The sequence below is a fragment of the Lissotriton vulgaris genome, chromosome 12 (assembly GCF_964263255.1).
Source record: "Lissotriton vulgaris chromosome 12, aLisVul1.2, whole genome shotgun sequence".
NCBI lineage: Eukaryota > Metazoa > Chordata > Amphibia > Caudata > Salamandridae > Lissotriton > Lissotriton vulgaris.
Genome location: NC_141700.1, coordinates 644,065,896 through 644,137,984, shown reverse-complemented (window position 1 = coordinate 644,137,984; position 72,089 = coordinate 644,065,896). Strand labels below are relative to the sequence as shown.

At 44.4% G+C, this 72,089-nt stretch overlaps 1 protein-coding gene across 1 annotated transcript; it reads right to left on the bottom strand.

Moving 5' to 3' along the window:
* Positions 1–49,622: 49,622 nt before the first annotated feature.
* Positions 49,623–70,659, bottom strand: LOC147677928 (DNA replication factor Cdt1-like). Its single transcript, XM_086945818.1, has 10 exons — positions 70,152–70,659; positions 69,406–69,555; positions 66,391–66,698; positions 64,347–64,538; positions 62,993–63,138; positions 62,783–62,883; positions 62,251–62,439; positions 56,069–56,212; positions 50,795–50,996; positions 49,623–50,484 (listed from the first exon to the last, which is right to left on the bottom strand). The coding sequence occupies exons 1-10, from the start codon at positions 70,470–70,472 to the stop codon at positions 50,321–50,323; spliced, it is 1,917 nt and encodes a 638-aa protein (XP_086801944.1). The 5' UTR covers positions 70,473–70,659; the 3' UTR covers positions 49,623–50,320.
* Between the last annotated feature and the right edge of the window lie 1,430 nt (positions 70,660–72,089).

The following is a 72,089-nucleotide window of genomic DNA, read 5'->3' as shown; positions in this document are numbered from 1 at the left end:
CTCATGAGGTGGGGGCCTTGATCTACTGTAACTCCTTTGAAGAGGGGTGATTCTCTACAGCTGGGGCCATAAACTACACCTGCAGGACTAGGTGATAGCCTGGGACCGGCCTGGACAATCGGACACAGAGGAAGAGGAGTGTCAGAGGGTGCGGTAGTGAATAGGGTGAAAGGGAGGTGTCGGGCGGGCACAGGGTGTGATTCTCAGAGAAGAACAGCGCAGATGGGAGGAGGTTTCTGGGCCATGCATGAGAGAGAGAGCGGGGGTGACCAGTGCGTGGGGGAGATGCTTGCGAGGGTGGGAAGCCATGCTGAGGATCAGCGGCGTGCAGAGAGTGGGTCTGGTCAAGGCATCTAAAATGGCTGCCGTGCTCAACAAAAGTGTGGCATTGCAAAAAAGGCAAGATGGCGCAGACAATGTTTATCAATAAGGATTAATTTATAACAATTATTTTTAACAAAATATTTAATCGCAGTGACAAAATAGCGGTCAACAGTTCCTGATTTCCATCGAATCGAACGTTAACAGACATCACGCAGCAAAAAAAAAAAAAAACGCTCTCGAACAGCGCAGATGGGAGGAGGTTTCTGGCCCATGCATGAGAGAGAGAGCGGGGGTGCACGCAGCAAAAAAAAAAACGCTCACGAACAGTGCAGATGGGAGGAGGTTTCTGGCCCATGCATGAGAGAGAGAGCGGGGGTGACCAGTGCGTGGGGGAGATGCTTGCGAGGGTCGGGAGCCATGCTGAGGATCGGCGGCGTGCAGAGAGTAGGTCTGGTCAAGGCATCTAAAATGGCTGCCGTGCTCAACAAAAGTGTGGCATTGCAAAAAAGGCAAGATGGCGCAAACAATGTTTATCAATAAGGAATAATTTATAACAATTATTTTTAACAAAATATTAACTCGCAGTGACAAAATGGCGGTCAACAGTTCCTGATTTCCATCGAATCGAACGTTAACAGACGTCACGCAGCAAAAAAAAAAAAAAAGCTCACGCACAGCCGCTGGAAGACATGTATCAACATATATGAGCCTCCTCAGCCACCCTCAGAAAACATAAGGGGTCAGGATACGTCTCCCGTACCCCCTTATACCTAGTAATTTAATTAAATCAAAACACAAAATGGCGAATTCACGTTTCGCTACCAGTTTGCGACCCGGTTCGCGAGCCGAGAAGCGGTTCTGCCGCGAAAAATCTAATTTTAAATATTTGCCCCACGGGACCCTTTAATAACCCCAACATCATTCCTAGGGGGTCAAGAAGGATCTACCTTGCCCCCTTTCATCAAATTCCCCCTTCGTTTTTCTCCTCCTCTTGTCTCTCGATCCTACCGAGAGACAAGATGGCGGCCACACCGGACTGTTTAGAATGTTCACAGACACCAGAGAGCCAATCAGCTTCGCTACGCAAAGCTCCGTTACGCGAAAAGTACGCGATCTGGTGCGCTATCTAGGACGCTGTCACAGATATATCTGTTTTTTTAAACGTTAATTTCTCAAAATCCACTGGAGCACATATATTGAGACCCAGCAAAGGCATATCGGGCTAACAGTCCCTATAATTTTGCCAAGTTTCGTGTAAATCCATTCAGCCGTTCGAGCTAAAAGTGAGGCCAAAGGCCCTATGGAAAAATGAATGGGAAAAACGCGTTTTGGGACCCCCCTTTTTTCTCGGCCCCCCCTTGACGAAACCCCCCCAAATTTTCAGGGGCTGATCAGAAACAAAATGTGCCATTTTCCTGAAAATTTCAGCCGATTCCGTCCACAAACGCCAAAGTTATTAGACATAGAATTTTCAAAAGTTCCATAGAGAATAAATCCTAACTATATATACCTACTGGCGACCGCCAGTAGGTAATATATATATATATATATATATATATGCTACAATGCACTGCATACATTGAAGGAGAAAAATGCCATCACTGATTTTTTGTGCAGGAAGGTGTGTCTTCCTGCACAGAAACAAACGCCACACGACACAGATAGTCTTGCAACATGGTGCAAGGGTGCCTGTATCCCCACATGCCTGCAGTTTAAGCAGCAGTGCAGAGGGACGCACAGACTTCCAACATATTTATGTACATATGTCGCATCCCTGTGCTTCGGAAGTAGCTCAGCACGCTGTAGCTAAAGAGCTTGCAGTGTCATGCTACAGCACTTCTTTATGGTTCTGCAGTTATACATTCACTATATACCACAAATGCATTATTTAGTCAATTATGCAGTAGGTGGGGAGGAGCTACGACACCAACCAAGATGGCCGCATAGTCTCCCGGCTCCACTGACCCCCGTCCTACGTTCGCTTATCCTGTCGAATATCCTGATCTCCTGCCCCGCATTCGTGTGGGTGAACTAGTCTGCATCCCGATGGTGTGATCGCGGAATTTTTCTGATGTTCTGGTGTGAAGTAACATCGAAAATGTTTTGAGGCCTAACCCAGACTGGAAGCCGGGGTCTCGATTGCTGGTCACCCGGGTCCAAAGTGAACAACAACGGACTGCCGAGGGTGGTTGGGTCCGGTCCTTGGAACTTTCGAAAATTTCTCTGAACTACTTTGCAACCATCTGCTGCCTGGTGCTGTACCTGAGGTGAGGCGACGGGTGGTGCGCAGTGCTGCATCGCGGGGGGCCCCGGCCCGGAGGCCCGGCACTAGCACCGCTGGTGCCCCGGGGTAGGGGTCCCACGGCGCGCGTTGCTGCATGTTGCTGGCCCGTCCCTCACAGCCTGTTTCTGCTCCGGCGTATCCTGCCCCGGAGAGGGAGCCTCTCCGTGGGGATTGTTATGCCTGCGGCCGACTGGAACCCGGCGGAACGGACTCAATGTGGCCCTTCCTTGCGGATGTAATGGCGGAAGTTGCGGCGCTTCACGCGATGGTGAGGGCCCAGGTCAATCATTGGCTGTCGGCAACAGATGGAATCATAGGACCGGCAACGAGCCCTGACTTGCTCTTTGAGACCCGGCAGCCGACTTGCCCCCTGTTGGAAGCCCTACTGGTGTGTTTGGACCCGGTGCTGGAAGCTGTGCCTGCCCCCGAGGAAACGGAATTCATTGTGTGTGCTGAGATTGGTGACTCTCTTAAGTTCTCGGAAACATCGGTCCTACAGTTATCGGAGCATTTCACTGCTTCCCCCATCCTGGACACTGTTGGCCCACACTTTGATCTGTGTCGGAACGAGTCGCACCCCCTCCCCAATCGGTCTCCCAATATGGCGGATGGAACGATGCTTGGCTTCGGGGACGGGGAGGGACATCGTTGGTGCAAGCTGTGTGCGTTGGGACCTGCTATTCCTCTCCTAATTGCTGACTCAAGCTCCGGCTGCTTCTGTGTGAACTTTGACTTTCCGGGGATGTGGCTTTTCTTATCCGAAGGACACTGTAACTTTGTTAGACGGGGCCAAGGCTGAGATTGTGGGTTGAATCGTTTACGATGGATCTATTGGTAACGGGACTGCTTCATCAACAGACGGATTCCGGGGCGGGGGGTTTGTGGTTCCCCCCGGGATATTTTTGTATGGTGGACAACTTTACTTGTGTTGACTTAGGGGGGCCCCTTTGATAGGGCGGGGGGGAGAGACCGGGAGCACATAGACTATCGCCCTCCTCCGCTTCCCCGTTAGGTGGGGTTTCCTTTCTTTCTCTTTTTTCTCTTCTTCTTCTATATTTCGGGTTTGGTTCTCGGGCGACAGGCACACTGCTGGGGGGGGGGGGCCGTAGTCATCTGCAGGGTTTCAGGGTGGGGGGTTGGGGGAGGGGATCTTTCGTTTTTATTTTTGTTTCTATGGCCTTTTTTTCTCTTCTCTTATCTTTCTTTGTCTTTTTCCTTTTCTGGGTCAGTGCAGTGGGTTTCCTTTGGTATCAATCCCTGCTTTTTCATCTGTGCCTCAATTTTCGTGGTGTTTTTTGGGTCTTAGGGCAGGTGACTGCAGGCGCGAATTGACCGTAATATTCCTTCACATCCTGACCTCTTGTTTCAGCGCCATTGATTTAATCGCTTACTGTTTATTGTCGATACGTTTACTATTCTACCTGCCATTTTCGCTGCTGGGAAATTGTTCGGCACCTGATCCTTCCATCAGATATTATAAAATGAAAACCTTTTATATCCTGTTTTTCTAATTGTGCTGTTCAGTGGCCAAGAGTACGCTAGCATGGAGATTCTGCTCCCCGAGGTGCTGCATGTGATTAAAATTGCTCTCTGTTAATCTAACTGCTTAGCGGCCGGCCCACGGGGTTGTAGGCCCATGCTTGTATTTGGTTTAAATGTCAATAAAGGTTTAAAAAAAAAATAATAATTATGCAGTACGTATACATTTATGTAAACTTTCACAAACTAGCATATACATTTAGCTCTTTCTTTAACCAGAGTAGTTAGTTTTGAAAATAATTTTTTTTTGTTTTTTTGTACTTTTATATATTATCTATTTTTTTGACGTTTTTTTATTTTTGTTTTTTTTAAAAAAAAGAAAAAAAGTCAACAGGACCACCAAAAAACCATAAACTTTGAGGGAATAAAAAAAAACTAGCATTGATGGTTATCAATTGCTCTGCAAACTAGGTCTACTGATTGCTCCCCATAACAAATTAAACGATTGCACTTCACGCAGTGCATTCTAACTTTCACAAATTGGGGACGTATGTCTGGTGGTGATGTTGAAGGTGATGCCCCAGAGGTACTTGGTATTGCCGGTGGTGGAGGTGCATTTTGGCGCAGTCTTCTACATTCTTTGTGAGCATAGTTCACAGGATGCATGGATTGGAGGTGCTTGCACATAGTAGCAGTACCACAAGAGTATTTCTTGTTTGGATCTCCTCTGAACAGTACTGCCTGGCAAATCTTTCATGTTACTTTGATGGCATTACATTTCTTTTGCCCCTCCGGAAAAGTAAAAAATTTCCATACGATGGATGTGTATCTTTCGGGAGGGGGAGGTTCTGGTAGAAATTGTTCAGCAACAAAATCATTAAAATCAGATGATTCTTGCAGTGGTGTAGCCATTTTTGTCTCCAAAAAAGGAGTTCAGGTTTACAATGAAGAAAAAGTGACGTTCTATTCAGGACCGGTCTTCTAATAAGGAAGGTCAAAGAAGAGTAATTGAAATGGGTAGGGTTCTTTAATAGTTAGAACAGTAAGTGTTATAAACCAATCAAATCTCTTTTTTTTGCTCACATGGGATCCGCGTTGGGTGCGTACACGCAGCACGCACCTAGCGCGACTTCGCACAATTGTATTTAAAAGTAATATAAGTTTATTAAAACTAAAAGAATATTATTTTTTTGCCTTAATAATTATATAATATAAATATATATATATATATATATATATCTTTTTGTATATTGAAAAATTTCGCAGAAGTCTCGCGCCCACCGCATTGAACACGTAGATGACGTCATGCAGAAATGTGCGCGCGTGGTTTGGCGTGATACGTATATGTTGGGTATGCGCTTGAAGTCGCTTACTGGTCGCATAGCGATCGAGCATGAAAATACGCACCCATCACATACCTTACAGAGCAATTCTAAAATGGCGGCTGCGTTCCATGCAGTAGTTGAGATAGGTGCATTTTGCATGCGCAACTTCTCAAAAAAATTGGGAAAAAAAGAAAATATTATACAAATATTTAAAAAAATATCAAAAACATATATATATATATATATTACATTAAAAAATATATATATGTTAAAAATGTGTAATGTAATCTAAAAAATAAGATATCTAAAAATAAATAGATTAAAAAAAATGAAGTAAATCAGTATCAAAGAAATAATATAACAATTAATACATTTAAAAATTGTCATTGAAAAAATCTTTCAAAATCACTGAAAAAAATATAGGTTTCAGGCAGGTTATACTAAGGAATTATCTTTAAAAAAACCTTTGAAATTCACTGAAAAAAACATAGGTTTCAGACAGGTATAGTTACAAAGTATCATTTAAAAAACCTTAGAAATTCACTGAAAAAACCATAGGTTTCAGGGGGGTTATAGTTAGCTAGACATTTCACTCATACAAAACCATTGAAATTCCTCTGTTATAGTTAGCTGTACTAACTGTAACTCTCCCGCCCGCAATCTACTGGTGATGATGTCACATATTACATCATTCATGACATGGTCAGTGACATCACTGATGACTTCACTGATGACATCTCAAATAATGTTCTATTGATCTTTGTTAGCATGTATGAGTGAATCTATAGATAAGTGTTTATATGTGTGTGTAGATGTAGAAATCACTTAGTGAGTTTTTACAAACTTGTTTTGGTGTGTCAATGGTTTCAAACATGGTACTCCATATTTTATAATGAGTGTTGAAAGGTTATGCTACAGTATGATGAGGTGTATCAGTTTGTCACGTGGATGATGTCATTAGTGATGTCATTTGAGATGTCATCAGTGATGTCATCAGTGATGTCACTGACCATGTCATGACTGATGTAATATGTGACATCATCAGCAGTGGAGGAATTAGGAAGACTGAAGGACAATCCTGCTGATCCATCGGCTGTTCCAAGTACAAGTGGAGCAACCCCATCAACCTCATCATCACCTCCAGACATCTGCCCCCAATTTGGAAAACTCTGGATGACTTGTATTAAATGCAATCATCTCAATGCTATGGGGATGGATCTGGTGTGTCGAGCTGTTGACGACCACCATTGCTGGTTTCTTTTTTTCCCAGCTCCTAGTTTTTAGTTCTGTTTCTCCGGTTCACATTTTTTTCCCTCTTTAAAAAAAAAATACAAAATCATTCAAAAAATTTTAAAAAAATTACAAAACAAAAAGAAAAAAAATTATTTTCAGAACTAACTACTCTGGTTAAAGAAAGAGCTAAACTAGTATGCTACTGTGTGAAAGTTTAGAAGAATGTATGTGTAGTACATAATTGAGTGAAAAAATACATTTGTGCTGTGTGGTGAATGCATGTGTGCAGAATTATAAGGAAGTGCTGCAGCATGACACTGTAAACTGTTTAATTACAGCATGCTGTGGTACTTCCAAAGCACAGAGATGCAACATATGTATATAACTATGTTGCAGGTCAGGTCTGTGCTTCCCTCTGCACACATGCTTGAACTGCAGCCATGTGGTGACACAGGCACCCTTGCGCCATGGTGCAAGGATGTCCGTGTCATGCAGAGATTGTTTTTGTGCAGGAAGGGACACCTTCCTTTCTCCTTTAATATTTGCTATGCATTGTAGCATATATTGAAAGTGAAAAATGAGGAGAAGTGAAAACAATTCTCCTTGTTGTGCTTTACAGCACCAATTGCAGGATGGTGCAGCATTCACAAACATGTCCAGATTTATGATTTCTCATAAATCTGGAGATGTGTCTTGTTCAATGAGTGTTCTGTGCAAACACACAAAGCTAAACCTATAGAACACCTTTTCAACGCAAAGTGGTATGTATAATGAGATTATATTTACATGGAAAACAAAAGGTATACAGAATGCCTTTCCCTCACCTTGTAAATTAGAAAGAGAGTTAATGGCTGGGACAATTCTTATTATAGGAGTACATTTCTGTACTGCATACAGAAAACAAGCTACATTTATAAGAATTAATGTTTAAGAAAACGTATACCTCATATTTATATATGACTTAAAAGAAGGGATGGAGCCTACTGTTACATATGGAAAAACACTTAGTGATGTGCTTTAAGTGTAATAGTTTTATTTCTTATAATCCTAAAATGACCAAGACCACCATATGTATTTATTCTGTACTATACCATATATCTTGCAGACAGATGTTCTGAAGCTGTCCCCTATTTCATACCTGTCTGCAGTGGATTTCGCTGGAACAATTCTATTCCACCCATCTTCCTTTTTTTCAACTGTGTGGAAACACAGTCCTTTTTGCATTTTAAGACTTACTTAAACTTACCTCAACATTAATACACCTAAAAAACGCTACACATTTTATTCACTTGCTTTTTATAATCTAGACTGTGGTAAATTCCATATTTTAAAATTAGGATCCGTAAAATAAAAGAAAAACTAGTTATAACATGTAATAATATATTTTAACAGCATAGCATCATTTTAACATTTCCAAAGTCATTTCTAATTAATTCTATTGATGTTTTACTGATTTGCTCCGTAAACACCACATTGCATTTCTTGATGTTCAGGTTGAGATCCAGGGAAGTACATTGACTACAAGCTTATTCCGAAAAAAACATCAGGAAACAGCATTCTAAGCGCTAAAAGTGCTCATCCTCGGAACCTGGTGGACAGCATCCCTTATGGGGAGCTTCTCCAGGCTAAAAGGAATTGCAGCACTGAAGCTGCATATCAGCTAGAGAAGAAAACGATGTGTACTCGCTTTAAGGAGCAGGGTTATAAGAGTACCACCATCAAACATGCTTGTAACAGGATGGATGGTACTGTGAGGAATGAGCTGCTCCATCCTAATAGAGCAGATGAAAATGAGGATACGGTCAGGTTTGTGACCACTTTCTCAGGACAGGCCCACGAGATCAAAAAGATCTTTAAAAAACATTGGCATATACTATCTACAGATGAACATCTGAAACCAAATATAAGCAGTAACCCACAAATAACTTTTAGGAAATGCAAATCCTTGAGAGACGATCTAAGCTGTAATCATGTGACTAGCAAGAACAAAAGTAAATGCAAGGCAGGCTTAAAGGGCTGTAGGAGCTGTAAAGCCTGCCGCAAGAGTGTTGACTGCGATACTTTGAAAATCCCCAAGACTGAGAGAGAGTTTACAATTCGCAAGACACTGACATGTAACTAGATGTATTTTGTCTATGTACTAATATGCCCATGTAACAAATGGTATGTGGGCAGCACAATACATCGTGCTAAAAAAAAGAGTGATGGAGCATGTACGTGCGATCAAGAATAACAATCAACAATATCCAGTAGCACATCACTTTTTTGAATGCCATTTTCAAAATGAGAGCTTATTGAGGATGTTGGTCATTGATATGGTTGACCTGGGGATAAGGGGACGTAACAGAGAGCTAGCCCTGCACAAATTGGAGTCAAGGTATATTATTGACTTCAACTGTATGACCCCGAATGGTTTAAATTCAAGTGAAGAGCTGTCAGTGCACCTAATAGAATGAAATATGAAATATGTATTTAGCATTGATTTTATGCGGTCTGCAATTTGATTTTAAGTTGTGTTTAAATTTTAGGAATATACTGGCATCTGTCTGATCATGGTACCAAACTGAATTTACAGATTCTCCGGAGGATGTGATTTTGAAAAACATGAATTGTGGAATAATTGCCCACTTGGGCAGGATTAACAAGTTGGCACAGTGGTATTTGTGCATATTAGCCCACTGGGGCGTGATTTCTGTTAAATTTAGCTGCAATTATGCAAGCATATGATATTGATAGCTGACAAATGAATCGCTATATTAAATAAATTTTGTTGTCAACTTAGCGAAATAGTCCCCTAAGAATTAACCAGCCATTCAAGGCGTGAAATGTCGCTGAAATCATGTATTGTGGTTATGATTGCAGTAATGTTCAAAACATTATAACTTAATAATTCTAAAGGCTGACATCAGCGATATGGACTACAAGCTACTAAAGATTGTCGTCAGTCAATGTTTACGCTGTATTTTACAGTGATAATGAGTAAAATGTGCTTGTTTTTTAACAATGAGATTTGTTTGCATTTATGTTTACAAAAAATTCAGCACTTTATATTTTGAGAAGTGCAATGTACCACAACTGCCTGAATAATGTAAATTAGCATGAAATGTGGGGAAAGCTGCAATAATGAATAGCTTTTAGACCTTTCAAAATGGCTGCCATGATCTTTGATTGTTTGCCACACGTATGGGGTGTTAGTCCTTTGTCTATGGGAGATAAGGGATAGATACAATCACAAAGTATCACAGTGTTGAAACGTGATCAAGCCGAAAGGTGAAACGCGTTGTTTCCTGCCAATAAAACACTTTTCACGAGCAACTTGAGGTGTCCGAGTACGTCTGTACAAGAATCCTGACGCGATGAGGATCACGCACAATCAGGTACAGACCACACAGATGAGGTAGAAGGTGAAAAAGTGCTTTTATTCCTCCGTTGACAGCATTACGCGTTTCGACCGGGTAAACCCGGTCTTGATTACATGTATATAAAAAACGTCTCGATGTCCTGAGGCCCAACGGAGGGCTTTGAAATATTAAATTAAAAGGACTGTCACAATGCGGCCCCCACTGGCGGGGACAAATTGATGCACTACGATTCCCAGAATGCGGTTTGTTGAAAATACTCACCTGCGAGGCTCATCAAAAGGGCAATCAATTAAGCACGCTGAGAAATGTTAAAGGCGTGGTAGTGCACGCCGCGGACTGGCAGTGTTTTACCTTATGAAGAAGGAGCACGCAGCTCTGAAACGCGTTAAGATTGAATTAGTTGGGACAGCGTTGCCGGTTTGTAAGGTTTTGATTTAATACGAGTACTTCACGTAATTATATAGAAATGTAAAATGGCCACCTGAATGTGCCGGCCTGAAACAATTGTGCAGGGTTGTTGGTCTAGATGACCAAAGAAAGGGAAGAGGGTACTTACACTAAGCACTGTTTAAAAATGAGGTCTTTACTCGAGGACTCTATGGTCCAGTTGAAGGCTAGGAGCCGAAACGCGTAGGCCGTCCGTTAATTGATGCACGTTATTTTGCACATGGTGTGTAAATAAAAATCTGTGAACTGACCTGTTGCTGTGCCGTGACTTCATCTTTGGTAAACCGTGGGAAGAAGAAACAAAGCATATATATATATATATATATATATATATATATATATATATATATATATATATATATACATACATATATATATATATATTCACAGAAAAAACCATAGGTTATAGACCATATATAGTTAGGAATTTGCATTTACAAAACCTTGAAAATTCACTGAAAAAAACATAGGTTATAGACCATATATAGTTAGGGATTAGCATTTAAAAAACCTTATTTTATTTGCACAAAACCATTGAAATTCCATATATAGTTAGTTGCACTAACTATATATCGCGGACCTGCAATCCACTGCTAATGATGTCACATATTACATTCATGACATGGTCAGTGACATCACTGATGACATCACTGATGACATCTCAAATGACATCACTGATGACATCACTGATGACATCTCAAATGACATCACTGATGACATCACTGACATCTCATTTGACATTACTGATTACATCACTGATGATATCATTTATGTGATAATACATCTTCAGACTCTAATATAACCTTAGATACACTCAGTGTAAACAGGCACTCACAGACTGTCACACATCCATGGAGTTACTCACACACCTAGTCAGTCATGCAAAGAATCAATCACACCTCCATTTCCTCAACTATACAGTTATACACACCTTACGTATTCAAACATATACTAACACATATTTACTCTCTTATACAATCCTTGATACAAGTTCACAATGATTCATACAGCCACTCTCACATTCACTGGCTCTTATGTTCAGTTATTTATATATGTCAACTCTCACATGGAGTGTGTTTTACATATGTACTTACTTTGACATGTAGAACTGAGATATCCATTCACTCACCAATATACTCATGTACACAGTCAACTGTCCATACAGCTGTTTCTACATGCACTTTTGAACCCATACACCTAGGGAATCAACTGCTCACACATCTATGCACAGAGTTATACACCTCCCAGCCACCCACACACATACTCAGTCTCCCATACAAATACTTGGGCAACCATTCAATAACCCATATAGTTACTGATATAGCTACTGATTTAAACATGCAGCAGTTTACAGAAGAACATAAATAATGATTGCCAAATTAAGACACTTTAATCACTAACCCATGCACTCAGTGAGACACATTTAATCATTCTCTCATACAGTCAGTCATGCACCTACTAAATCCTTCATCCAGACACTTATGCATCCACTCATTCTTCAATATGTAAGACATATTTTAACTTTACAGAAACATACAGTCACTGGGTGTTGTCATCAGTGATGTCATCAGTGATGTCATTTGAGATGTCATCAGTGATGTCATCAGTGATGTCACTGACCATGTCATGAATGATGTAATATGTGACATCATTAGCAGTGGATTGCGGGTCCGCGATATATAGTTAGTGCAACTAACTATATATGGAATTTCAATGGTTTTGTGCAAATAAAATAAGGTTTTTTAAATGCTAATCCCTAACTATATATGGTCTATAACCTATGTTTTTTTCAGTGAATTTTCAAGGTTTTGTAAATGCAAATTCCTAACTATATATGGTCTATAACCTATGGTTTTTTCTGTGAATTTCATTGGTTTTTTAAAAGCTAATATCTATAGCTGTAAAATATATTCTTTATTAAGTGACGTATCACGTAGCCCGTGAGACGCCTCATGATGCATCGCATAACCGTGACGTATCGTCTCTGCAGCGCAAACCAAACCCAAAACGTAAGCGCGCCAGAACACGCTTAAAGATATATATATTTTTTAACCTTAATTAGACTAAATCCACACGTGCACATATCACAAACGTTCAAAAAACACAATATGTCGGACTCCCGTTACGCTGCCGGTTAGCTGCCCGGTTAACGTACCAGGAAGCACCTTTACCGCGAAAAATCGCAATTTTTTTTTCACCCCCCCAGGGAACTTTAATAGCCCCCTCATCAATCCTAGGGGTTCAGGAGGGGTCTGCCTTACCCCTTTCATTCATTTACACCTTTTTTCTTTCCACCTCTTGTCTCTCGATCCCACAGAGAGACAAGATGGCGGCCGCTCCAGACTGTTTACAATGATAACAGCCAATCAGCTTCTCCTCAGACTCCCGTTACACTGCCGGTTAGCTTCCCGGTTAGCTGCCCGGTTAGCTGCCCGGTTCGCGTACCAAGACGCGTCTCTACGGCGAAAAAATCGGATTTATTTTTTTTGGCCCCGCGTGGCTTTATAATATCCCCCTCATCAATCCTAGGGGGTCAGAAGGGGTCTACCTTGCCCTCTTTCCTTCATTTCCCCCTTTGTTTTGGCCTCCTCTTGTCTCTCGATCCTACCGAGAGACAAGATGGTGGCCGCTCCGGACTGTTTACAATGTTGACAGCCAATCAGCTCCTCGTCAGACTCCCGTTACACTGCCGGTTAGCTTCCCGGTTAGCTGCCCGGTTCGCGTACCAAGACGCGTCTCTACGGCGAAAAAATCGGAATTTTTTTTTTTTTTTTTTTGGGCCCAGCGTGGCTCTATAATATCCCCTCATCAATCCTAGGGGGTCAGAAGGGGTCTACCTTGCCCCATTTCCTTCATTTCCCCCTTTGTTTTGGCCTCCTCTTGTCTCTCGATCCTACCGAGAGACAAGATGGCGGCCGCTCCGGACTGTTTAGAATGCTGACAGACACCGGAGAGCCAATCAGCTTCGCTTCGCAAAGTTCTGATACGCGTAAAGTTCGCGAACCGGAGCGCTGCCCGGAGCGCTGTTACAGATATATATCTTGTTTTAAACGTTAATTTCTCAAAATTCACTGAAGCACATATATTGAGACCTAGCAAAGGCACATCGGGCTAACAGTCCCTACAATTTTGCCAAGTTTCGTGGAAATCCATTCAGCCGTTCGGGCTAAAAGTGAGTCCAACCGCCCTATGGAAATTAACATGGGAAAAACGCGTTTTGGGACCCCCCTTTTTTCTCGGCCCCCCCTTGACGAACCCCCCCCCAAATTTCCAGGAGCTGCTCAGAAACAAAATGTGCCATTTTCCTGAAAATTTCAGCCAATTCCGTCCACAAACGCCAAAGTTATTAGGCATAGAATTTTCAAAAGTTCCATAGAGAAAAAATCCTAACTATATATACCTACTGGCTATCGCCAGTAGGTAATATATATATATATATATATTTATATATATTAGTAGATTTAAAACATAGAAAATCGGTCGTCGCATGCACTACCTTGGTAGTGCTGCGAACGTCCGTTGGCTGACGCTGCCTCACCCGTTTTTCGAACGTTCAGCACTGGAGCTGAACGTTCGACGCAGCCAAGGTGTTAAATAAGTATGTTTAATTTATATATATCTTTAAATATTATTTATGTTACAAGTTAAAATATTTAATATTTACTATTTTTACCTTTATATACATATATTACAAAATTATACTTTGGTATATATTTTTTATAGATATTAGTGTAAATCAAGATATTTTTGTACTTGTGTGTACATGTCTAGAAAAACGATCTTTTTTGTGATCGATATTTTTGACACAATATTTTGGTAGCATGATATTTATGGTTCCGATATTGTGTCAGTGAACCCTAATTGCATGTCTCCAGCAGACATGTATGACTTACAACAGTGATCAGTTGCAAGCAACTGGAAATCTTCCAAAGCAGTCGGAAGCCATAGCTTGGTTGAGGACAACCATTACAATGTCCTCTTAGCAGTCTGGTCATGGGCCCATTCACCAGTAGATCAAGGCTGCATTACACTGAACCAAGATCAGACGGGCCAATCATCAGCTCTCAATGCTCATTATGATGCCCAGGAGATCACGTGCCTGCCTAATGCTCCAGGATCAGGTCAGGGTAGCGTGTTTATTTTCGGTACAAGACTGGCAACAAGAACCAGAAGTAGCATCTACAACCCAAGGAAAGGGCGACTACTGTCCCACTGTCTGCAGGGCTCCTAGTAATGAGGTCAAAAGGGACAAATGGGGATGTTGTCAACACAAGTACTACAGGGCTGTATTGGTATATAGATTTAGATCGATTTCAATCAATCAATCAAAACATTTGTAAAGCGCAATGCTCACCCGTGGGGGTCTCAAGGCGCTGAGGGGGGATTTCAGGAATATAGAGGAATCAAATGATATATCGCAAACCTGCTTGCATTGGGTCTCTGATAGGTACAAAGGAGGCCTCATACTTTGTGTCCAAGACATGCAGAGAGCATACAGTGAGATTTCAATGGGGCCAAAGAAGATCATTGTTTATAAAGTGTTTACAGGTGCACTGTTGCCAGGGGCAAGATGCTGTAGCAATTTCTGTGTGAGACTGTTTTGCTGATGGTAAACAATAATTAGGCTGTTGTACCACTACAGGTACACATGGGCAGTGTGTACATTAGCTTTTGTTACTATCCGAAAAAACAGTGTGCAACTGTTGGAACAGATGCCATTTAAATATGACTGCACCTCTGCCTGACTCCTGAGAGCATCAGTAGATCATGACACTACATTCAAGTTCAAGATCTTGAACTATTGACTGCTGCCAAGGTGAAGGCACTACACACCAAACACTAGCAAAGGCCTCTGCAAACAGCACTGTAGCACACAGCGACCATTGTTCTAAAAATCCAGGCATTCGGTCTGGGCGGCTTTCTCAAGACCTTGGATTAACTAATGTTTTAAATCGCCAAACAGGGAAGAAAGGCTTAAAAAGTTTACTATTAGGAATCAGCCCTAGGTTCATGGTAGCCCTCGGTGCCATAGGGACAAGTAAGTGGGCTTGTACCCATGTGGCTGAGTTTCCCCACTAATATTTGAACTCCGAACGGTAACTGGGATCCTTTGCAAGGCAAACGTTAATCCAGGCCAGTTGAAACCGAGCCACGGTCTAGGTCACAGAGTTACTGAAGTCAGTAGCCCCTGTGCAAAGTAATGCAGGGAGAAGAAGGAATACCCAGCTTGGGGACTCAACAAGTATCAGTCTGAAGTTTTAGGAAGGTGACAAGGGCAGTGGACTCTAACAGCACACACAATGTCCAAGCGAAATAAAACTTGAGGCCTGTGAGGTGAATGGGCTGGTTACACTCAATATCTGTCAGCGGGACAAATAGAACCAGGGGTTACAGATTCCACCAGTTAGAACCTGGAATTAGGGTTGGTGACAACTCTGAAAATGCTCAACTCAGAAACAACAAGGGTTATAGAGTCCATTCAAACTGTTCCAAGCCCTAGGGGGGTTAACTGCAATAGACAGGCCACTGCACATTAACTGGGATAGAATTCCCATAGGGGCAGAACAGGATAGATTCACCACCTCAGTCCTGGAATAATGGCGCCCTCCAGCTATTCAGGTTCTTGCAGGAGATTCTGGTCCGCTCAGTCCCTCGTTGCTCCTGGGAGACTGAAGCCCCTGTGAATTAAATCTTTTGCGTCAGATAGTGACTTTGGCCCTCTAGATCAGAGGCCTGCTTCTCTCCTCAAAGTAGTTAAGGTTTATTATTTTTCCAAGTCATGGCACAGAAGATAAAGAATATTCTCAGCACCTATGGAGTGAGGTAAACAAGGGTCAGTCCCTGGTAAAGAGTCTCTGCACTGGTACAGACAGAGACTCTAGATGAATAGAAGTTACTGGTTGATGGCAGCCACTACTTATCCTACCTTAAGTATGGGTTGGTTGGGAGGGGTGAAAGAATATTAGCAGGAGTAGTCGAGTGGTGCTGAGGAATAATAAGAGGTAACTTTATTTTAAAACTGTTTCCATGGAGATATATATATATATATATATATATATGTATACTTACATACGCATAGATATAAATATATACATATTCAGAAATGCCTTTGTACACTGTTAACCATACCACCCTTTTCATACGATCAAGTCTCAAATGGGATTCCCCAGCAATGCCATTCACTGTCTCTCCTCCTACCTTTTCAATCAACACCAGTTTATATACATGGACACCTCCAGGTCCAAACATATCCTCAGCACCTGCCAGAGTAAGGCCCTCCCACAGGGCCGGACTGGGAAAGAAAACCGTCCCTGGCAAAGTGCTCGGCCCCCTCCCCCTCCTCCCCCCGGGAGGGGAGCGTGCCGCCGAGCTCTTTGTCAGGGCCGTTTTTCGGCCAATTTTGTTACAGGGCCGATTTTGCAGCTATGCTGCAAAAAAGGCCTGTAACAAAATCGGCCCCAGGGGCCCAAACCGGCACCCCTCCCGTGCGGCGCACCGGGGGATTGCCCGGGGCTCGCTACTGCCCTCCCACGGGGCTCGCTACTGCCCTCCCACGGTTCCATACTGTCATCTTCAACCTCTACACGGAGCCACTTCGTGCTTTATTCACAGATAACTGCATCAAGATTCACCAGTATGCCAATGATGTACTACTCTACTTGAAAGTCTCCTCTGCTTCAGACATCCAAAATCCCAAACGTTGTCTGCCTATCATCCAGACCTGGATGTCCAGCACCTACCTGAAGTTTAACCCAGCAAAGACAGAATTTCAGTTACTTGCCATGATGCACTGGGCCAGGGTCAGACTAATTTGCATATAGCCAAGTTCTGAGCTGGGATGGTGCAGTGAGCTAAAAAACGGTGATGGATCAAGCCTGATCTTTGGACTGGGTAAGAGTGGTCTGCTTAATTCAGACACTCTGTTCATCACCACCCCCTTTTCTGAATCAAGAACAAGAAGCAGCACAAACCTGCTCAATGACATTTTAGCTGACTGCTTAAAGCCCAAAACTTTCACTGAATGTCAAGTAACTGGAATGAACTCTGGACACCAACCTCGCCCATCAGGAACAACTTGCTGGGAAAAAAAACAACAAACGCAAAAGACAGCCTGGTACCAGGTCTCTTCTATAGAAAGTGAAAACAGTGTCTTTCCAAAAGTGACTTTAGAACTACTGTACAAGTCCTCGTACTCTTGCATCTGGGTACAGTAGTGGCTTGGGCAGAGTGGTAGAGCGAGCACCACTCTTGTGCTCCTATGTGGCTCCACTGTAAGCATGGGCGGAAAATCCGTTCCGCTCGCGGATTTTGCGGATTTTCGGGAAATTCGCAATCCGCGAGATTCGCGAATCTCCCGCAAAATCCGCAAATCCGCGAGCAGCGGATTTTGCTCGCACTGCTCGCACTGTTCGCGTGAGTTCGCGCCCCGCGAATAAGTGCAAAATTGCAGAAATACGATCTTAGCAAAACTGAAAGTAACTACTTACCAGGTTCAAAAGTTCAGGCTCATCATTAGTAGCCATTTCCTGTAGTGCTTCCTGAGGGGCCCCTCCAGAGTTCAGTTGCCAGTTGAAACTATTATGTGACCCTGCTCTGAACCTCAGAATAGTTACACATATGCCACAAAGGTCCTGAATTACAGCTAAGGGAGACAAGCAGGAGCCAGGCTGGAAGTTAAAATCCATTAATCAGCCCCTAATTCATTATTGTCAGTTGGGGCAGGGCAGGTGTTGTAACTAATTTTGCAACAATGAAAGCACTTAGCAAGTGCAAAAGATCACTAATCAGGGCGCACTAAGGAAGCAGGTGCCAGCTAAAAAAATATTCTGTGACACATTAATCAGCCCCAAATTAATTCAGGTCACTTGAGGCAGGGAAGGTGTGCTTTGCTTTGCCGAAAATAATGTACACTGGACAACCAGAGGGTGTGGTGATGAAACAGAGGGTGGCATGGGTGGGCCAGAGGGTGGCATGAGTAGTCATAGAGTGGCAGTGGTGACAGAGAGTGGCAGTGATGAAGAAGAGTGTCCCAAACAGGCTGGACACGTAGAAACAACAAGTTCGCAAAACTTGCGACCTGACAGGTAAGTTCGCAAATTGCGAAATTGTAAAAACCCTCGCGAACTGGCAGAAACACGGGCGAACACAAAAAAAAAAAAAATCCGCAAATTCGCGGGAATTCGCGGATTTTGCGGATTGCGAATCCGCAAATCCGCAAAATTCACGAACGCGAGATCCGCAAAATTCGCCCATGCTTACTCCACTGCCGCGCAGGCTCCCTGACTCCACTGCGGCCAATCCAGATGCTGTTCTCATGCTGCTGCCAGCATCAGAGCAGCATCACTAATGGCCTGAGTGCCCTGGATCTGAACTCATGGGTGAGACTGGGAGCCTGTGCCTGCTACCTCCAACCCAGCTCTAGTTGGAGATATCTCAGTACACATGTCGGTTTGGGCGTCCTAAAATGGCGGTACAACCACATGCACACTGACAGCAGGGCCCACCACTCGCCCTCCGTGACTGCTCATCAATGGCCCCGCCCCCAAGACTCAGTCGTTAGAACTTGAAAAATAAAAAGATTATAAACGTGTTCTATCCTCATTTTATTTTTCGCGTTTTGAAGGTGTTGGCGGGGGAGGGTGGGGTGACGCTCCATCGTTTGCAAAGCCATCACATCCAGCACCCCCACTTATCTTGCAGAGAAGCTTACTATCTGATCATTCTCTGAAGACCAGCTACCAGAACACCAGACTGCAGGCTAAGTGTAAAACAAAAACAAAACAGCTGGCCTTTTCCATCTATCCACCCAGATCTGGAGCAACAACCTCATATCTCTCAGGACTACCCCAACACTGGTCCAGTTTAGGGAAGAGTTGAAGACTCGTCAATTTAAAAACCAATACCTTACAATGCCACTGCCTTTTGGATTGGCTTTTCGCCATAGAAATACCGTATACAAACATATTTCACTAAGCTGCAAGGTGTCTCAGTGAATTAAGTTTTCACAGGTAACCACTGATACCTCTGCAGGTCCCAGTAGAATTGCAGCAGGGCAAACTCATCCATTCAGCCTTCCAATGTCCATAGTTTAAACTAGACAAAACCTGTACCTGTTAATTAGAATATTGATAAACAGATTATAGATTGCTCTAAAAACCAATTATGCTAGCACAAGTGAAAATTTGCAAGGGGGTACAGGGTGCACACTAGATAGGAGCTGGCGTGCGACTTTACATTTTGCCGTTTTTGGCCAACATTTTTGGGAGAAAATTGATAAAACTTTTCCTTGTGTTTTAATTCGGGGGAGGGCTGGTTTTGAATGGCATCCGTATTTTGGGCTGAGATGTTCTCCTAGGAGCAGGACCAATCTTTATTTGCATATGGTTGATCCCCTTTGTAGGTACAGTGAGTAAAGAATGAAGTACTGGAATGTGATCATAGTAGTTACCTGTGGCTGAGAATGATTCAAGAATTGCACTTATCATTTCCGTTTCCGTCAGTAATCCTACCCAGTCGTTCAATACATGACTGTAGAACAGGAACTGGGTCAGGGAAGAGACAGGAGCAGATCCTGTGTCAGTTTCAGGTTACTAAAAAGTACAGCTTTTGAGGAACAGCCCTGGTGCCCAGGCAAGTCATCACTTCGTGATCTTTCCCCAGGCAACCTGAGCCGATGGCGGCATCACCGTGGGCAGTGGCACCTCAGTCGTGTCAGTAGACTGAGCTCCAGTCAATCCCCTCTAGCCAACCCAAAGAAAAGCTGTCGCCTAGTCACAAAAGCAACACTTGTGACGTCAGAATGTGAAATTTCTTCCCTATGCGTTCACAATTGTGGCACACTAAGGAAAGAAGGTTCAGGGAGATGAACTGCCAAGATCACACAATGAAGCGAAATACGGAAACTAGAATAAGAACCTAAGCACAATGGCGCCAGTCAAGTCACCTTTCGACTGATAAAAGACACTGTACCCAGAGGTGGTCTGCAGATAAAAATAGATGCAGAAATACTTGATCTTTGGGAAACGTGGATGAGTGGTACAGTCAGCCACAAAACACACATCACTTTCCTCGTAGATGGCAGCAAGATACTAACCTGGAAGCTAACATTTAAAAAAAAAAAAAAATGTTGTTTAGTGGAAGGATTGACTCACCGGTTCCATTGGTTCATCACAGGCAGGAGCACTGCAGGGCTCCCTTACAAGCAACAAGCTCACTCTTGGTAGCAGCGGGTGAGCCTCTGATAGGTATAGCACATTCTCAGGGCCGGACAGGCCGCAGCGGGCACCGGGTAATCCCCCAGTGCGCCGCACAGGTGGGGGCTGGTTTTGGGCCCCTGGGGGCTGTTTTTGTTACAGGGCCGTTTTTGCAAAATCGGCCGAAAACCGGCTCTGGCAAAGAGCTCGGCAGCACCCCTAACAGGGGGGTGGGGGCGGCTGAGCACTTTGCCAGGGCCGGTTTTGGTTCCCAGTACGGCCCTGCACATTCTGCAGTGCAAGCTCTTCACACAAGGCAGCCAGGCAGCAGTACAGTGGAAGAGGTGCAGCGCAGCGGTCAGGGTGCTTGACTCCGGACCACAGAGTTCGATCCCCGGCTCTGGCGGCAAGTTAGCCCAGCACCATGTGGCTCTGGGCAATAGCTTTCTTAATCTTCCCAACGGCCCCCAGTGCCGGGACACCTCTATCGCTTTACAAATGCTGGCGTTTACAGATGCTGGCATTTACATGGCATGCCTCGACACACAGAGCATGAAGCAGACTCAGGGGTGCACAGTTCCAGACTCCACATATGTCACACAGTCAGAATACGTGCCTCAACACACAGAGTATGAAGCGGACTCAGGGGTGCACAGTTCCACACCCCACGGATCACACGGACAGAGAACATGCCTCAACACACAGAGCATGAAGCGGACTCAGGGGTGCACAATTCCACACCACACGGATCACACGGACAGAGAACATGCCTCAACACACAGATCATGAAGCGGACTCTATGGTGCACAGTTCCACACCCCACGGATCACACAAACAGAGTACATGCCTCAACACACAGAGCATGAAGCGGACTCAATGGTTTACAGCTCCACACCCCACGGGTCACACGGACAGAGTACATGCCTCAACACACAGAGCATGAAGCGGACTCAGGGGTGCAGAGTTCCACACCCCACGGATCACACGGACAGAATACATGCCTCAACACACAAAGCATGAAGCGGACTCTGGGGTGCACAGTTCCACACCCCACGGATCACACGGACAAAGTACATGCCTCAACACACAAAGCACAAAGCGGACTCAGGGGTTCACCATTCCACAACCCACGGATCACACGGACAGCATACATGCCTCAACACACAGAGCATGAAGCGGACTCAGGGGTGCACAGTTCCACACCCCACAGAACACATGGACAGAGTACATGCCTCAACACACAGAGCACGAAGCGGACTCAGGGGTTCACCATTCCACAACCCACGGATCACACGGACAGAGTACATGCCTCAACACACAGAGCACGAAGCGGACTCTGGGGTGCACGGTTCCACACCCCATGGATCACACGGACAGAGTACATGCCTCAACACACAGAGCAGGAAGCGGACTCTGGGGTGCACGGTTCCACACCCCATGGATCACACGGACAGAGTACATGCCTCAACACACAGAGCATGAAACGGACTCAGGGGTACAAGGTTCCACACCCCACGGATCACACGAACCGAGTACATGCCTTTACACGCACAGAGCACGAAGTGGACTCAGGGGTGCACAGTTCCACACCCCACGGATCACACAGACTGAGTACATGCCTTAACAAGCACAGAGCATGAAGCAGACTCAGGGGTGCACAGTTCCACACCCCATGGATAACACAGACAGAATACATGCCTCAACACACAGAGCATGAAGCGGACTCTGGGGTGCACAGTTCCACACCCCACGGATCACACAGACAGAGTACATGCCTCAACATACAGAGCATGAAGCGGACTCAGGGGTGCACAGTTCCACACCCCACGGATCACACGGACAGAGTAAATGCCTCAACACACAGAACATGTAGCAGACTCTTTTTTGTAAAAGCCCCCATGCCGCAGTTTCACTTTAATAGCGGGCTTTATTAAAGAAAGGGGCGTGGCCTTTATGCATGTGAAAGTGCGACATGGGGGCTTTGACAATAAAAACATATTTGCAATGCCATAGGTCTCGCATTTGCGAGAGTTTTAATAGCTCAAACTCTTGTAAATGCGAGACCTATGCTATGAAAGTGAGAGCGTGCATGGCGCACTGAATGTAAGAAAAGCACATCATGCCTGTAGTAGGGCAAATTCCATTAAAGAAAATAGTGCTTACAAACTAATTCAAACATAGCGTGTTGCAACAGAACCAAAAAGGGTCAGCCGCCATGCGAGCTTTGAAATGAAGACAAGGCGGTACTAAGGAGGGACTAACAAGGCAATTAACGACTAAGAAGCCAGCAATTACAAAGGACAACTACAGAAGCCAATGAAAAATATGGGCGGGCTTCACATACCTAACTCAATACAGCATGGCTTGCAAGGCAGTGCATGCGCTGCCCAGGCTTGACTTAAAAGAAATATGGGGACCTATTGCAAACTTGTTCAAGCTGAAACGTTTAAAGATTAAAAAAAATACACACTTTAGTTTAATTCTGTGACAAAATCTGTAACACTCCTCCAAATGCCACTCACCATTCAATGTGATAGACCTAGTTCCATCTCAGAGATCACCAACTTTCACTAGTGTCATCCTGCAAAACTTTAAACTCCAGAGAGGGTGACTCTTGCATCTTTATCACAAACTAGAACAGCTTGATGCATACAGACCCTGGGTCGCGAGGTACTCACTGGCGTAAGAGGACGGTACGGAGGATAAACATCACATTGTACTAATGTGTTCTTGTATGTTTTGTTGGTATAATTAAATGCAAGACCTAGTATAGGGGCTTTAATTGGGATTAAGAAAACTGGCGGGGTCTCTAAAAGGAGCGTGGCCAAGCTAATTAGGGCTCGGCTTAAGAAGTAAGCTAAAAATCTGTCCTTAGAATAGTGTGCTGCTCGACTGGGTAATTTGCTGTTTCTGTCATTGCATCCTGATATATAATACAAAATGTAAAATTACACCTACAACAAGGCAGGACCATTGGCTTTGCCAGTGGTTGTTAGTTGGCCAATATAAATAAGCAACAACTATAGCTTCATTGTAAAGAATTTTCAAAATGCTTCAGTTCTGAAATGATGAGACTGTGAAAGAACTAAAACTAGCCTCTTTGAAGTCATAACAAAGGCAGTGAAGGGTAATACTGTTCCAAGATTTAAAAAAAAAATATCTTGAGGATGAGGGCAAAAATGGAGTGCCCAATGTGGACTCGTCTCAGCACCTGCTTGGACCCCGCCCACTTAAAGCCCTGAGGGCAGTAGTTCTTATCCTCTCCAAGAGGGACTCAGGAACTCCCTTCAAGGCCACTTGGACGCTGGCAACAGGGCTGAGCTTCATGGGGTCCGCTTCTTCAGTCTCTGCTAAATTCAGCGACGGCTCCGCCCAGTGGCACAGGATCGTCACCCCACTAGCTCAGAGCCAGCAGCTGAAAAATAAAGTGTCATTTTACTATTGGTTTATTTTTCAGCTGCTCTCTGAGCCAGCGTGCGCAGGTAGGGACGGGCTGGGGTCACAGCTAGGAGTGGCTGTGCACTTCTAAGTGCGCATGTCTGTTTGGCCGGCCATCTTAGGCCTGCCAAACAGACATGGGCAGTTAAGTTTTTCCACCCGGCTGTAGACAGCAGGGTGGAGAAACGGCACAGACTGACTGTGCCTGAGCGGAGCATCAAAGCAGCCCGCCCAGGCCCACCCAGCGTCTGAATTGGTTGGGGAGTCTGTTCCAGGTACTGTCGGGAGCAGTAGGTGAACAGAGGAGCACTTGAACTCCTTTTATGCACAGCGACATCTAGATATTATTGTGTCACTAGAAAAGGGGGGTGGGAGGGACAAATCAGAAGGAACAAGCACTGGCAAAGTCAATAGCTCTGAATTTGTCTCCCAATCTTGTGGTTTTGTTGTTTGAGGATGGTCCCATGTACTTTTCAAACAATTTGGGTGGACCGAAATATCGACGCAGCAATCACCACAATTATTTAATCATAAGAAGTTGCATATCCCTTGCTTAATTAATCTTCTTTGAACGATAAGGAGGACCATATTACTAGCTGATCCTCGTGGCATCATTTGGGACCTTAAGATATGATCGGAGTGTTTCTACTGTTAAGGGGGATTCATTTATTTACATTTTTTTACACTGTGTTTATAACAAATTTTCTTTGTATGATGAATATCCTTGTATGATTACTAAATTGTACATGATACATTCATATATACATTAGTACGCCTCACATCTGATGCAATCTATTGTAGATTTGCTACTCATTGCATTTAACAAGGAGAGCAGATTTACACTTTCCTGCTAACCCCTAAGCAAAATACTAAGCAGGAATCTTGCTTTGGGGGATTCTTTTGTGCATTTATTTTCATACCCAGTCTCCTGGGGGTTACTGGGTTGCCCTAGCGAGTTGTGTTTCGTTTGTTTTTGCTGCACGTATTCAAGCAAGTCATGTGTATTTCCAAATGATATTGTTCTCGATGAAGAATCCAGCATGGGCTCAGTAATGTAACATTTAAAGGTTCTTTCAATTGCTTGTTGTATTGCATTCATTCACAATGGTTCAGTATTTTGTTCTGACACCTCTGGGTGACATTACCATAGGAAGGGCTGAATCAATATTCATGTGCTGCTTAGGCGGCAAGGCTCTACGATGCTCTTTATTACAATGCCCAGATTTGCTGAAATTATAATTCTTTTGCTCACACCCTGATGAATTTACACAAGATGAGGACCTTCATCTGTCAATGCTGCACACGCTCCAACAGCTGTATTCTGTACCCCATCAACCACTGGGGTAAAGAACAGACTTTGTTGCTCTCATGCCTAATCACTTCCTATTCACGCCATCAGGACGCAACCAACCTTAATGCAATGTACACAAATACCATTTATTTTTTGCAGAATACCTCATACTATATTCTCTGCCCATAGTCTCTGAGCAGTACAAATAACTATACATAGCAGCTTTAGTGCTATTTTTCATTGTCTGACTGACCATGGGTGCCATCATGCCACAAGCCTTGTTCAGCACTTCTTGCGCTGTCGTCAGAGTATTTACTTGTGGAGACTACAGGAGCTCGGCAGAAGGAATATCCAGCCTAGTATATACATTAAAGTGAGGAAAAGTGTCCTTCTTGTCGGCATCCATTTTGTGTCATGATTCCATTATTTTTGCATTGCCATTTCGTGTCAAACACCTCAGCACAACCCTCCGGTAATTTCTGCTGATGTCTGTTGAAATTCTAGCTGTCACGACCACCCTGCCCTTCCTGCTCCTTGTGGTTGAGCCAATTTCGAAAAAAGGGGAACCAAGAATTGGCCTCCACACCCTCGGACTGAACTCCTGCACACATCCATCCTGTTTCGCAAGACTTGGTCACGCCACCGTCCCAGAACTTGTTCCTTTCACATTGTTGTTCAAGATCGGTCTGTTCTCTCACGTACATATCGTGTTTTGCAAGACCTGTCTGTAATCTTTTTACCATCTGTTGTAGCCCCCACCCTGTCTGAACAAAAATGGTGTAACTGCACTTTTTGACTCGGGGCGCCAGGCCCCCACCCAAACTGGTTTCTTAAGGTGGGAAATGTGTATATAAGGCCTGTAAGCTGCAGAGTGAAGCAGCAGCCTCCTCTGTCTTGCTTTTAACGAGATTGGGACTCTGTTCCATAGCCCGGGCTGTTCGAATAAAACTTGGTTCCTCCTGCAGACGAAGGCTCCTGTGTCTCCTTTTACTAAATAAGGAGGGTATGGAAGACTTGGGTGGTTCCCTCGCCACCGAGACCCAGTAAGTGGGTATAAACGGTTCTTCATAAGCGAAGGTGCTGTTGCGGGGATTCTGCACATATACAGAACTATGCGCAGGAAACCAGGACCTCGGTAGATAGTGGTGTACCAACTTATCCCCTCAGTACCCAAAATCCAAAAAAACAACTAGCAATAGTGTCTCATTCGTTCTCCGACTAACAGGGTAGCTACCAATGATTAGACAACCAAGAACACAACACTCCTTACTCTCTCAGGAATCGCGGGAACAAGACAACTCTTTCGCTCACTCACTCATACTTGTCCACAACAAGAGTAATCAGAGTCACGGTATAATTTAAAATGTTTATTTCAACTAACGCACTCTATGGTACAGTACATGTGCCATTACTAGCAGCAAAGTTTATAAAAACAATAGTCAGCATTGTCACAATTCCATAGAATACAAACGGAGATATAATTTTATAAAGACAGTGGAAAAGGGCTACCGTGCCTAACCATCCTCCCCGTGCTAAGATATAGTTTATTATGAAAAAGAAGACCTCTGGGCTTTGTCAGAAGACCCCATACCTCAAGGCCTAGATAAAAGGTTTTCATCTCAGGACAAGCAAGCTCTTCTCTCTGGAAAGGTTACTCTCCAAGTGTGTGAAGAATATGCTTAGCTTGCAATAATAAAACATACGATTTTCAGTAGTGCAGCTGTATGTCATGTTATGGGCTGACCAGAACAGAATAAGAAGGGGCATTGTTGATCGACCTTGTACATCGTGTGCAGACTAAACTTCAGAGCACAGCAGAGAACTCGAAAAGCAGACAGTTCTCATGTTAAAAGGGCACAAACAAAGTCTAGCAAAATAAACAAATGTAGTGTTGTACGCAAAAGCAGCCTCATGGCAGCAATGCTAATGCTAATTTAGCAATGGCGACAATGAACCCACCATCCATACTACAGTGCCAGCAGGTGATGCTGTCATCAGCCACTACCAAGTGAGAATCCAGGGACTCTATGAAAGCCTGTGCAGAAAAAGTAGTGTTATTACATAAGTGCAGCAAACACAGTGCAAACATGTAAAAATGGTGGAGGCTTAGCACTCAATGATTCAACAGGAGTTAAAAAAGAGAGGAAAGGGGCACCCTTGAACACAAAGGGTCTAGAAGATATATTGAGCGAAGTATAGGCTGAGAAATAGGGTAGTGCATTGGATATGCTAAATTAGAAGGAAGTGATAAATATGTAGATCCATAATTACATTGAAAGTATATGTGTTGCAAGTGTTACAAAGTCTGGTGGTGTGCAGTGTGTGGGTTGTGCGTTAGTGTTATTATGGTAGAATGGAGAGGAGGGTGTTTGTTCGACAACTGATGTTAGGTGTAATTACAGCAGGGATAGTGTGTCTGAATGGGATGTAGTTATGTATGGTGTTGATTGGTGTTGTGTTAGTGATAAGTGTATTGGTTAGTGGTATAGGATAGAGTTGTGTACTGTTTGTAGGTGATGGTGAATATGTGTGGTAATTGGGATAGTAGGGTGTGTAGATGTGGTTGGGTTTGTAGTGCAGGCTGGTACATTAATCTGTGCATAGTGTTGTGCGTGGTGTACATTTGGTGTGAGTGTGTTGCTCTGTTTGTGGATGTGGATGGTGTGGGCTGGGTATTGCTAAATGAGAACAAGCATTTGCAATGCAATAGGTCTCGCCTTAGGAAAGTTGGAGCTATTGGTATGGTAAATGACCAATTTTTTATTTATGTGTTTTTTTTTTTAAATAACATAATTAATAGCTTTGTCATTTACAATGCCAATAGTTATAACTTTCACAAATGTGACACCTATAGCATTGGTAATGCAACATGTTTTGTATTTACGTGACTTACATGTGTTGATATTACAAATAAAAATGGCTTTTATTTCTTTTGAATAATTAATACTTAAAAGTGATTCTAATTTATAATGGCAATAGCTTAAACTTTTGTAAATAACTTTTGTGAACATTATGTTTAGTGTATTTTATTGTGACGAAAATCCAAGAACAGAAGTGAAATATTAACATCTTTTTGTGACATTTGTAATAAAGCTTGAAACATTGAAAGAACATATTTGAACCAGTGATGCTGTGGTGGTGCTGAGTGATGCAGTGGTTGCGCTGAGTGATGCAGTGGTTGCGAGTGCACTGACAGCTGGTGGTGTGTGCCTGGCTAATGATGTGGTGGTGTCCCCGAGTGCTGTGGTGGTGTCCCCGAGTGCAGTGGTGGTGTCCCCGAGTGCAGTGGTGGTGCCCCCAAGTGAAGTGGTGGTGCACCTGAGTGGTGTCCCAGAGTGATGTGGTGGTGTCCCAGAGCGATGTGTTGGTGGTGTCCCAGAGCGATGTGTTGGTGGTGTCCCAGAGCGATGTGTTGGTGGTGTCCCAGAGCGATGTGTTGGTGGTGTCCCAGAGCGATGTGTTGGTGGTGTCCCAGAGCGATGTGTTGGTGGTGTCCCAGAGCGATGTGTTGGTGGTGTCCCAGAGCGATGTGTTGGTGGTGTCCCAGAGCGATGTGTTGGTGGTGTCCCAGAGTGATGTGTTGGTGGTGCCCCAGTGTGATGTGTTGGTGGTGTTCCAGAGTGATGTTTGTGTGGTGTCCCAGCGTGATGTGGTGGTGCCCCTGAGTGATATGGTAGTGTCCCCGAGTTATGTGGTAATGTCCCTGAGTGATGTGGTGGTGCCCCTGAGTGATGTGGTAATGTCCCTGAGTTATGTGGTAGTGTCCCTGAGTGATGTGGTAGTGTCCCTGAGTGATGTGGTTGTGTCCCTGAGTGATGTGGTTGTGTCCCTGAGTTATGCGGTAATGTCCCTGAGTTATGTGGTAATGTCCCTGAGTGATGTGGTGGTGCCCCTGAGTGATGTGGTGGTGTTCCTGAGTGATGTGAAGGTGCCCCTGAGTGATGTGGTAATGTCCCTGAGTGATGTGGTAATGTCCCTGAGTGATGTGGTAATGTCCCTGAGTGATGTGGTAATGTCCCTGAGTTATGTGGTAATGTCCCTGAGTGATGTGGTGGTGTTCCTGAGTGATGTGAAGGTGCCCCTGAGTGATGTGGTAATGTCCCTGAGTGATGTGGTAATGTCCCTGAGTGATGTGGTAATGTCCCTGAGTGATGTGGTAATGTCCCTGAGTGATGTGGTAATGTCCCTGAGTGATGTGGTAATGTCCCTGAGTTATGTGGTAATGTCCCTGAGTGATGTGGCTGAGTGATGTGGCCGAGTGATGTGGTGGTGTGGCCGAGTGATGTGGTGGTGTGGCCGAGTGATGTGGTGGTGTTCCAGAGTGATGTGGTGGTGCCCCAGAGTGATGTGGTGGTGCCCCAGAGTGATGTGGTGGTGCCCCAGAGTGATGTGGTGGTGCCCTGAGTGATGTGGTGGTGTCCCCGAGTGATGTGGTGGTGCCCCAGAGTGATGTGGTGGTGCCCCTGAGTGATGTGGTGGTGTCCCCGAGTGATGTGGTGGCGCCCCCAAGTGATGTGGTGGTGCCCCCGAGTGAAGTGAATATATACGAGTGTTTAATAGTCTGTGTATGTGGATGTCAATGCATGCCACTGCCTGCTAGTGCGTGTATACCCGCACGTTAGAAGGGGACTATACACGGATGGCTAATTGTGCAGCCCTGGGCGTGTGTGGATGGACAATCATCACAGTGAAGATGTTTGTATGCAATCTAGGTGAGTAAGTCACTGCCCTCTTTCTTGGCAGTGCTTCCTGGTGACGGACCACTGGTCCTACTCTCACCTTGCCCGGGCTCCGGCTCGGTGCCACGGTACCGGCCCTCGTACCTGGAGTCCACCACCTGGAAGCTTTTGGTCCGCAGGTTCTCCAGCATCTCCTCGAAGCTCTTCACCAGCCGACCGTCCAGCGTGGCCTTGAACTGGGCGGGCTCGGGGCAGCTGGCCTCCGCAGTCACAGGGCTGGCCTCCGCAGTCATGGGGCGGCCCTCCCGCACCCAGTTCCGGAAGCCGCCGTTGAGCACCGACACCCGAAGGCCCGGAACATCCACCAGGCCCGCGGGGCGTAGAAGGAGCCCAAATGGTCGCCGTCGTAGACCACCACGTGCGTGCTGTTGCCCCCGCCCAGGCTGCCCACGTAGTCGCCGAACAGCTGCTCGCCGGGCAGCATCACCTCGTAGATGTATTAAAGGCATGACAAAGTGGTTTGCTGACAGAAGCTGAGTCACTATAGTTGACAAAGGCCCAGCGGCGTCACTAGGGTTGGTGTCACCCAGTGCGGTAACTCATGGTGTCACCCATGCGGTCCGCACCACCCTAGTGACGCCACTGAACATACAATCAAATAAACGTCCATGAGTCCCTCTGGAAAATTCACCAACGCCATGCAATGCTTCCGAAATAAGGTTCAGCACATGCTGTACATTATAAACTTAAATCCCCAAGATCTGATTTAACTTTTCAAACATCAGTTATGATTATTTATTTTTCCAGCAAAAAAAACAGGGTTGTACCTACACCCATAACTATAAATTGTTGGTAGGTAGCCCACAAGAAAGCCTGCAGCTAGTGCCCGATAAATCATTACTGAGAGACGGATGCAAAGGAATGTCCATGTACCTAGGCCTGTCAAAAAGAGACGAGCATTTTCAGTCAGGGAATTAATTCGAAGGACATTTGACCAACGCCTCTGCGCATGCGCTGCCAGGGCTGAGCTCTAGTAGAACAGGTAAAATGGATATTGTTTGAGGACACTTTGGGTCCCTCTGATTTTGGCTTTTGCTTAATGGTGACAAAAACTGTACCTATCTGCCTGTCACTCGTCAGACCTACAATGCAAAGTCACAGGAATTCTTTTTTGTGGGACACGGTCAAAGTGACACCATGGATACTGCCATTGGTGTCTCAACGCCTAAGGTGCTATTTCAACTTGTGCCAGCTGGGGGTGCAGGGAGGGATCCACTGGAAGGGATCCGGTGGCCGAAGGCACGTGAGGGCGCACCCTCCCTTACAAGGTTTAAGGAGGCAGCACTCTCCTCAGACCTCCTCCTCTGCAGCCGCGGGCGTGTCCGACTGCCTGAGAAAGAGGGGCGAGACGAGAGCAACAAATGCCAATATTCTGTGGGTCAAAGAAGCAAAAAAATCGAAAGAATGGAATGTTGAGACCAATCCGAGTCTCGCTTTCGTAGCAGGCGCGACATCCACACGCTGCCTTGCCATTTTCTATAAAATATTAAATTTAAAAGCATACGAGCACGTTCCCCTGGTTGTCCTGTAATCTTTCGGCCGTCATTCAGGGGAGGTGGCGCAGAGACAGGCAGGTGGAGGCTGCTGACTCCTGGAGGAAACTTTTTGACAGTGACTCAGTGTACGAGTTGAAGGGGACGCTGGAAAACTGACCCGATGAGCGGAGTCTCCCCTTGGCCCCTAATGTAGAGAAAGTTTTACGCAGGCATAGCAAGAGCTGGGCTCACCTCGAGCTCTTGGTGCGCCCGGACATCTGAGTAGAGGAGGAGGGAGGGAGTCAGTGAAGCAGCCACGGACCCCGCCGCTCTCAGTGAAGGAAGCAGGGACACATACATGGCCTAAAGGAAGTCAGTGGTTCCATTTCGAAAGCACGCCCCCAGTCCCCCGATGGTGTGGTGTCACCCGGTGCGGCCCGCACCCCCCGCACCCCTCTAGTGACGCCACTGGGCCAAATTTAGAAACCTGCTCACTACTTTGCCAAACTTGGAACACCTATACACACTTATTATGCAGCACTCCAGGCTGACCCTCGTGTGCCTTTAATTCACCACCGCAGCCCAGGGAGTTTCTTCAAGTTCCCGCCGGGCCGCAGCGCTGCCTGCGACGACCCGGAAGCGGTTGGGCAGCCGGCCAATCGCAGCGCGGCCCCAACCGGAAGTCCCGCCCCCATCGCGGCGCGAGAGGAAAGCCACTGTCCGAGGAGCCCCGAGGGCTCCTGATCGAGTCACGGTCCCGAGATGGGGGACCGGGTGAAGAGCGGCCGGGCGCATGGGGAAGGCGGGGCTCTCATGTGGGGAGAGCCCCGCAAAGCGCTACCGCCGCCCGAGAGGCAGAACCGCCGCCGAGCACCGCCAGAACAGGTGAGTGTGTTGAGGGAGAGGAGGGGTGAGTGGGGGTGGGGTGTGCGCGTGTGTCTGTTGTAGTGCGTCTGTGCGTGCGTGTGTCTGTCTGCGCGTGTGTCTGTTTAAGGGGGGGGGGTGCGTGTGTGTGTATACAGTGCGTGTATGTGCGCATGCGTGCAGGAGCCTTTCTGTGCATGGGAATATCAGGCACGGCGACGTGCGCCCTCACGAGCTAGAATCTCCAGGAGGACAAGCTTGTGATAGTCTGCTGTCCTCATTCCCCAGAAAGTGGCGACATAAGTTGTCTCCCTAGACAGCAAAAGCTTTGCTTTTGCTTTCGTCTAGGCGAGACCTAAAAAGGGCAGCATTTCTGGCCCTAGTTCCGACAGGCTCAAACAAGCAACTGCCCTTGTCCTCTCTGCCCTTAACAGGCTCAAAGAAGCAACTGCCCATGTCCTCTCTGCCCTTCGCCTCGACGCCCGGGCTGAGACGCCCTAAGCCTGGCCTTTTTTATAGCCCTAGTAATCAGGTGAACCTTTCAGCCAATGGGAACCCTAGCCCTAACACTATCCAATCACAACACTAGCCCTAAAATCCTTACAGCCAATCTTAGCCCTAATCCAAGCACCCAATCAGTTCAAAAACCATGATCTCTACGTCCAATAAAGGCCCTAGCCATACCAGTAGTCCCAAAACAAGTCCATGCAACCAATGGATCAGGTAGCCCTAGTCCCTACTGCCAACAGAAAGCATAACCCTTGCCCTAGTCCTAACCCTACAATGATTGAATCACAGACCCAGAAACCAATTAGAACCCTCAAATACCCAACCAATGAGGACATTAACCCTAATCCAATAGAAACACCAGATACAACCACCAATCAGTGTAGACCTGTACCAACCACTAGGAGGCCATATAAGGTCCCAGCGACCTCAGACAAGGTTTGCTGGCTAGGGAGTGGGCAGCTGCTTCTCCTGTTCAGAATCTCCTAGGAGACAGACAGGCTCAATCCACACTTTGGACTTCAGCAGGTAAGGGCCTCACTAACTTGAAATCTAACAATACTGTTTGAATAAAACTTTACTCCCCCTGCTGGCTAAAAATCGAAATGCACAGGCCCTAGTAAAACACAGTTTAAACAGCTCACTGAAAGCACCCTCCGATGTAGAAAAAATCCCTGTTGCTGGGGGCAGTGGGGGGGGGGGGAGGGGAGGGGGGCTGGTTTCACTGGCTTGTGAACACAAAATGGTGGCTGGGAGTGCACTGTTTTAACATACAGGTCTGAGCACAGCGCAAAGGAAGAATTTGGAGGGAAAACAGAATTGTCACCAAGGAATGAGAGGGGCAAACTACAGAGGTTGGACTGCAAATCCCACAATTCAACACACTAAATAGAGGCAATCATGGGCAGGGAAAATCACAAATTTAAAACACAACACAGGTGTTAAAACATGCAATTACAGGCAGGCTAAAACTACAATTTCTAACTGTAACAAGATAGTGAAATACTACCAATTTCGTTGTTCGCTATTGCAAGGCTATCTGATCCCATAGGACAGAACGGGGAGTTTGTTTATAACATCTTATAAACATAACTGACCCTGGGAACAAGATAGAAAAGTAAAGTTTTGTATGCTGAACTCAGAATGTTAGAGTGCATCTTTTAGGAAGGGTGATTTTTACATTCTATGTTTGAAAATACCACTTTTAGAAAGTCAGTATTTTCTTGCCTAACCATCCAGTGTGTCTCTGCTATGTTTGTGTATTGCATGTCTGGCTTTTGAATGACAGGGGCTGGAGCGGGGCAGTGGCTCCAGAAGTCTGACGAGTCAGGGCTGGGGTGAATAGGTCTAGTCTGCATTTGGAGTGGAGGGAGGAGTAACACCTGACTAGGGCTGTGCCTGCCTTCCACAATGACGGCACCGCCCCCCTGTGGTTTGTCTGAAGCCAGGACTCACACTGGCAATTGAGATTGCTGTGCACTTGCAAAGTGCCCCACAGAACTGGTTTTGGCTGGGTACAGATACTCTCTGCCTTCAGAGAACTAAGGATTTGGGGATATCAAAAAAGGGGCCCAGTGCCCAGACTTTTAGATCACTTTCTGGGAATCAAAAGAAACCTTTGCCAACGAGAAGAGCAGGAGAAACTGAGGAAGAATACTGCCCCTGTGCGGTTTGCTGTCTGGGGCTGGCCTGCAGTGGCTGCTTGCTGTCAAGGCAAGGAGAAAAGGATTAGCAGTCACTCCAGCAGCCCAGCAGGATAGCAAAGCATGTAGTCCAAATAGTTCCTCCTGGCATCACAGCAGTCCTCAGGCAATGTACAGAATGTAGAACCAGCAAAATCTGGTTACAAGTCCCACGCAATGTCTAAAACAAGCACTGGCATTGCCAATAGGTCTCGCATTAGGAAAGTGTGAGCTATTGGTATTGTAAATGACAATTATTTTTTTAATATGTGTTGGCATTGAAAATATATAAATTAATAGCATTGTTACTTACAAAGCCAATAGCTTACACTTTCCTAATGCGAGTCGTATTGGCTATGTGAATGCTTGTTGTTAGCCCGCAAGGACAGTGCTGTTGTGGTGCTGAGTGATGCTGTTATGGTGCTGAGTGATGTGGTGGTGTATTAGAGTGATGTGGTGGAGTCCCAGAGTGATGTGGTGGTGTCCCAGAGTGATGTGGTGTCCCAGAGTGATGTGGTGGTGTCCGCGAGTGATGTGGTGGTGTCCGTGAGTGATGTGGTGGTGTCCGTGAGTGATGTGGTGGTGTCCATGAGTGATGTGGTGGTGTCCGTGAGTGATGTGGTGGTGTCCCAGAGTGGTGTGGTGGTGTCCCCGAGTGGTGTGGTGGTGTCCCTGAGTGATGTGGTGGTGTCCCTGAGTGCTGTGTTGGTGTCCCTAAGGGCTGTGGTGGTGTCCCTGAGTGCCGTGTTGGTGTCCCTGAGGGCTGTGGTGGTGTCCCTGAGGGCTGAGGTGGTGTCCCTCAGTGCTGTGGTGGTGTCACTGAGTGGTGTGGATGTTTATACAAGTGCATTTAAGTTTTGGCAGGTAAAAAACAATGCATTTTCATGCGTCATCAATTTAAAGGATGAGGTGAACATTGTGATAGGCCATGGGCGGACCCAAAACATGAATGAAAAGCGATTGAGCCAATGCCTGAAGGGGACTGTCAGAAACAAGCCAATGGCTGAAGGGGGCTGACCAAAAGCCTCTTACTGTATGTATGATAGTTTGGTGTGGTGTAGTGTAATGTGCCAACATAAGGTTTTGCTAAACAGCTAAAGCAGTCTATAATGAGGCCTAAAACCCCCGAACAGAAAATGAAGTTCTATTACAGGTCTCTGCACTGCAGGACTCTCCCATGAGCCCTCCTCCCTGTGCTCGCCGCACGTACTACTACAAAAAGAAAACTAAAAGGTGAAACCTGCAAAACGAAAGTAACGCTGCCCAAGTAAAACAAGATAGCAGGGCTTAGCACCAATGGAAGTTGTGAGTGGGAGCTTCAGAAACTCCAATAGCTGCATTTTTAAAGTGGTATGAGGGGGGCAGAGCGCGGAAAATTTCGGGACCTATGCACTTTGCCTTGGAGAAAGAATGTGGGTGTGTGCCCTGCTGACCTCATTGAGATCACTCATAAGCAGGCACAATAAACAGAGACCCATGAGGATGGGCATAAAACAAAGAGGGATGGTGTTAATCCCAGGCACCTGGGCAGTGTGTGTTCTAAGTATGTAGGTGCTACTAACAGTAAAACTTGTTTATTACAGAACATTTTGAAAGCAAACACTGGCGCAGTTGATTAGAGGAGACATTGATGTTCTTTTATTTCTGCCAGTATAAAGGGAATCATATTTGCGATAGAGTGGTGCTACCAGCAGTGAGTGTTTTGTATGGCCATGAAATCTGGAGATCAAACAAAATCGTTAAAAAAAATATATATATAGTGCCGAATGTCTTCAGTTCCACATCGCACAGGCTTCTGCGTGAGTATAGGACTGCCGTCTAAACTTGCCCGTCGAATATCTTTTCTAAACATTGAGTGGGGAATGTGTAAGACATAAATAACTCTCCTGCAGGAGTGACTCACAGGTGGTGAAGCTGGATTTGACTGGAATAGAGGGAGAATAAATGCATTTAATAGCGCGGTCACATGGTACTGCAACTCAAAGTCTATTTGGAAAATCAAAAATACAGCAACTCAGCGGCGTTAGGCGGCTACAGATTCAATGCGGACTCTCAATCTTTGTGTGGAAATGAAGGCCCAGTGCACATCCATGAAACCTGCAGCTGCCGTTGTGCTCTTTAAATATCACAAACAGGGGGTTAAGTGGAATGAACAAACTGGGGGGGGAGGGGGTCTCTCAAAGGGGTGTGGCTGATGTAATTAAGGGAGTGGCTTAAAATCTGTGCATAGCATAGTGAGCAGCAGACTTATTTCGCTGTTTCGGTCCTTACACACAGATATATAACACAACAAATAACATTACAACTACAACAAGCCAGGACTATTGGCTTTATCTGTGGTTGTTAGTTGCGCAAGATAAATAAGCAACAACTATGGCTTTGATGGGCAGTCTGTACCTCCTGTATTTTGTTGAACAGATAGGTTGGGTAGTAAGTGCTATAATTACTGTGCACTTGCTTTTGACTGAGAGGAAATGACACATCTCATCCCATCCCCCTGCAGCGGAGTTAGAAAGAGCGCTGTAAAAATCATTTCCAACCATTTCCTGGTTAGTGTATGTACACGTGTGATTTTACGGCTGCAAACATGCTTTGGCACGGGAACCCTAATTAAATGTAAAGCTCACAGTCCAATTGCTTACAAAACTCAACACAGGTTTTATAGTTAGTTTTTTTTTTTTTAACATGAGGCATACATACATTCAGTCATCATGGAATCCTTCGTTGTGTTTTGCCCATGAAACTAAGCATCAAATTGAGCTTCAGTTGCTATCATGGAGAAAGGCACTTCCTGTAAGAAAGGGAATGCTCCTTCTACCTCACCCGGTACGGACGCCGCGTTAATGGAAGTGCATCTTTTTAACAAACATGAAAAACTCGGCGGTAGATGGAAAAACAACACATATTTAATTGCTGAAAAGCATTAATATTAATTTAGAAATAAAGAAGCGTGTTTGTATCAATCAGCGCAAAAATCCGATTTTACTCAGCGCCAATAAACCATCAGTTAGTTGCAGAAAACAGAATGTCTGCATTATGCAAGCAGGCGATACACCCAGGCACGATAGATGTTAGTATGCTTCTTTATGCGTGAAATCATTACCAAATCAAGAGCGGCCGGGAAACTGAAGGCCAGCCATGAATAATTAGGGGAGGAGAAGCCGCACAGCACACGCTGGGAGAAGCCCTTTGATGTGCTGTGCGGCCGTGATAAAATGCAATTAGGAGGGAGGGAGGGAGGCTGATGCGCGTGCTTGTTTGGTCACGTGATTCACGTGAACTTAATGAAAACCGCAGGAACAAAACCCTTGGTTTCACGAGCATTTCGAGCACTTGAATTCTCGCTCCGCTCAATGCGCTTGCGAGCATTGATAGGTCGCGAGACCTAAACATGGGTCAGAGATATTGTACGTATGCTCAAAAATTAGTTTGATGAAGGGGTGACTTCAAAGGAATACTTAGAAGTGTGCAATTCCTTTCAACCCAGCCCTTGATCCAGGCAATCAGTAGGAGGTAAAGCAGCCCTTTGTAGGAGGGCTGGACACAACCTATACAAATGTAAAGAGTGAATCACCTCTAACTCTCCCAGCTCAGGAAGACTATTAGAATGCAGATGTCTCCCTTGTCACACCCAACCCTTCTTGTGTTGCGGCTGTCTAGAAAGTATGTACAGCGTGTAGCTGTCACCAAGTTTGTATTGGATATAGGCTGCAAAACAGTCATAAGCACAGAGAAATGGCCACTTCCTAAAAGTGGTATTTATAAAATAGTATTGTAAAGTTCAACTCCCCAGTAAGTAGGATTTATCACCACTATCCTAAACATAGCAAACATGGCAACGCCACTCCTTATTGATCAGGAATTACCACTTAAAAGTATATAAGGGGATTCTCAATGCTAGCCTATGAGAGGAGGTCTCACAGCAGTGAAAACTAAATAGACTCAACATTCCACACAAAGGCGCGTCCTACAGTTTACTTACAAAGCACTCTGCCTATAACATACTTTATTTGCATGATTAATTAAAACCGTGGCAATAACTTACTTAAAATACACATAAATAAGCAAAAAAATATAGGGCTACCTGGGGCCTACCTTAGGGGTGACCTGTGGGTAATAAAGGGAGAGTATAAGGCTTGGCAAGTAGTTTAAATGCCAAATTAAAGTGCCAGTAAACTGCGCACACAGGCTCTGCGGTGGCAGGCCTGAACCAGGTTTGAAAAGCTACTTCTGGGTGTCACACAAACAGTGCTGCAGGCCCACTAGTAACATTTAATTTGCAGGTATATGGGAAACCACTTTACAAGGGACTTACAAGTAAATTAAACAGGTGTACACCAATCGTACCATGTTTAGGGGAGTAAGCACATGCACTTTAGCACGGATTAGCAGTGGTAAAGTGTCCAGAATCCCAACGCCAACAGAAAGGTCAGAAAAATAGGTGGAGGAAGGCAAAAGGTTTGTGGATAACCCCGCAGATAGAGCCAGGTCCAACATGCTAGTAACCAGAACAGCACTAAATAGCCCTTGGAAAAAGTGTTTACTCGCCTGGTTAAACTATGGCTGAGGAAACCAGACACTGTATATTTTGGTTAATAAATTCTAGAAAGTCATTAACACTTGCTTCAAGGTACCTACTCAAGGCAACTCCAAATGAAGTGACCGGTAAAGACAGAAGAGCACGGACACATTCACCCTTACTTGCCTCAATCACAATGCTACCCTGTGATGTCACTTTACTATTGTATTTGCATTTATATAGCGCTTACTACCCCACCCCCGACGAGGCGTCTAAGCGCTTTTTTGGCTAGTAGCACGCTACTCCGGGACCCATAAAGGATTAATGTTGAATTAGTATAGTGAAATATGAAAGTAATTTAAGTGTTGGATAGGTTGTCAGTTATTTGGATTCAGAAGGATAGCAGAAAGAAAGAGAAAAAAAGTTTTGTATTTCTATAGCGCTTGTTACCCCTGATGGGTTGTTGAAGCATTTTTTTGGCGAGTAGCACGCTACTCCAGTAAACCATAAAGGATTAGTGGTGAACCAGTATGGTGAAATATGAAAGTAATTGGAGTGGTGTATCTTAGTCAGTTATTTGGAGTGAGAGGGGTAGCGGAGGAATAGAAGGGGAAGAAAGGTTTGCATTTATATAGCACCTGTTACCATTGATGGGAGTTGAAGCGCTTCTCCGGGGAGTAGCACGCTACTCCGGAACCCATAAAGGATTAGTGCTGAAAATTAGTATAGTGAAATGGGAAGTAATTTGAGTGGTGGATATGTTATTCAGTTATTTGGATAAAGGATAGGCGGCGGGATAGAAGAGGGAAAATGGTTTGTATTTATATAGCGCTTGCTACCCCTTATGGGGTTTTGAAGCACTTTTTTTGCAAGCAGCACGCTACTCTGGAAACCATAGGGATTAGTGTTGAATTAGTATAGTGAAATATGAAAGTAATTTGAGTGGTGGATATGTTAGCCAGTTATTTGGATTGAGAAGGATTCGGGAGGAGTTGAAAAGGGGAATAGGTATATATATATATATATACATATATATATATATATATACCAGAAACACATCATAAAAGTGTGTAATGGCTACACCAAATACTCCGAGTGATGGTCTTTTTTTTATTTTATTTTTTAGAGCATGGATCGGTTTCTTTGCAGAAAAGTGGAATCAAAACTTTCACACATTCGAAGTTATTTCTGGCACGATCCATTATACCACTGAGATTTTCAAAGAACTGAACATACCTATGGAGACAAATGGGAAAATGAAGAGTCTTGTGGGTGGAATGGTCCTCACTAAAAGAGTGTTGAACCATCCAATGTTTTGGCTGTGAGCTCCTCTTTAAAAAGGAGCTTGGATCCTAAGGGGCCCAACAAAACCGGCCTCTTGCCCCCCTGTCCAGTCAGAGTTAAGGAGATGTCCCGGCACAAGGCGAGTGCATTCATAAACTTTCATAAACCCAGTGCTGTGAAATCCTGGGTGGGGGTGGAAGTTATTTTTTTGTGAAAGGAGAAAACCTGTATCAGTATCCCATCTAAACAGTACCAGTAGCGTGTGACCCTGCATATGCAGATTACAGTAATTGTCTAAAATGTGGTCTATAACGTCAATCCTACACTATTCGTACCCTGTACATGCCAGTCAACAAGGTGCTATACCGAGCATAACCTCTAGATGGGGATGGTGTGCAACATGTGAATTAAGTAAACTTTCACCCTCCAAAAGATTGATCCATATCAATAGCACATGAAGCAGCTCAGTTACAATGTACAAGGCTGGCCCTGTGCCGAGCTTTAGGCAAAGACGATAGGAAGTCTGACGTGTAAGGCCGTAAAGTATTCAGAATGTTTGCTTTGTCGAGCTAGGCTTTCCTCTATATTTCGGCCAGCCAGTTTGCTAGGCAGGAGGATCAGGTTCAGGCATCTTGCAAGGCAAGCAGGGAAATACCGACACAAATACAAGCTGCAGACCCGAGTGAGTTTAAAACACCTTCCGGCGCGGAAGGTGTTTTAAACTCACTCGGTCCGGACACAGATGATCGCCCATCGTGCCTAGCCGCTGGCGGGCTAATTTTCGGCAAACTCAGTTGTCCGTAGTCGTCGGGAGTAGCGGGTGGTAAGCAGCAGTGTTGCCAGATTTTTTTAATCATTCTCTAGCCAAAAGCCAACCAAAAAGTAGCCCAATATTGCTACTTTAAGGAAGGAGGGGCAGGGACAGCGTCAAGCAGGTGGTGAATGCAGTGAAATTGATGTTGGAGCAGGCTGCCAAGTAAATATTGGTCTAATAAAGCGCTTTAACATACTTTGCTGGAGCGCTGTATATATATTTATAATCTGGCAACTAGCACAAACAAACATTTTACCGCACAAACGGGAAAAATATAGCCCAATTGTGCATGATTTAGCCCAATCTGGCAACACTGCCTCTCAGAGGGTGCAAGCAGTAACCGAAGGAGGTGGAGGGGGAGTAGGGGAAACGTGGGCGGAGAATCAGGGCGAGAATAACCAGAGGGTTGGGTCAGTGGGCGGTGTCAAGAGGCGTGTCCATAACGAGCAAATCATTCTAATTTTTATTAGTAATTGTTTACATTTCACTACCCAGTAGCAGCTTATTAGGTTATTCAATTCAACCAATGGATACACGTTTAAGGTATAATATGAGTTATTGACATAAAAATAGATTCACAAAGTGGGTTAAGTTTCTTATCACAGAATGTCTCAACTAAGCTTAAAAATGGGATCATAAGTCATTTGTCTCCGAGCCATGCAGTTTCTGTCATCAGCACTTCACCCTGTTTTCACAAAAGCAGTTCAAACATGAATGGCAAAATATCCTATTTTGCAAATGTTTTCTATATAATCATGGCTCTGCAACATTTGCCACAATGCGTCCTCTGCTGCACAATTTTACAATTTTAACAAATACATTTTTTGTAGTGCAAACGGATCAAAAGTTACTAAAAAATTAGACTTGTGTTTCTGCAAAGAGGACAGCCGTTTGCAAAGGTTGACTGACAAAAGCAGTAAACCCTCTGACCTATTTACATTATGTGCACTTTGTGATCCGATTGGTACATGTTCTTTGCAGCAGGCATATTAACCCTCTGCACTACCTTTCCACCAGCCAAAACTTCCACTTGACAAAACTCCAGACCTCTAGGAACAACATTAACCACCAGAGTTATGACATTTTTATTGTTGCCAAAAATTGCTGGAGGCCAAGAATGAGGCAGCAAGTGCTTTTAGAAACCTAAACAATATACTTGCAAACATGACAACCCCACCCGAAGTCAGCACCTGGTGCGATTGCACCGGTCGCATGCCCTAGAGCCGCACTGCTCAAGGGTCCTGTGTCCTCAGTAACAGTCACTGTTGTTCTTGTGTGTGCTGCTTCATAGGCCTGCCCGAAAGTCTGGAGGTGAACTTCAGCATGGATTGTGGTGGACAGGACTTCCAAGGTAAAACCACACTTGCCACCGCTAGGGTCCACCTGCTGGTGCTAAGACACCAGGGCTTCAAAGGTCTTGCGGGGCCTTCTAAGGTCTAGCATGGGAACATGCTCCCTCAGGAAAGTGGTCTGCTGGACTGGTCATGAAGGCTGAACCTGGTTCCCCAGTTCCAAATTTAGCAACTCTGACCATAGTTCCACATTCCTCTCACTCACTGAACACCATACTGCCCCACTGAGAGAAATTCGCACTACCTTCAGCTACAACACAATGGTGCCCCACTATAAACACCTAGATGCGATTCGAATTACGCACTAGACAAGAGTTATAAGCTGCCTAAACAAAAAAAAACAGCATCCTGGAAAAAGCGAACACTCAAGGGAATGCAAGATTAAGTAAAGCATGTGAAATGTAAGCATAACATGGTTACCTTAACACTTTTACACATTAAGAAATCAGTGAGTGCTTTTACATGCAAGTTAAGGACATGACTCCAAGGCCCTGAAGGGACCCATTTCAATTTCCATTGCTTATATCCTTACAAAACATAAGCAGTATGTTTTGTAAGGATACACACTCTTGCCCAAGCTTTTCAACGTATTCATGGGGCTCCTCACTGAAATTCTGAACTGCTCTAACGTACAATCTCACATGTATGCAGGCTAGACTTTAAAGTCTCTTGACTAGATTATATCAAAACTCTTAACACTGCTCTTTTGAAAACTCAACACTGGCCAACTCACAATCACCCGATACGAAATACTCAAGACTGAATTCCTCCGGATTGTGCCCCAAAATCACTGCCCCCATTCAAGACTGGCTCAAACTACTAACGGTGCTCAACTGAGCTCCTTGCATTGTGGACTCCACTTAATCATTAGGCTTGACTCTGGACAAACACCTAAATATACTAGACCACATTAGTGCAACCGCCAGCAGAGCCAATCACCAACTCAACACATTAAGGAAACTAAAACCATTCAGGCCGTCTGATGACGTGCAGCCATTAGTCCAAATCACTAGTTATTTCCCGCCTAGACTACGGAATTGTGACTGTGGCTGGCCTACCTGAATTCCAACTGCCTCCCCCTCCTTCCCCAGGGCTACGATGAACTCATCCGCCAGACAAATAACAGGGGTCAAGAAAACAATATCAGATCTAATACAACTCAATTGGCTCACACTCAAAGCTAGGCTCCGTTTCAAGACGTGCTTTGTGCGTCAGGCAGACTGTCAATACAACAGTCCAACTTACCTGGCAAAAAAACTCAATGTGGTTTGAACCGAAACCCAAGAAGCTCCAACACCATTATTGAAACCACACACATTCAAGAAGAAAACTTACAACTGTGCCTTCAAGAATTTGGAACGCTCTTCCGCCCAAAATCAAAGCGAACTCATCAATTGCCACATCCAAAAAATAAGTCAAAGGCCAGTTTCTGAAAAACGACCTGCAACTATAGACTTGGGTCACCAAACTTCACCAAACTAACTTTTGCTTCATGTTTACAGCACGGATGTACCTTTCAACTATGCAATACTTTTATTCTTTATACCCAATATGATCACCCTATGTTTAACTTCCTTCATGCTTTTGCTCATATGTACAGCGCTCAGATACCCTATCGGGAATTGTTTGTGCTTTTTTTTTAACTTTTCAAATAAAGCACTCCAATACCTTGCAGATCGAGTTTGAACTATGTAAAACAAAAAACAAACAAAAAATAAATTTGTGCCAGCCCACACAGTAACACGCAACAATATTAATGGATGGCTCGTCAATACGTGTTTAGCAATGTTCAAGAAGAAAACTTACAACTGTGCCTTCAAGAATTTGGAACGCTCTTCCGCCCAAAATCAAAGCGAACTCATCAATTGCCACGTTCAAAAAATAAGTCAAAGGCCAGTTCCTGAAAAACTACCTGCAACTATAGACTTGGGTCACCATGTTTTGAATATTTACGGCCCAAATGGGGATGACCCGGAGTTTTGGGATTCAATCTCACCTACACTAGAGAACATACCACAGGATGAATTGTTAATTGTTCGGGGGGGGGGGGGGGGGGGGGAGAACTTAAACTCCCTTTAGAATCGATCGCCAGACAAATTGTGCTTATCACCCTACACGCTCCCACGGTATCTTAAAGCGTCTCTGCTCCAAATACGACCTGCAAGATTCTTGGCGTTTACAGCACCTGGACGGAAGGGATTATACATTTTATTCGGCCCCCCATAATTCTTATTCAAGAATAGATTACATTTTAATCAACAGCCCCTTCACACACCTCATAGAAGAAACCAACATAGCAACCAAACTGGTCTCTGACCACTCCAGCATACAAACCAAATTAGCCGGCTCACGCTCCATTCTTCCCCCGAAACGGTGGCGCTTTAATGAAGACATCCTATCCGAACCTGAAAACAAAAAAAGATTGAGGCCGCCATACATGATTACCTTACTTTAAATGATACTCCAGGCTCGGATATATCAATTGTCTGGGATGCACTTAAGGCCACCATAAGAGGGGTGATTATTAGCATCCGTGCACAAACAAATAAGAAACTAAACCTTGAACTTGAAAATCTGGAGAGGGACATTAAAGCACTAGAAATCTCACATGCAGCCTATCTACAAAACAAACCAATTCTGAATGACCTCACTAAAAGGAAATATGATTACCACGCAATACTTAGCAGAAGGGCTGGGGTATGGATTAATAAATTTAAAGCATTGAGACTATGTGAGGGCAACAAAGCAGGGAAATTACTGGCATCCTATCTCAAGCATAAGAAAAAGCAATTCAACATAGCCTCCATTAAAGATCAGAATAACACTGTCCAAACCAAGCATCACCACATTCTAAAAAACTTTAAATCATTCTACGAATACCTCTACAAAAATAAATTTGACTTTGACCCCCAGGCATGCACTAATTATCTGAGCTCTCTAGGTCTCCCGAAACTCAATGAAGAAGATAACTCCAAGCTAAATTCCCCCTTCACAATACAGGAAATTTCTGCCTCCATTAGGACCCTCAAAAGCAATAAAGCACCAGGCCCGGACGGCTTATTAGCCAGCTTCTATAAAGAATTTGCGGCTCCTATTAGCCCGATACTGCTAAAGCTATTCCAGTCTTTCGCTTTAAAGAAAGGTGCCACGAGCTCAACGAGTGAGGCAACCATCATCATCCCAAAAGAAGGGAAAGACCCGCTCCTGACAAAGAATTACCACCCAATATCAATAAATCTGGACTGTAAAATCTGCGCTAAAACACTCGCTACCACACTGAATTTGATCCTTCCTAAGCTTATCAGTAGCTCACAGGTGGGTTTCCTAAAACACCGCATGTTCAATGAAAACACGAGGCTGCTATGTCATGTTCTGGAAAAAGCTAAGTCAACTGTCGCTCCCTCCGTTGCCATTACCTTGGACGTGGAGAAAGCGTTTGACAGGGTTTCATGGCTCTTCCTTAAACATTGCATGCTCACCTTCAACTTAGGGAACACCTGCATAGACATGGTAATGGCTCTCTACCTCTCCCCGTATTGCCATAAATGGCTCTCGTTCGGAACCATTTAAACTAGCGCAAGGGACCAAACAGGGCTGCTCGCTCTCCAGCGCTCTTCCTTCTGGCGATGGATACCCTCCTCATCGATATTAAATGGAATGATAAATTTAAAGGAGTAGAATTTGGAGATACCTGTGTGAAACTAGCCGCCTATGCGGATGACATCCTAGTAGTCACTGAAAACCCCGAGCCCTCCATCGTAGCCTTGATGTCCACCATTGAAATGTGCTCTATCCACTCCGGGTATAAACTTAACCGGGAAAAATCAGAGGTCAAACCTTTAAATATTCTCGCAACCAAAGATATGTTAAGCAACTCTGGCCTCTGTTGGCAGACAGGTTTTATCAAATACCTGGGGATAGAGTTTGGGGACTCCCTTATGGAAACTTCAGCAAAACGAGAAAATGACCTTAACAAAATCGAAAGCCAGCTAGGAGGATGGTCTCCTCGCTTCATCACTTGGTGGGGAAGAGTTGAGAAAATCAAAATGATTATCTCACCACTGGTGAATTACCTTATTACCATGCTGCCCCTAACTCTTTACCAAGACTTCCATCACAAGCTAGACAATACACTCACCACTTTCCTATGGAGAGGGAAGAGGGCGCGGATCAGCATAAAAAAGTTACGCCTAGATAAATGAATAGGGGGGGGGATAATCTCCCGGAATTTAGAGTAAATGAAACCGCTTCCCTGGTCAAGCAGGGCTCCCAATGGCTAGCCCCCACGGCTGATTACACCCCTGTCTGGCTGGAGGTTGAACAAGCTATCCTCGGAGACATCGCCCCAGCAGCTGCCCTCTCTACCAATTTGAACATACTAACCTGCTCAAAACCAATTTTCCCAAAAACGAAAGCAGCCCTCCTTAAGATCGATAAACTTCTCGAACATAGCATTCGCCGCTCGGGATGGGAATCCTTATGGCGTAATCATTCAGTACTACACAAGGGTAAGCCACTTTATAATCCACACTGGATAAGAAAAGATATCTTCTTCCCACACCAACTGTTCAAGGGATCATACTCTATCCCGTTTAAAGACCTTCAGTCCAACTATACCCTCGAACCAATAGAGTTCTATAGCTTTTTAAACATAAAGGCGGCAATCACTAGAAAGAAGTTCTCGCTAACACCACCATCTCTCCCGATGTACCTCTCTAGATTAAACAAAATAGGTCACCAGGTATCCATTCTATGCAAACTCCTACACTCCCAACATTCCAGCTTCACCTCACCGCTCACGCAGTTCTGGTCCTCACAATTCTCTATACCGATTTCAGAGGCTGAATGGGCCAAAACCTGGGAATCTTGCATGCGTCACAAAGTCAGCCCTACCTTATCCCAGACCAAATTTTGGCTCCTTCATAAAGCCTTTTTGACACCGGCGCGTCTTTGCGCACAACATAAGCCCAGACGCCTTTTGCTGGAACTGCAAACATGCCGAAGGTGACCTTGCACACCTCATTCTCCATCGAGACTGTGTGGTCCCTTTTTGGGACAAGATCTTAGAGTTCATTAGTAAAGTCTACTCCATCTCCCCACCCAGGGAGCTGCCCTATCTGGTCTTCGGCTTCCTAAAAGCACCCTCCCTTAGTGACAACGACAGGGCGCTATTGGATCTCCTACTCATGGCCGCGGTCAAGGTAGTCCTAAACAACTGGAAGGACACGAGCAAAGCGAACTTTGCCTGCTGGCTCAATTGGGTAATTAATCTCCAAGGAGCCGATAACATAGCTCTCCAAAAGTCACCATGGCGCCCCCCCTAGGAGACGTATGTGGTCTGCCCTGGACAGCTATTTCACCACCCATAAACCCCCTTAGCTTCTTTTACCCCCCCCCCCCCTACACAACTAGACCGGGCTGACACCGCTGGGTATCACAGGTTAAGCGGTATATCGCTAGGTATGTGAACCTGTGCTCCACTCATGATATTGTTGATACTACTGTATACTGTCTGATATCTACTTTTGTGGTCAGTTACTTTATTGCCGACTGGTGAAGCTTAATGCCTGTATCTTCATGGATATTTGACTATACCTCGCGAGTTAACTCCTTACAACTTCAGACCTGCTCCTGCGATTGCTTCACATATGTATTATTCTGTATTATTTGTAATATTCTGTATTATTTGCTACTAAAACTCCCAATAAAAACTATAACAAAAAAAAAACCTGTGCAACTGCAACTAATCGCCAATTTTCACACACCGACACCCCTACTCCATGCATTCCATCCGTGAACACTTTGAAGTCATACTCTCTTTGAATGCACAGTAAATGTGACAAGATAAGATTTACAGGCATGTTTACAGATAGAGGGCTCTCGGAAGAACTCTGGTAAATAAGATATTAGTATGGGATGGATGAAGTGATCCTGGACAGCCATGGTCAGCAAATGAAAAAGCAAGAAAACATGAGTTCAATGGCAAGCAACAGACAGAAAGCATTCCCAGGTCAACTTCTGAAACTCCCAATATGTCTTTTGCATACCACACAGCTGCACTGTCTGGTAGGCTGAGTCCTAAAAAAGGAGCAGAGATTAAATATTCCAAATAATCATAGCACAAATTCTCAGAGTGGAGAAAAGCATGAGGACCAGTTCTATGGAAGCCTCGTGTTTCATTTCCTCACTTCCTGCATGGAAGGTTTAGTCATCACTCTTTTTCTGAAGATGCTACCCAGAATCCATCACAGGTCTCAGGATGCAACCGAAAGAAGTTGCCATACTCTATCCCTCGATCACGAGTCATCATCACTCAGAGCCTGTGGTTTTGCAGGCTCTAATCTACCTCCACTACTTTGCCACTGGATTCAAGCAAGCCTGGCTGAAGACGGCTGGAATACCAGAAACCGGTCCTAGGAAGCTTGTTTCCGGTCCAGGGAAGGCATGGCTTGGCAGTTCGGGCTGGACTGTTCCCATGAGGCACAGGGTCAGACTGATTTGCATATGGCCATGTCTGAACTGGGGTGGCAGAGTGGTCTAAAGAATGGTGATGGATTAAACCCAGATCTTTTGACTGGGTGTGAGTGTTTGATTGGTTCAGATGCTCCGTCCATCACCACCCCCTTTTGTACCGCTAATCTACCTCCAGCATGCCAAATTCCCTAGAGTCCGGAGAAGAACAATTTCCGAACACTCTGAACCAAGACTTGAACATCCCTCAACCATTTACGACTGCCAATCATAAGAACACAAACATTGAACAAGTGTGGTTAAAATTTCCCTGCTTGGTTACCATTGTGTATTAAAATCATCACATTGCACCTCTTAATGTCCTACAGAAGAGATAATTCAGGTCCAGTGTTGACAACTCCTAAACTAGCATTCGCAACATCCAACTTTACCAACCTCCAAAAAATAATAAAACACCACAATTTGGACCATTCAACTCCATTCTCAGACCACCCTGTTAAGAGAGAAAGGACCTCGAATGATAACTACCACATGAAGGGTTCAATTAACAAGGATCTTTTTAATTAAAACAATATTTTGCATACAAACAGGCTGAACACATGGCACAAAGGTTAGACCCAGAAATAATAGGCTATTAAAAATACAAAAATGTGCAAATGAACATGGCTAGCTCTATAAAAAGGGACTAGAAACTTCATGATCCTAAAGGGTGGTTTTAACCCTCAAACCCCTATTCATATTTACATGTGGTGCAAACGAACAAATCTAGTATTGACCCTTGCCTTCCCCACCAATCCAACCCATCTCACATCAGCCACATCCATGAGTAGACTATAGTTGGTAGATTGTACAGTGCACCAAGACCACAGACAAACACAGGGTTAAATAAGTCTTGCTGGCATTGTTCGACCAGCCTGGTCAAGAATTATCTGTTTTGAATATAAAATCTTGGCCGATTAAAGAATTTTAAAAGGGGGCATCTGCTGTAGAAAAATTGGAAAACGTATCAGCAAAAACAAGGTTTGAAAGACCCGTAGAAGCGGACCAAAACAGTAATTTCCAGGTACCAATAATCTTGCAACATACTTCAAGTATTACTGATAACAAAAACTAAATTCCAAAAACTGATCTGCTGCAATAGTAAAAGTCTGCTCAGTCATGTAACGCTTTTGAAAGGGCTGTGCAAAGCTCAAAGTCCCATTCCAGTGTAAATAGAGTCCAAGCGAAAGCGCAGAGGTTACAGTCTTTCTTCTTCCTTCACTTTCTTATCTAGAGCCTCTACAACAACGCAGAGTTCCACAGTCTTATCTAACTTCAAGTAAGTTTCTTTACGGATCGTGTGAATGCCAAGCCAGCTGGGCACCAGTTCAGCGAGGAGGCGAAGGTGTTTCTCCATCTCTCCTACAGCAAAGAAGAAATATACAGGTTACTCGCATGTCGACTGAGCAAGGAAGACGCACTACAATATTATAACCAGGATATACAGTTCTATGAAAGCCTGCCACATTAAAGAACTTCAATCATACATGTGTAGCTGTGCCAAGCACACGTTCATGGAATTGGTTTTTGGCCACTGGCATTATCTGCAAAATCTAACAATCTGTGTCGAGAAAAGGAAGACCATGTATACAAGCGCCAGCACCATCCAACCACCCTGCCTCCGAAACCCCACATGTAAGGGACACAGTCCCATGAAACTGCCAAGCCTTACTCTGCGTCATTGAGGAGCGATAGCTGCCGATCACTCTGTTGCAGGAGACCTCCATGGTCAGAGCTGGCTTCTTCTCAGACACAAAGACGTTTCTCAATATCCGGGCCATTTCTGGTAGCCTGGACATCACAGCGAGGCGCTCCTCTTGCTGAGGGTTCCGGGTCATTAAGGCCTGAATCTTCTGAGCTTCCTTTGCTCGGATCTGAGAAACAAATTTAAAATTAGCGGGTTCACCAGTCAGACGTTTTGGGGGGGGGGGGGGGGGGGGGGGGGATGACACAAGGATATAAGTCTGAATAACAAAATGAGAAGCCAGGATGTTAACCTCAATGACCTCCAATTGCACGTCCACAGCTGACAGGTTTGACATACAACAATGATCAGCTGCAAGCAACTGGAAGTTTTACAATGGAGTCGGAAACCACTGCTTGGTTGAGGACAACCATTACAGTATCTTCTAGCAGTCTGGCCATCGGAGCACTCACTGGTAGATCAAGCTGCATTACGCTGAAGCAAGATCAGGCAGGCTGGTCATCAGCGTTCACTGCTCATTACAATGCCCATGAGATCAAGTGGCTGTCTAAATCTCCAGATCAGGTCATAAACCTGTGTGTATCGTCATTAAAAGACTGGATGCAAAAATCAGAAACCGCATCCATAACCCAAGGAAGAGAGGTGACTGACCCACTGTCTGCAGGGCTCCTGATAATGGAGGTCGTAAAGGACAAATGGGGGTGTTGTCAACACAAGCACTACAGGGCGGTCTTGGCACATAGCTGCAGGTCATTTTCAGGAATATAAAGGAATTGGATGATACATCGCAAACCTGCTTGCATTGGTCTCTCATGGGTACAAAGGAGGCCTCATACTTTGTGTTCAAGAGATGCAGAGAGCATACCGTGAGATTTCAATAGAGCTACACAAGATCATGGTGTGTAAAGTGTTTATAGGGGGAAGATATTATAGTAATTGCTGTCCAAGACTGTTCTGCTGATGGTAAACAATAATTAGGCTGTGATACCACTCTGGTGCACAAGTAGTGTGCATGTTAGCTTTTGTTAATACTCGAAAAAACACTGTGCACCTTTGAAACCTTTGCCATTTAAGTATGGTTGCACCTCTGCCTGACTTCTTAGTAGATCACGATAATACATTCAAGTTCATGAACTTCTAATGTCAATAGTTTAAACTAGACAAAACCTTTTAATTAGAATATTTTATATACTGATTATAGGCTGCTCTAGAAAGCAAGTTATGCCATCACAAGAGAAAGTGCCACATGTTGCACAATCAAAAGGAGTGGGTGCAAGTACATTTCGCCCTTCTAGGCCAACATATTTCAGCACCGCAAAAGAAAATGGAACTAAAGAGTTGCTTGTGTTTTCATTTGGAGGTGGGGGTCGGGCGCTCTCGTCGGGGGGGGGGTGGCATTGGTATTTTTGGCTGAAACGTTTAATAGGAGCAAGACCAATGTTGATTTGAATATGGGTAACCTCCATGTGTAGGTACAGTGAGCAAAGAATCAAGTACTGTAATGTGGTCAAAGTTATTACCAGCAGCTGAGATTATAGATTTTCACTCAATTCCATTTCTGTCAGTAATCCTGCCCATCACTAGATTACATGACTGTAGAAAAGAAAATGGGCCACGGAGGGAGACAGGAGCGGATGCTGTAACAGTTGCAGGTTACTAAAAAAGGTACAGATATTGAGGAACAACCCTTGTGCCCAGGCAAGCCATCACTTCATAATCTTTGCCAGTTTCAGCGCAGTTTGATCTCCCCTGCAACGCGGTGTCGGCCTCGGCCTCATGCACTGTCCGAATCAGGTCGCTCATCTTTGGTGCACTAGTGGGCACTGCCTGGGATCAGAGGCAGCAGGTCAGCATTTCAGACAATGCATATTCCCCAGGCAGGTGAGTCTGCTGCAGAAAATGAGGTTTATGGGCAAGCTCAGCTTGGTGCAGCTGCCATGGTTTGCAGCAAGCTGCCCTGGATATATAAGGGTTATCATATGCCCACCCAACTCAGGATTTAATATTGGGACTTAATTTATGTTTTTTGTGATAAATGATGAAACGTGAATATCTATTAATGTTATTACCATGAAGAATCACTCAAATTCAAGTGTGGGGAAGGGTTGGGGGGTTGTTAAATTAGTCTAAACGGTTTGCATTTGGTGACACCCATCGCAGCTATTTTCTCCATATCAGCAGATATTACAGAGTTTTGCAAGTGTTATGAGTGACTGTACATGACAAACTACCCTCACAGGCTGGTGCATTCTGTAAACATAGTTAATCTAATATTTACCTTCATTCAATTTTTTCTTCCTTTTTTTGCCCAATTTCTTTTTCTTTCATTGGTTTCTTTATTTTATCCATCTTTAAGCAGCCAATTACAAATAATTTGGCAGGAAAATCAGTCTATCAAACTGCCCTGCTATGAAATAGGGGGGGGGGGGGGGGAATGGGGCACCTACTACAAACCTGTTCAAGTTTAAAGGCTTAAATTAGAATCCATACTAATATTATAAAGAGAGCCCAAACCTTTGAGGCGGGTAATCTCAGTAACTACAGCACCAATCACAACACCCAATACAGCGTAGGAAAGGGCAGTTGCAGCAGAAGGACATAGGCTATGCAGACGCCCACCATATATATTTAAAAGGTAAAAGAACCGTGCCAGCAAAGTAGTCCCTTGTGGGTGTGTCTGCGGTCTGCTGTGGGCGTGTGCATGACAAACGCTGGGGGCATGTGGTACGTTCCGCCCTTCATGCCATGTGAGTCGTACATACAAGCACCAATGACACAATTGCGCTGTATCAAGGGGCGCGCTGGGAGCGTGACACGCTGGGGCCATGACAAATGCTGTGGGCATGATTATGGGGTGCAGGGGTATTTAGAGGGACCAGGGTGGGATTTGTTTTTAGGGCGTAAAAGGTAATGAAATAATAAATACATATAATATAAATAATGCAATTTAAAAGAATAAATGTATATAAGACGCCCCCCTGTGATTCTACAGTGTCCGTGCTCAGAACATTCAGGGCATAGAGGAGCAGTGAAGGTCGCGTGGTGTGACGAAAACTACGCACCGTGTGCAGTCGCATTGGCCCCCCCCCCCCCCCCCCCCAACCCACTTGGACAATACTATGGCTGATTACGGGGTGTAAAGCGGCCCTTACATAAAGAATACCCTGGCGGAACTACAAGCACCAACATGCTCTTCTGCATACGCCCACTCTGGGCGGTACTTAGAACTTTTATCATGTGTTCCCCAGCTGGTCTGCTAACACTTCCTGCCTGCGAACACGCCAGTGTTGCAAATGCATTAGGCTTCCTGATACTTGGAGCGGTGCTCTGCTGCTGCACGATGTTGGTCCTCCATTAAAGACTTTTAACTTCACTGCGGGTTTGGCGTCTTCATATGTGGCAAACGTTCGTGTGGCTATATATATATATATATATATATATATATATATATATATATATATATATATATATATATATATATATACACACAGCAACAGCAGTATTTCAGGGCTCCGCATTCCATCGACCCAGAAAGACCACACGAATCCAAACGTAAATAAAGGCACAGGGTTTATTAAAGTTTTGTCCAACAAAATCTGACGCGTTTCGGGCATCCGCCCTTGCTCACCGACAGTCAGTTAGTGCGGCATTCACATTTAAATACCCAGTGCTTCACAGTTTTTTTGGTGTTTCAATTAGCATTTTTCCACTGTGAGCACTACAAAATCTGTTTTCCAAACATAAATGTTAACAGTTAATCTCTACTACACATTAGATGGTTAAAATCCACAATATGTAAAAAAGAGTTTGTTAAAATCCATTATTTATAAAAATGTATTAAATGGCCAATAAATGCGACAAACCAAATATATATATATATATATATATTTAATGTTTTAATAATGTACTTTTACAATGTATATGACTTTACCACAGATGCATTTGCGTTATAATGGCATGCGTGATAAAGGCATATGCGTTGTAAAAGTTTTAGAAATGATGGCTTTGCGGAGTAATAGTCCCCACGTTATAAAAATTGCGGAGTGAAGGTATGCGGGATGTTGCACTGCGGAATACCACCACATGTCTGTTTCCCGCTGTTCTTATATTTTTATGACCCACACCAACGCTCTTCGGGAAACCTAGCCCTGGACACCCAAACCTAGCCCTGAACCCTAAAATACCCATTTACCCCAAAACCCCAACCTATCCCTGAACGCTTAAAATACCCCTGTACCCCAAAACCCAAACCTACCACCACCTCAAAATACCCCTGTACCCCAAAACTCAAACCTAGCCCTGAACCCTTAAAACACCCCTGTACCCCCAAACCTAGCCCTAAACCCTAAAAACACCCCTGTACCCCAAAACCCAAACCTAGCCCTGAACCCTAAAAATACCCCTGTACCCCAAAACCCAAACCTAGCCCTGAATAAAAAACCCTGTACCCCTTAAACCAAAACTATCTGAACCCTTAAAATACCCAAACAGCCCAAAACATATACCTCAGTAGCCCAAAACATATACCTCCGTACCCCAAAACATATACCTCCGTACCCCAAAACATATACCCATACTTACCTTATCCAAACATTTTAAAAAACATGCTTTTACCATTCATACATTTACAATGAATTTCGTTGTAAATGTATGCGTGGTAAAAGCATATAAAATGTAGTGCCATTCGTTATAATGGCATTGCGGAGTCATGGTACTTCCGTAATGAAGTATGCGGAGTGATGGTATGCGGAAAAAAGTTGCGGTATAATGGGTGTTTACCGTGGGAAACAATCATTCAAGACTCACAATTCTAATTGTTAAACGGTCACCCATGGCCCTCAAGCGGGGGCACACGCGAATGAGCGTGTCACATTACACACATTCTATTTCATACCCGTTCTATTTCATACCCGGACAACGTCGGGACGGGCTGCTAGTATTAATAAAATAAAAACGCACACTTAAATATTTAATTCCACAACAGAATCTATAAAAGTTCTTTGAATGCCATTCACTATTCAAGGAGACTGACAGTTACACCTCAGAAAACGTTCACTAATATCACCCTGCAAAACTCTAAACTTCAGAGTGCTTGGAAAGGGTGACTCGCGCACCTTTACAACAGACCAGCTTGATGCGGACACTGGGTCATATGGTAGTCACCAGCATAAGGGGAGAATATGGAGGATAAATGTGACATTCTACTAATGTAAGATGTAGTATAGAGGCAGTAATACTCACCCTCTCCAGGAGGGACTCTGGAACTCCCTTCAAGGCCACAGGAACGCTGGCGACGGGGCCCGGTTTCACTGGGTTCGCTTCTTTAGTCTCTGCCACGTTAGATTCCACAGTCCGCAAGGCCAGATTTGCAAGAGCTTTTTCCATCTATAGAGGAGAAAAGGTAACACGTGTTACTGCAGAGTATAAGGAGCATGATATTTAACTGATCTTAGCGCCAGCTAGATATTAATGCGTGTGAATCAGAAGAACAAGCATTGGCAGAGCAAACTGCTCTTGATTTGGCTTTATGGTTTGGCTCCTCTACTCAAAATAAAGAACAAGCATTGGCAACACCAATAGGAGTTGCCTCTGCAAAAGCTATTGGTTTAGCCTATTTTATCCAAACTAATATGCTACACAGCCACACTGCGGTCTAAAAAAAAAATTGTCGGATAGTGGGTGGGATAGTGCGAGGGAATAAGCAACCTGGACAATGGGATGGGCGATAGGAAATAAGGACTATATACAGTAAAATATGCTTTTTAACCCCTTCGATGCTCATGACGGAACGGTTCAGTCATGAGCATCGGTTGAGCTGTGCTCATGACGGAACCGTTCCGTCATGACCACACCCATTTCAAAGGATCCAGCACACCAGAAAAATCTCCTTCGTAGCGATGAGGTTAATTAGAAGGTATTAAATATCTAAATTGAAGCAAAGCCATGAAATGGAAAGGTATATGGTATGGACACAGAAGAATGTATCTTCCCAGAACTTCAATCAGAAAATTTCACCATGCCCATCTAAAACAAGATCTGAAAAGCCAATATGGTCTTTGATATATTACGAATCTAGCACAGAACAAGCTACTGTAATGCATGCTTCCCTCACACACAATAGGTGCAACACATGCAGGAACAGTGCAAGCAGCCCTCACATACAGTACGTGTTGAGGCGCACAAGGTTCCCTCGCACACACAATTGTACTAGCACAGGCATGTGCAACAAAAGATTCCATCTCACAACAGAACAAGTGGCAGTAAGAAGGCAAGCATCCCTCATACATAAAGTCTCTCCCATCTTTCCGATCACTCTTCTATGATGCTGGACTTAAACTGGGGGGTCTAAGCAGCCCAATAGAAATTGGTCTTCTGATAGATCCTTTCTTACCTCCTCTGAGGACATGGAGTTTATTAAATCTGAAGCCCGTGAATTTTTTCTGACTAATGTAGGCTCCGCCAAACTCGGTGTTGTTTGGGACGCCTTTAAATGTACAATAAGAGGGCTGATAAAAAATAAAACGGTCTATAGAATAAGGCAATACCTGGAAGAGGTGTCCTCTATAGAGGCTAGAATGTCAATAGTGCAAACAGATATTGAGGGAAGTAGAATCGAAGATGGTAATGATATATCCCTGAAGCTCGAGGAGTTGGAGGAATTAAAAAATAGGTTATCATCTATTTTGGACAAACGGATCCTGCAGAGGTGGGAGGTCAGCAAGTTGTCTCACTTTCAGTATGGGAGGGTGCAGGCAGGTTGCTGGCCTGGAAAGCTAAAACTGACAGGGTAAGAAATCATGTAGAGGTAATTACTGTGGGAGGAAATTCCTTTACAAGAGATGAGGATATCAGGGACACCTTTAAAGATTTCTTCCAGTTAATATACCAGGAGGACCTTAATATAACAGCAGAGAGTATTACAAACTGGTTGGAGGCAATCTCGCTACCATCAGCCGAGCAAAACCACTTCTTAGACAACGAAATAACAGGGGCAGAGGTAGAGGAAGCTATTCGGGGAACTAAGGATAATAAAGCTGCAGGGACAGATGGTTTACCGTCCGAAATCTATAAAAACTTGATGGTTGAGGTTGCCCCTATTCTGGTGTCTTTATTACACCAGATATTAAGGGAGGGTGAGGCACCACCAGCCTCTTGGGACAACGCCTCAATAACACTTATTTTGAAGCCTGGGAAGTCTCCGGCTGACTGTGGCTCGTATCGGCCTATTTCGATACTGAATGCCGATTACAAACTTTTTGCTTCGATTTTAGCGAAAAGGCTTGGTCAAGTGGCCCGGACATCTTGCACCATAACCAAAAAGGCTTTGTGAAGGGGAGGCAGATGTTTGAGCTCATTTATGATCTTATAGGCTCCATCGATATTGCAACAAAGGAAGGAATGCCCCTGTCAGTTCTCACGTTGGACGCCACCATGGCCTTAGACATTGGTTGTACCTGTCGGAGGCCCTGTCGAAGTTCAACGTGGGCAAAAAATTCTGTGGAGCGATAAAGTTGCTGTACAGAAGTCCATCAGCCTCTCTGTTGGTCAACGGGTGCTATCTGAGTCGTTTCCGGTAACGAGGGGGACTAGGCAGGGTTGCCCCCTGTCTCCCCTATTATTCGATCTATACATAGAGCCCTTTGCCCAGAAATTAAGAGAAGCCATCTTAGTTGCACCATTTACCTATTGCAATTGGATGAAAAAAGTAGCCCTCTACGCGGATGTTATGATCTTTACATCTGATACAAGTACGGCGTTCCCTGCAGTCATTGACCTAGCCTTGGAATTCGGTAGAGTTTCAGGGTACGAGGTCAATGCCTCCAAGACTGAGTCTATGTCATGGAACGTTGCCCACAATATTCATGGTGAAATATCGAGAATCAATCTGCGGTATCTGGGTGTTTCAATAGTGAAAGATATAGGGCTGATTGCTCCTTCAAATTTTGATAGGGTGGCTGCACAGTGCCGAAAACAGATGAGCATGGGCACATCTCCCGATTACCATCTTAGGGAAGGTAAATCTGGTTAAAATGTCCATCTTGCCAAAGGCAACATTTTTATTTAATTCAATTCCGTTGTTTTTTTATCCCAAAACTATATCTAAGTTACAGGGTGAGATTTCCTCATTTATATGGAGTAACAAAAACCCGAGAATGGCTTGGAAAAAGATAAGGCGTCGAAGGGAGAAGGGGGGGACTGGCAGGTCCGGATCTCCAAGCTTATGCGTGGGCCTTTCAGTTATCCCACTCACGCATGTTGCTGAAAACACCTACCGAAACAGGTGTGGGCAGCATGTTTTCAGCTTTGCTGAGTTGTGAGGGAGTTGGGCAGAGCAGCTTCTTGTTCAAATTTGGGGATCCCAAGTTTTTAAAAAAAATAAAACTGAAGGTGTTGCAGGGGATGGCCAGTGCCTGGTACAGACTGAGATTTTTGATTAAATTGGGGTATTATTCTAACTGTGCCCCGATCTGGGACCTACCTGCACCCCCGGCCTGGACGGAAGATGCACTTGCTTTACCACTTAGAGAGGCTGGAATTAAATCTTGGGGAGATCTATTCATGGATGGATCCTTACTACCATGGAATTACTTGGTCAATAAAATCGGGCCCAGATTTAAGATTTAAATATGTGCAAATAGCAAGTTGGGCTCAGACCTTTCAAGGACAGTCCACACGGAGTAGAAATCTACCTATAGGAGTAGTAAGTGAGTTAGAGGCCGGTCTGGTCAATAAACCCCCTGCAAAAAAGGAGATCTCACTCTGGTACAAAACAATCTTAGAGGAAACCGACGGAAACTTCTGTCTCCCATCACAACTATGGGGCGAGTTGATGCCGGGGAAGGATGTGGAGGAACTGTGTGGAGCCTCATGCGGGGTGCTCTGGGACTTGGTTAAACCAGCTTGGATGCGAAGAAATAATTTATTCACCATGCATAGGGCCTACTATTCCCCGCAGAGGCTGTCGAAGTTTTCCTTGACGGGACCGATCTCTTGCACAAGATGTGGCTTGGAGGCGGCATCTGATGTGCATATCTTTTTTGAATGCCCGCAAATCGCGGCTTTCTGTAACTCTATAGGTGAAAAACTGTCCTCATGTCTGGGTCGTCCAATATCTATAGATTTGGGTCTTGTTATTTTTGGCCGAGTGAAAAATCCCGCTCTGCTGCCTCGAACCTTTTGTTTTTCTCTGTGTTGGTAGCCCGCAGGGAAATCTGTAGGCATTGGAAGGATGCTCTGCCTCCCTCTTTTTATGAATGGCGCTCCGCAATGCTCCGAATATCTAAATTAGACCTGGCAAGGGGAGGAAATCAGGAAAGGAGAGCTTTCTGGTACCAGCTGGACTGGTGTCGTTGAGCCTGGGGTTTTTTTTCCCCCAGGTCCAATGATTACGCATTCATGGTTCACCCTTGGGTTGGCCCAGAACGAAGATATTTTCAAGGGAGACTAAATAGGCCAGACACTATCTTTTGGCGGTCTTAGCCCGTAGGTCGAAGGATTGTGGCCTGCCAGAAGGCGTTGTTGGGATATTGTGGCGTCTATTCCATCAAATTATTCCTGCCAGCGGATGCTGAGACATCACCAGGCACTGCCTACCTTCTTGCTTTGTGGAGAGATTGCTAGTAGATGGATTGGAGCCATGGCGTGAATGAGGATAAAAAAAATAAAAAATAAAAAAAAAATAAAGTCTCAGATCAAAGTGCATTAGCACTGAAAGTTTTTTTAATACACAAACAAGCAACAGTATTTCAGCTTCACTTTGATGCACAATTTGCAATGCAATACTGTTAAAGTGACAAAATGCATTGTAGATTATCATTGGTTCAAACCAAACTCAGTTTCTAAATACATTCTTCAGCAAACAAGTGGTTGATAGGCATGTAAGGCAGGACGGTCGGGAACATTAACTCTTTTCTGGCTTATGATGCATTCTGACTAATGCAAGCGCAAAGACGCCCCAGGGCATTTGCGAGCTTTATAAGAATATCACATTCAGGAGGTATAATACCCAATAGAACACCTTTACAACAGTTTTTACTGGGATATGGATAGTATCCAGCAAACTAGGGAATAGACATTTTTGTAGGATGGCGCAGTGCCCTCATGTTCGAAGTAGAAGCAAGATGCAGGAGTCTGGTTTGTTTGAAGGGAGGGTAAAATTACAAAAGAGATAGTCACACAATGAAAGTAGAGGAGACTATTTCATTGAACAGGTGTTTTCTTGCAGAGGTTCTTAAGCCTAGCCTTTAATTGAGAGACATGTCAACATGGTGGAACAAGTATTAACTTGGATGTAGGACTCTAGGTAGAAATTTCTTGACATCAGTAGAATTGTGCATTCTTAATGTGTAGAATAGTCATATACAATCAAATCCACATGTGTACACTTAGATGTTATTAACTTTGAAACCAACTTCACATGATCGGTTAAAGTGCATTTTTCTGGCTTATGCTAACTAGGCATCAACACCATCTTGTTCCAAATAGAAGTCTCATCTAGTTTGAGCTCTATTTATTTTTACTGCACGTATTCAACGAAGGAATGTTCCTCTCCTAATGACATTCTCTAAGAGACCAGCATAGCCTCAGAAATGTAGCTTTCCTTCAAGGATCTTCAACCTGCCTGCTGCATTGCATTCATTCACAATGGTCCAGTGTATTGCATTTTGTTCTGACATCTCTGGCAGGGGTGGGTGGAACTCAGTTTCACTATGCGGAATTACATAAAAACTGATTCCATGGAGTTGGATAAGCAGCGGAATTTCGGCATGTAGTGCTTATTTTTAGTGCCGGAGTTTGTCCCGCACTGCACCACCGGCTGCGCCAGAGGGCTCTGCAGCTTGCTGCCGCCTGAGTAGAGAAAAATTGCACTGGGGCTTTTCCTAGTGTTCAATTTCTCGTTGGCGGGTCATAAGCGAGAAAAACTCACAATTGTTTGTGGAGTTTTCCAGAACTCCTCACTCCAAGCAGAGCGGGCAAAACTCTGTAGGTGGTGTAAAGTCTACTTCCCACCCCTAATCTCTGGATGACATTACCACAAAAGGTGCTGAATCAATATTCATGTAGTGCTTAGGTGGCATGGCCGTTTGATACGCTTTATTCCAATGCTCTGATTTGCTGAAATAATTAATATTTTGCTCACACCACGATTAACTTACACTGGTGCACCACAGAATGCCTTTGTCAATGCTGCATGCTCTCAAACTGCTATAATCTGTACTTCATCAACCCCAAGGTAAAGAACAGACTTACCCCACTGTCATGCCTAATTCGATCCCATTCATGCCATTAGGACTCAATTAACCTTTAGTTAATGTAAACAAATAAAAAAATTTGTTGCAGTGTACCCACTACTATATTCTCTGCCCGTTGTTTAGCCATTCAATTAACTATACATGGAAACAATTTTCATTGTCTGGACTGACCTTGGGTGTCATCATGCCACGAGCCTTGTTCAGCACGTCTTGCGCGGTCGTCAAAGTATTAACCTGTGGAGGCAGTGGGAGCTCAGCGGCAGGAATATCCGGTACAGTATCTACATTAAAGCGAGGGTGCCAGCGGGTGATGCTGTCATCAGGCACTACCAAGCGAGAATCCAAAGACTCCAGGAAAGCCTGTCCAGAAAAAGTAGTGTTATTACTTAAGTGCAGCAAACAGCACAAACATGTAAAAAAAAAAAAATTGTGGAGGCTTAGCACTCCATGCTTCAGGACTCAAGAAATAGAGGAAAGGGGCATCCTTGAACACAAAGCAATTACTAGTCATGGCTCAAAAATGGGCTAGAAAACAGCAGAATATATTTTAGCATATTTTGGCAAATAAAATTCTAGGATGTCATGAACACTTGCTTCACGGTACCTCCTCAAGCCAATTCCAAATGAAGTGAAGGCAAAGACAGAAGAACAGATGTGACGCTCAGACACATTCACCCTTTACTCTCCTCAATCCCATCCTTACCCTGTGATGCCTCTTCACTATGTTCAGAATGTTGCCTCCAAAGATGCGGCGCCGCTCCAGAAGGCAAGATGCAGAGAGCTGAGGCCGTCCATCAGTCTTGTCTAAAAACGGGGAAAAATGCCTTTAGTCAAAATTATTCTAGGCCTCTAAGAAGCAAATGTACAACTAATCTCTACAGTGGCTGTGCAGGGTGGGAGGGCAGCAACATACCATTAGACACCAAGGGCTCAAGCGTGAGCTGGTAGTCGGACTTCTTCATGCCATCCTTGTACGTTGGGATATTGTTCTCCTGACGGAAACGGTAGGCTGTGGGATAAACCGTTTTAATCTGACCAATGTTCCTCTCCTCAAAAGGCCTGCAACACAATAGGAAAGTTTGTGGGGATGTAAGTTATGCATTATGTGGAGGGGGAAAACAGGTGTCAGCATCCTATCTAAACTGTACCAGGAGCGTCTGACACTACATATGCAGATTACAGTAAATTGTCATCAATCCTACCTTGTCCATACCCACAACATACCTGCCAACAAGAGGATTTACCACGCCCAAACTCTAGATGGGACTGGTGTGCAACACGAATGGAGTAAACTTTCACCCTCCAAATGATGGATACAGAAAATTGCCTTTTCCATACAAAGCAGCTCAGAATTACAAAGCTGGCCCAGTTCACGGCTTTAGGCAAACACTATGGGAAGACTGATTCGCAAGGCCATAAGTATTCTGAACTTTTGGTCTGTCGAGCTAGACTTCTCTACATTTGAGCCAGCCAGCCGGCTAGGCAGCAAGACCAGGTTCAAGCTTCTTGTGGGTAAAACAGGGATACAAGATGCAGACCTGAGCGAGTTAAAAGCACAGAGGCTTCCATTCAATGTTACTTTAGCTTGTTTAAAAGCTTCAACTGCCTTACAGGCCACTGAGCACATTTTGACTATGCCCTCTGCCCGTTCAAGCTTCTTGTGGGTAAAACAGGGATACAAGATGCAGACCTGAGCGAGTTAAAAGCACAGAGGCTTCCATTCAATGTTACTTTAGCTTGTTTAAAAGCTTCAACTGCCTTACAGGCCACTGAGCACATTTTGACTACGCCCTCTGCCCGTTCAAGCTTCTTGTGGGTAAAACAGGGATACAAGATGCAGACCTGAGCGAGTTAAAAGCACAGAGGCTTCCATTCAATGTTACTTTAGCTTGTTTAAAAGCTTCAACTGCCTTACAGGCCACTGAGCACATTTTGACTATGCCCTCTGCCCCTTCAGTGATTCCTAAATCTTTGGTTGATAAAATTAAGATGCATATGGCAAGATTATATATCGCACGACAAATGTTGAGTATTTTCAGAACTCAAAAGCTGATGTTTGCACAAAAATGGCAGAATCTTCAAAATATTCTTAGAGGGATTTTTTGAGTGATAAATCATTTGCCAAAAACTTATTACTAATAGGTTTACTTATGTGCCAGGGACACTGTACAGCTATGGTAATCTTTGACATGGTGGTGACTGATGTGATCTTGTCTGATGCGGTCACCAATACATCACTAATATTCCAACAGCCAGCCCACACTCACTTGTGCATCATATCCTGCACGCCTTGCTTCACTTTGGTGAAGGTCACAGTCTCACTTCTGTTGAAGAGCATTCCCACAATGGTGTCCATGCTGCGGAACATCTCGGCCAGCACCTTGTACTTGTAGGGTAAAGACAGTCCAGGGGGCACATCCTGGGCAAGGGTGTGGAAACGCTGGTATGCTGGAACAGGGCTAGAAAGACAATAAGGAAGTAATCAGAAGAGGTCCAAATCCAAGCACTGAAACTTTTCAAAAGAAGCTTGAACGAAAAAAAATAAAAAATGTTTTGTGCACGCTTTACCTCCTCAAACATCAAGGCACCAAACCAAACTATGCACTTCCAGCCTCCATCACCAAAAGTTTAGTAGATATGAAAGGAGGCACATGATCACTAAGCTATACCATATATTCAATGCTGCAGGTCATGATACAGTTATAAAGCAAACCAAACCAGCCATAATAAATAGGGAGAGATCATTAAATAAAATAGTGCTCACAGTCTAGATAAAGCAGACTGCGTAAACAGTCCAGTCCTTATGGGAGGTTACAAATGCAGACATGGCAGTACCAAAGAGTGACTAGTGCGCCTATCCATCGGTTCCTCTGCCAAAAAACTATTGTGCTTCAAAAGGTGTTCCTTCAAAACAATCCCTATGAAGGGTTGGGCAAATTACAAGCCCAGACCCTCATAATAGATAGGTATTTGCATAGATGGATAGAGTCCTAACTCGTTGGACATTATCCACTTACGGGTACGCATGATGCATGAATGATGTGCATTCTGGCTAACCCGCTCAAGGAAATGGGCTATGATTAATCTTCACCGATGTCACTTTTGCAACAAACAAAAACCCTAACCTAAATGTTTGGAGGGTTGATGCAGCACTGCCACACTGCATGCCTTTTTTGATGAATTACAAGGTATGCCTGCGGGAAAGCCACGTGTAAGGTGCAATTTACCACTTACTGCATCCACCTGAGCTGATGTCAAAATAACTATGGTTTGTGAGAAATAAATTTCTAAGCAGATAAAGCGTACATGGTGAAAACTATAAGCAACAAGTCCACCCCCTAATGCCTTAGCGTGTGTACTCACTTTACATGAGGTCTTCTGGCCTCAAACTACTCTTGAAGAAGGCCTGACAAATTATGTTATTAAGTCTGAAACGTGTAGACCATCACCTGGATATCTAAGATCAACTCTGTATTAAAAATATCTGCTTTACATTTTACCTTGTCCCATGATAAATAATTTTGTCCAGGCTTGGAGGGGGATCCTGGAGACAAATTTAACCTCACTTATTTCACTCGTCACCAAAGCACCTGCTCCGCTGTAAATCGGGGCTTTGAAGCACACCTAGGATGTACTCAGCCTCCCAGGTGGGAACCCGATGATGAAGCATGCCACCAACTAGGCTGGTGGGGGAGGGCTCTTCAAACCGAATGGGTTTGCCCTATACCATTGCCTGTTAATGCAGTTATATTATATTTCCTTACAGGGCCTGTCCTCATTGCTTTTTGCATTTAACCAAGGGGAAAAGGACGTGCTCTCCCCCCCGCTCTTCTTTCGTTGATACTAGTGCTTGAATATTTAGTTACGAGTGATGTGAATGGATGTTTGCACATGTGTGAGTATGTGTGCGTCCACTCTGCCGCCCCCCACTCCTAAAATTACTGGCCGCCACTAGTGCTCAAGACAAAAAACAAACACCTGGCTCATGGAGAAGTGGAACAATAAGCACTTGAGCAATGCTCTAGGGCAGGGGCAAAACACAATAAGTGGAAGTGAATGCCACAAACACCAGTTTACGAAAAGCAAGCAAATGAGTGACAATGAAGCCAACCAATCTAAGCAATGGACAGCCTCAAACACATTTTGGTAAAAAAAAATATATATATATCTATATCATGCTTCGATTCAGGAAAGATCTAAAATGGCCACACCAGAAAAAGCGCAAAGACTAGCTCCGAAAGAACCACAATGAAGGTTTGGGCTTTAGTGTGCATTGCCAGGAGCTCAAGATCACTTACACAGCACACATACCTTTCCTCACTCCTTTGCACTCTGTCACCGGACTCAATTCGCATGGGTTCCTCCTCTAGCTTTTTGGCTTTCAGCACCCGTTTCCGCTCTTCTAACTTCTTCAGCCGCTTTTGGAGAGTCTTGAGATCGGAGGTGTTTTTCACAGGCAGTGCTGTTGTCGGACCCTTGGGGGAAGAGGCGGTGTTAGTAACAGATGTTGTTGGCGGTTTCTTGGTCACCGGAGATGTTGATAGATTCAGTTTCTGGGTTAGCTCTTGGATTCTCTGCATGCGCGATTGGAGCTCAGCCAGGTTTCGGGTTGGCTCAGCCTGTAACGAAAAGACAGGGTAAGATACAGAAAGGAAGCTCCAACTAAAGATGTAATTGAGTTTATGCAATGGAGCATGAAGAAAGCAGGGTAGAAAGCAGGGTACTTCAAAGCTTTCAGACCTGAAGCACATCAGCGCATATTGAAAGGTCATAATGGTAACAAGTGATTAAGCTACATGTACAAGTCATGCACAACCATGGTTGCACACACATCTCTCCAACACGTGGAGCCCGATTATCAAGTCAGTTAATGCCTAGATTGTAGTTTTCTAGAGCACATCAATGTCCCAAATTATTCGAGACGGATTATTTCGCTCCACTGACAGACCCTCACTTCTTGACATCTGTCAGTCTAACTCGTGACTGGCCTTGCACTTTTGTACTGCCCTCTGTTGTGTGAACCTCTGTAGCCTTCCATGGAGTTACTTTTGATAGCGAGAGAACTGCATCCCCCTAGGAACAGCATTGGACCTGGAGCCTTCGAAATTGAAAAGGAATACGACCCAGTGCTGAGCCTTTCTGGTAATGTACCCAGGATGTGGAACTCATTACCTATTGACATCAGATTCAACCCCTCCTTCTGCTTCAAAAGGGACTTCAAACTCCATCTCCTCAACAAGTACTTTACCGTCCAAGCCAACTAACCTAGGCTTCAATAACCTAGTGAACTCCCCTCTCACTTGACCTTCAAGGACTGTTCCAACCCCCTGCGTTTTTCTCCCCTTCAATGTATTCATTAGTATGTTTTTGCGTATATATTTATGCTCCCTCTTATCCTGCGATGCAATGCAAATTTCTCTTTTCCTTTGTGTATATAAAGCGCTCCGATACCTGCGGGTCAAGCTAGTGCTATATAAAACTTTAAAAATAAAATAAATAAAATACCCATGCGTAAACTCCCATTTACGCTTGGATCGGAAATACAAATTTAAAATGTATTTGATAGTTAGAAGATGTGTTAAATATCTTAGCCTAGATATATTTCGGCAGGTCAAAACCTGCCAAAATTGAACCTGGGAAATACGTATGTTATTCACTGTACCTGTAAAGATGAATCCATACGAAGGAGAATGGTTTCTTGTAATTGGACAACCTCGGACAGTGCAGGTGTTGAGGCGTAAGCACATCCACTGCTACACCACCGCCTGTCTTTATAACATTATCTTTTACCTCATGCAGAATACAGTCTACATAACACTAAACTACAATCTATGAATCCACATAACTCAAAACTCTACGGTCTATTTAAAGACGCATAACTACACATCACTCTTTATTGAAAACATACTCCCATCCTCTCCTTATAATACAAAAACATTTTTTAATGAAAAAACCCATCAAAAATAGGTAACACAAAGTCTTCAAGTTTCCCTGGTTTAACAATGTTCCTGTCAAAACTGCTGTCAGTGCTAGTAGAAGAACTTGGATTTACAGGACAACTGGATACTTTATCACTGCACAGGTTTGAGCTATAATCAGACAATGTCAGAGGTAGGAGGTACATTTCCATTGTTTGTATGATCAATGGTAATCCACCAATATTTGTCCTCCTCAGAACCAACCTTAGTGCCGTGAGTTTCTTTACAAGCACCACCTTTTCTTACAACATCTAATTTGCTCATATGATAAATAGATCCATCTTCAAGCTGCACTGTATTTCTATGCACCTTGACAATTTTCTTTGGTTCATTAAATATGTTTTTCCTTTTACAACTTTACTACTGGATTTCTACTCTTCTTACCCATTGTCCTATATGAATATTAACATTCCCGACACCATATTTTCTGTCAAAATACACTTTGTAATTCTGTTGAGACTTTGCCATGCATTCCTTTACGTCATTGACGTCCCCATTCAACGTTGTTTTCTTTGTTCATCCAACCTGGATTTACTTTGGAATTTGGAACTCTACCTCATGATACCAAAAGGACTATTGTCAATTGAATCATGCACGATAACTCTGTAGCTCCACACCGTTTCCATTAATTCTATCTAAATCCTTCTTGTTTCGCATAGCTAACTGCAGAGCACCTTTAATAACTGTTTATCCTTTCCAGAACAGCATTTTCTCTTGGATGATAAAGTTGCGTGATTTTTTTATTATTACCAGCATATTATATGAAGTTTTTCATTTCTAAGGATTTAAACTGAAAACCATTATCAGTAAGTAAGGATTTAGGGAAACCTTTCAGAAAAATATTCATGGAATTGGATAACAGAGCGAGAGTCAATTTTTGTAACAACTTCTACTCAAGCGATTTTGAAAACAAATCCATTAAAACAATAATATTTTTTTGAAAACCATCAGTCCATAACACTGGCCCCATTATATCCAAGCTACTTCTTCCCACTGTAAATAGGGCCACACTAAAGAACTATACGGAGGATTTAAGGTTATCTGAGACTTGTCTGCAGATACACACTCCACACATGTTCTAACAGCATACCATTCAGATTTTGGTGCACTAAACACCAAAATGTACATGTTATTCCCCACAAACTTGTAACAGGTGATATTTATTGCACCCTAGGTATAGGTATTTACCAGGTGCACTATGTAGCACATATACTTGTGACAAGGATTTAAACAGCTTCCGGGTACCTCAAATGCTATACAATTGTATCACAAGGGAGTTCTGAAACGTATGCACAAGGCCACACACACACCAGTAACTGCTGCCAGAGATAATGTGCTTTCGACCAACCTTCACTTCCAGAAAACCGGGGTCCTCTAGCCATCGACTGTCCTGCTTCAGTCCAGGTGAAAGGATGCCGTTAGCCAAGTTCTTGGCATTCTTGTCCAGTGATGTAGGGGTGGACGACTGAAGGAGTGGTTCGGAGGTCAGACTTGCAACCTGCAAATTATGTTTTAAAAATGAGACTCTCGCCACACACAAGACCACCACAACAGTGGATGTCTGCGTCACCACACAAAACAAATACGGTGAGGTACGCCACGCACAGAATGAACACAAGAACGCCACAAGTAACGTGTCGCCACTTTAACTCCACTGGTTTATACACTCACATACCACCTCAACTATACGATATCAACCACCAGAGGCCCACAGCATCATAACAATCGAGGTACCTTCGACCCTGTCCATTACTGCTGCTTTGTATAGACTCGTCCACTTTATAAACTCCTGTATTATTTCAATTAACCCCCCCCCCCCAAATTTACATTCTGCAGTATAGGTGCCCTGCTCCAATGCACCCACAAAAGGGTCACACACACAAATCCAGAGGATCGTACATTACACTTTTGTCATTTGGCAGTAAACGTACCTGCCTCGAGACGCTATTCGGGGGAAATGTAGCTGAAAATGACCTTTCCAGAGCGCGAGTTTGTTGTATATATGAGACATTGGAAACAGTTGTCGCGTCCTCTTTAGTTACTCAAACTTCCGTGCAAACCCTCCCCCACTCTCGAGATCGATCAGATTCTTACCTGCTCAAAGGCCGGCACCTCTACCCCGGGGAGGATGAGCTTCTTGCGGGCGGATCGCTTGGCCTCCACGGGTTGGAGGTCGCTGTCGGATTCTGGCCGAGCTCGCTTCTTCCTGCTGGCCGAAGAGCGTGGGGTGCATATGGCGGGCGGGTCCGTGCCGGGCGGCGTGCGGGGCAGGGAGAGCTCGACGGTCCGCGAGGGGCTGAGCGCGGTGGGCTGCTCCGCCAGCAGCTTGCGGCTCTTGCTTCCTCGGGGCCCGGAGCAGGGCGGGGTGCCTGCCTTGCTCTGGGCGAAATAATCGGTCATCCGAAGCTGGGCCATCGCGGGTCACAATGGAGAGATACACGATGTTCCGAAAGAGAACCCGGGGGAAGCGGTGACCAATGGAGCCGGTCGCGGAAAGTCTCTTATGGCAACGCCGAGTGAGATCACAATAGAGAAAGCCACAGACACAACGTTCTACAGAACGTCTGTTTCCCGAAGTAAAGTTTCGCGGGAATTTGAGGTCACGTGACCAGGAAGCCTTCCAATAGGTTGGGGCGGAGGGCGAGGCTATTTCTTGGCCACGGCCTGTTATGGTTCATTCTACCCATCATGCTCTTCTCGTTTTTGTTGGTGAGCTAGGCTGACGGCGACGGTTTTAGTGTTGGACGTTTTCGTTTGTCGCCGGGTTTCGTTTGTAGCACACCGCCCCCTTCCCCTAAAACCCACGCTTAACTCTTTCTAACTTTTTTCCACAGGCTAGAGGGAACCGACAAATTAGAAAAAAAACGTGTGTACATTTTAAGTTGTTTGTTTTTTGGGGGGGAAAAAGTGCTGTGAAAGAAAGCATTTTTCAGCTGCAAATAGCTTAAACAAACAAGCACTGGCATAGCCAATATGTCTCGCCTTTGGGACTTTAAAAGTGTTTAGCCATGCAACAGTTGTTGTTGCACCAAGGATATTATGCTGCAAAACTAAATACTTATAAGGTCCCAAAAGCGAGACCTATTGGCTATGCCAATGCTTGTTAAACTTGGTAACCCTGTCAGGGCATTGGTTGCAACGCATTAGTACCAGTTTGAAACTCAAATATTGCAATAAGGAACAGAAAGATGGCCAGCTCAGCTTTGGAAAGGGCCTTCCAGTGCGCGGCAACATGTGTCGCTGCATTTTTACTAACTTTTGAACAGTATGAGCTAGAACCAACTTTTTTTTGGTTAATATCTGCAAATTATGTGGCGGTTGATGGATTATGTGGCAAATGCGGCAAATCTAAAATTATGCGAAAATTGCTAAGGTCACATATTCGCATAATTCCAGTGGCCCAGCTTGTAGGACATGAATAAGGCAGTGTGAGAAAGTGGGAAGATCTAGAGAGCCTGAGAGAGGAGCATGGGTAACATGGGCAGAGTGTGTGGAGCTTGTGGCACATGGCTGGGGGTATTAGAAGCATGGTAGTCTAGTCTAGTGCCCCTAAGCGGGCTAACCTGTGGTGGGTTGATGGAAGTAGCTGGTAATGGCATTACGTTAAGAACAAATAAAATTGAAAAACTTAGGACTGGCACAGATTGCATTATACATTTAAAGAGATTCAGCTTTAAACAGTAAAAAAAATAAAGAATGGTATATGTAGACTATTGAAAACAGCAAGATGCATCACTGGCGCTTTAGGTTCTGAGTCAGTCTCTAAATAATTTCTTAATTCTAGATGTTTTCCTATATGTTTCTAGAGGGTTGAGGGGAAGAGAGGGGTGGGCAGCCTTAGGCAGTACTAATAACATAATAAAATACATTCAGTTTGCGCAAGCACTGGCGTTTCTGTTTCGCCACATGCATGCGCTTGAGCTGCTGTGAAGAGTGGTGGGCTGATCGCAGCTGCGGGACCTAAGCAGCAGGCAATGTAACAAGGGGAGAGTAGTACGTTCGTGCAGACCAAAGGGGTGCAGGTCCTGCCCC

What these genes read in the sequence shown, in the direction of transcription:
- LOC147677928 (XM_086945818.1), bottom strand. Translation starts at nt 70,472, where the DNA reads ATGGCCCAGCTTCGGATGACCGATTATTTCGCCCAGAGCAAGGCAGGC. An exon ending in AGGTGCCGGCCTTTGAGCAG is followed by an intron (nt 69,556 to 70,151) that starts GTAAGAATCTGA and finishes CATAATTTGCAG; the next exon opens with GTTGCAAGTCTGACCTCCGA. An exon ending in CCGGTTTTCTGGAAGTGAAG is followed by an intron (nt 66,699 to 69,405) that starts GTTGGTCGAAAG and finishes TTTTCGTTACAG; the next exon opens with GCTGAGCCAACCCGAAACCT.